The sequence below is a fragment of the Astatotilapia calliptera genome, chromosome 6 (genome assembly GCF_964374335.1).
Source record: "Astatotilapia calliptera chromosome 6, fAstCal68.1, whole genome shotgun sequence".
Lineage (NCBI taxonomy): Eukaryota > Metazoa > Chordata > Actinopteri > Cichliformes > Cichlidae > Astatotilapia > Astatotilapia calliptera.
In genome coordinates this window covers 43,760,882-43,823,238 of record NC_137427.1, presented here as the reverse complement: position 1 = coordinate 43,823,238, position 62,357 = coordinate 43,760,882, and the positions used below count along the sequence as shown (strand labels likewise).

Genomic DNA, 62,357 nt, shown 5'->3' with positions numbered 1-62,357 from the left:
GCCATGATATTAATGCAAGGCATTAAATGTTACTTCAGGTTTCCCCACTACACGCGGGAGTGATGCAGAAGCGTGATGTTCCTTATTACCACTAAGTATCAAATAACTGTGACTCATATGAACTCTGTTAGACCTAAGACGCTGTCTGCGAGTCCCAGTGACAGACTGACAGGAGTGTAAAAGCCTGTCTACTGCTGATTACAAAGTAAGAGGAATTTCATTAAAGAAAAAGAGCCATTGCATAACCAAACCCACCACTGACCTACTAGTCTGCTGACCTGGACTGATTTAATCGCAGTTCAGGTCAGCACGCAATTATTATAAAACCTCTTTAAGCCCATTTAAGACATTCAAAAACAAGTTATAGATGTTTGTGGTATAAAATTTTCTGAAAATCTTGATTTAAAAATGAAAGTTTGACAATCAGGAAAGTTTGAAAGAACAGTCTACCCTCCAGCACAGATACAGCTCTACCAGGAAGGAAACTGCATTCCTTTTAAATGTGCTGCAGGATAAAACTAAACACGCTGTCTGTGGAGGGAGAAAGCTGGGGAAGGGTTAACGTTTTCCTCCCTGCACGGTGTCCTGGCATAAACACATACAGGCCCCCATTCATCTGTCTGTGCGCTCAGCAGCCTTGAAAAGTTACTGCAGTAGGGGGGAGGAGACATTAGAAGAGGAGGGAGGGAGGACAGTGACTCAGGAATTCCACTAAGGAGCACGTGACCCCTGAGCAAGGCATTTACTCCCACCCCCCTACTCTGAAGCAGGGCCCCCTCCTTATTTTCTTCCTGAAGTCAAAGCAGTCAAACGTGACAGCGAGAGAGTATCCACAGATGACGCTTCGATATACACGTTTAAGTGAAAGCAAAGCAAATAAGACAAATAAACGTCGCTGACACGGGGGCGAGAGCGTGGGGGGATTTAAGGTTCGTCCAAATCCGCTCTGACAGCAGCCATTTTGTCTGATGAAGCCGCTTTGTTGTGGAGAACGAAGCCTGTCTGAAACAGAAAAGAGAGCCCTGAGGTATTTCCGTCATCCTGACAGCGTGACAGAGGGTGTAACGTGAGGAGAGAGAAGGGAAAGGAGGAGGAAAGCAAAGGGTTGATCGCTCAGTTCCTGCGCTAACAGTCCCAGTGGGCCTCCGCCGCTCATGACCTCACGTCTCCCATGTGCTTTCATTGGAATCAGGGTGTGTTCAGTCAGCAACAGCTCTGATCTGCTGCCAGCATCTGACGAGATGTCAGGCTGATTTGGGTGCATGGAGGAGAAGCAAAGAGAAAACCTCTAGATCCAGACAAAGTGCCCAAACAGGACATGTGAGGCAGTTGTTTTGACATCAACAAACGCCGGAGCGGGCGTCACTTTGAAGCCACGGTGACTATTTTTAGGCCCTCCTTATCTCCCCCCGCACTCATGGGGCACGAGGCCTCAGCGCTGAGCAGCCTCGGCTCACCCACGTGCGATTTACAGTACACAGCATTTATGCAACGCACTTCTACTGTGGCCTTCATCCCCCCTCCTCCATCTCCCTCGCTCCCTGACTTTTCCCTTCCACCCACTGTTCCCTGGAAGCCAATTTGTTCCTGCTGGGAGGGATTGCATCATGACTGATTCACAATCAGGCCATGACTCTCCGACCAACTCCAGGATAATGGAAAATAAGCAAACCACAGAGACACTGGGGGTATTATTACAAGTTCTGAAACTGTATTTGGCAAGTGCATACATGTACAGCTAGAAGCATTTTTTGTTTCATTTATTAAAGGATTTTGCCAAGTGCTCAAATTAGTCACATTCTATGCTCGACAGGGACTGTCTGCAGACCTAAAGTACAACGACAGACTAAGAAGAAACAGCTGTGGTGGGAAAAAGGAAAAGTCTTACTGGAAACAGTAAGAAACACAATGTATTAAAGAAAGAAGTCAAATTTTACAGCCACATTTATGAAGTATACACTCCCCTGTGTTCACTATGTACATGTCTGCCAGCCCCTCTGAAGCTTGCTGGGTGAGCTGTGTCTGTTACTTTATGTCCTGCTGTTGTTGCCATACTTGGGTTACAAGAGGGAAACAAGTTCACGAGAAGCAGTCGGAGAACTTTTTAAGGGTCCCGCTCCTTTTTTACCTTTATATCTCCGGCCAATATGGTGGTTATTTCCCCCTGCATGAAGGCCCAGGGTACATTGGAGCCAACCAGCGGGCACCTTTCACCACTGGGACAGTACACCTCGCCGGTGGCCCCCTGCTGCTTGATGCTCTCCCGGGAGCAGGGGAAACAGAACTTGTGAGAGGGCACTGAAGGGCACTGGACAAAATGAGTGTCCTCTAGCCGCTCATGGCACAGAGTGCAGCACAGCGGCACGCTGCCCGGCGGCACAGAGGAATCCGGAATGCTCTGTGGCGGTGGCTCCATACTGCCGGGACCATGCGGAGCAGAGGGGTTGGCACTCACAGGCCCCTCTCTCTGGGCCAACCTCCTCTGTGAGGGTGACAGGGGGCTCCCGCTGTTCCGTCGTGCCCCCGCCACGGTGGAATGTACCTGGCTGCCATCCTTAGGTGAGCCCGTGCTGCCTGCGTTATCGGTGGCGAGGATGAGTGCAGTCATGGGAGACTGGCCATTCTGCGCTGTGGCAGCCTCAGGTGGTGTGGTGCGGGAGTGGGGGGAGATGGTTGATGGAGGCGCTGCAGAGAAGCCTGGCAGGGCAGCTGGGGGCATCTTCAGGACTTCAGAGGGTGAGGGGAGCCATGGCTGGCCCTCACTGCCGTTCATCTTGGGGACACTGCTCTCACAGTCTGGCTCAGGGGAGGCCTTCCTCTTCCCAGGCCGAGGGTGCTTCCCTCTGTCTGTGCAAAGGAAAAGCAGCAGGGTTAACAGCCACACTAACATCCCGGCCTGTGCAGACTACGAGGCAGGAAATTTCTAAACACCCTTCCCCCAACAACCACACACACACACACACACACACACACACACACCTGCTCCCGTACTGCTGTCTCACACAAGAGGTGAACGGGTGCATGCCAGCAGCGTGGCTGGGCGGACCCGTCACGATGGCGTAAATCCACGACACACCGTGTGTGAAGTGCTGACACATTAGTTCCCTGCTGTTTAGTTCCCGTTTTCATGGCGCGTGCCAGCTCACCACATTCTAGTGCAGACACAAAACAAACAGCCTACCTGTTTTTGAGGAAGTGCCACTCATTTCGTACGCCATGACCCGCTGCATGGCGGTGTGGTCCTTCTTTACCCTGCCGTCGAACGTGTGCAGCATCAGGTCCCTGACAGTTTTGCCTTTGTTTATCCAGTCCTTGTGGCTGTCCGACATGTCCGACATGCTGTCCGCCCGGTGCTTGTCTTTCAGCTCCTCTGGGCGCTTGCCGTGCTCCCCGGGGACAGGCGCGATCAGAGCGCCGGGCAGACAGATCTGTGTCGGGCGGCCGCTGAGTGGATGTATGGCAGGTATCGCGCCGTTTACCAAAGGCACCAAGTTAGGAGGAACCGTGCTAGTCCTGCGGGGGTTGGGGCTTTGGCGGTTTAGCTCAGGGGGCTCGTCGGGTTTGGGAAATCCGTTGGGCATCGGGAGGCCGTTCGCCTGCCTGCCCGCCTGGTACTCCGGGCCCAGCCGCGGCGGCCTGTCTGACAGCGGATAACGATCCAGAGGTTGAGGGGGACGAGAGCCCAGGTCCCCAACCGAGTGATTGATCTCTTTCCCGGCGTGCTGGGGCTTCCCCGGGCCGGGAGAGCGGCCCTCCTGAAAGCCGTGTGCTCTCTTTAGCTGCCTGGCAGTCTCGATAACGAATTCAATCCGGTCGGCACCTTCGTAGTTCACACAACCACGGCAGACGGGTTCGGTAAAATCCCAGATCATCGCCCACGGCATGCGGGGCAGATCGCATAAATAGCAGGACTGCCTTCTGGAGGCAGCGACCACCGTGGAAGACATATTGTATCCCCGAAGCGATTTCAAAATGTCCGACGGCTTGTTTACGTCGCGGAGAAGACGGAGAAAAAGACGTCAACGAGAATAAAATTGGCTGATTTCGTCCTCACGAAGAAGAAGAACAGAGCACCATAGCTGTAGCTGTTCCCTCGGCGCGCCTCCGTCTGAGCTCGCGCTTACAACTCCGCTCCAGCTCTCAACGTACGGCCGTGACGTCAGCACAGACACTGCTCGTGCTCCTGGGTTCTATTTACTGGATTCTTCGACGACGCGCATGCGGGACCCTTTGTCCGGAGCGTTTACGTTTGAAGATATTGTATACCCGCGAAGAGGGACCGCTCTGTGTTTTATTGGGAGTGTAATAAAACACGGCAGCGATCGTAGAGCCAGAATTATCTTTATTTTTTAGTTTGTGCACACAAACAAGGAATTTGACTCCGGCTCACTTTGCTTTTCATCATATAAAAAAACCCCGTTATTTACAGCATGTTGAAAAGCAACACACATAGTCACATTATACTTGATTATAATCTAATCTGCTGCTGGGTCTCTTTCACTCGGCAGGAATTGCGGCTCCTAAAACACACCAAAAACACCTGTTCAATTAAGAAAAATCATTTCACTTTGATCTGTGTCAAACTGAAGTCATTTCCACATTGCCAGCCTGTGGGACTGTAAGCTTTCATATTTAAATGATCCAATTTAACGTTTCACAGCACTAGAATAAAGATTTTCTCCAGCATTAATTTCAGTTCAATTCAATTTTATTTATACAATTCACAACAACAGTTGCTTTAAGGCACTTTATAATGTAAGGTAGACCCTACAATAATACATACAGAATATATATATATATATGTATATATATATATATATATATATATATATATATATATATATATATATATATATATATATATATATATATATATATATATATACCAGGCTCAGGGAGGGGCGGGGCCATCTGCTGCGACCGGTTGAGAGAAGGAAAACAGACCAATTTCTTATCTTCATTGCAACACTGATTCTTTTTACTGTTAATTTTTAATGTTCTTTAAAGATTTCAATTTATCATCATCTGATAATGTCTTCGATGGAGTGAGCAGCATTCAAAGGATATTTTTCTGAAAGGTGTTCCTTGAGCCATGTGACCTGAGAGATTTTGTTAAACCAGTTAACACAAAGAAAGCCCGGCTGTGTTGAACTTCCTTTGTAAGACACCCCTCAGACCTTACAGAGTGTTTTTACAAAGCAGGAACGTCCAGAGCTGAAAGATGAAGCCAACACGGAGGTGCCATGTTTACTTTGTTCTGTTGTACTAATATGCAAATTTAACTCTTTCTCTATTGGTGGTAAAATAGCAAAACATTAGAGATACAACAGTATAAAACAAATTTTCCACGTGTGGGACTAATAAAGGTTATCTTATCTTATCTTATAACCTGAAAAATATAAACAACAACATTAAAATCGCAACAACCAGTTAAATACAGTCACTGTGTGTGTAATTTAAATTTATTATAATGACACTACACATGTAAAAAGACAATAACATGACAAACAAGGCTGTGTCTGGTTCCAAATGCAGTTTTTATGACACCGGCACCGACCTGCTTCACGACATATTATACTTGGTTTGAAAAGGGATGCGTGGAGTTTGAAGCAGAGTGGGACCTCTTTTCATTCAATTCTTATCTTTGTCTGCAGGGCTCCAAGTGTTTTTCTAAATACCAAAGATGCAGACAGTGAAAAAATAATCGTCGGATTTAAATAATCAACTCTGCAGTGTCAAGGCAACAAGTGTTAAAGCAGTTCTGTTTAGGAGATCGGTGTGACGCTGAGTGGGTGTTAAATCCTTCTGTTGCATTCCAGTCTCGTTGCCAGGCACATCTGACATCAACACTGCAGAAGCCAATCCCAGAATTAAGCTGCTGTTACCAGGCAAACTGTAGACCTCCCTCCCTTCTATTCAGACTTCTGCTGAGCTGAAATGATCATTTTCCTCTCACTGGTATGAATAGTTATAGCAATAGAAAGCAATAACACAACTGGCAGTAATTCAACCAAAACCTACTTTTTGAAGTAAAATATTATAGAAATGGAAAGTATTTAAAAATGATAGTAATAGAAAGCCATTAAATTTAAAGTGATAATATACCCAGTTGCATTAAAAATAGCATGTATTTTCAAGTTTATTAAATGCAGGTAAAGCCCAAAGGCACAGAATAATCAGCATAATTGATTAGAAATAAGTACAGTGTAGAAAACTGGTGCTAAAAACACCCGTGAGCCATCATATAGATGTCCATTTATCCATCTATTTTCTACAGAGACACCCAGATCTCATTCTTCCTGGTCATCATCTCCAGATCTACTGGGTGGACACCACAAATCAGCCAGCATGTCCTGGACACCATCCACAGCTCATGGCCATAGTTCAGGGTAGAAACACAGACTGATACAACATAGGAACATAAACAATTGACCAGTCATTCAACAGCTTATTTTTTTCCATTTTAGCTCTATTTGACTGCAAACTATCCCAGTGTGAGCTGAAGATCACAGCCCGAGGAGGCCAAAGGAACCATATCATCTGCAAAAAGCAGAGACGTAGCAGAGATAAGCCACCAGAGTCAGCCCCTACTTGGGTGAGCCTAGAAGTTCTGTACATTCAATTATGAAAGAGAGAAACAATTAGAGAGGTGACCTTGGTCCCAAAAGCAAGAATTGTTGGGCAATGCTCACGCAATTCAGTTTATTTATCTAGTGGCAAATCACAACTATAGTTGCCTCTACATAGTAAGGTAGAGACCCTACAGTCATCATTTCTCCAGTCAGGCTTCAAGACATCATGATGTGCCTCATTTGCTCAGTCAGATGATGGAGGCAATGAGGTAAAGGAAGTAAGAGGGAAAAAGCAGAACAATGTATCCTGTTTTGCCAGTGTATGACTGGCCGCTGTAGGCAAATATTTAGGAGCACAGAACTCTTTGCATTCTGGACAACAGTCAACATGAGCTGCATTTAGTCAAATCTTCAGTGGGAGAGGTAGACAATTGGAGATCTGAAATGCAGTAAGGTTACATGAGGTGTAACCTCTCATCCAAAAGGCTACTTCATCAAACACTTTAGAGGAGTAGGGGAAACATCCCTAAGAACCTAAAAAAGAAGTCCAGTTGCCTTCAACTCAAGTGCTTAAGTCTGCCATGATCTGAATGATGGGAAACCTATACAAAGAAATGAATGTGCTCATTAACACCGAGATCTCATTTGAGACTTTAACTTCAGTGTCGAATCCATAGAGCCTACACAAGTGGCCGACACCATTGGCAGCATTTCTACTTGTGTGTGGTGTTTCTTTGTTGCACTGCAGTTTTCTGCCAAAACACTAACTGTTGGTGGAGTTTACCTCTCTGTTTCCTTCCAGTCAATTAAAAAACTGCTGAGTGGCCAGAAATGGATGAGAGGACTGTGTCAACACAACATGTAGTTACATTTGTAATGGGTAGGTGGAGGTCAGATTAAGGTTTAGGGTTTAAGAAGGCTTTGCTGTTAATGGGTTCCAATAAAAAATTTAATGCAAAACGACCATCCCTCTTAAGTTATCATCAGCAACTACCCCAATGCCAAACCTGTAATTCAGTGACAAGCAAAAAGGACTTTTTGGAGACAATTTAGACTCAGGCATTGTTTGAGGAGCTTGGAAAGAAAAGTCTCTGGACGTCTTTAAGTTTGTTGAAGCTGTTTCACCTCTTATCCAAGAAGCTTCTTTAGTTTTAAGAGTCCCTGATTTTTAAGCCCTATCGGGAGTGTCTCAAAGAGGGTCATGGACCCCCTATTGATCCTCTGCCTAATCACACGAGCCAAGGTGTGAAAACGGGTGTGGGTCACAATCAGCCAAGGCTTCAGGTGAACCCACTGTGAGACCTTGCCCCACCCTGTCATGTGATTTACTGAGAACAATTGACCCAAGATGGGAAGGCGGGGGGGGGGGGGGGTTAAGGCATCTGGGAAGGATCTCCAAACTGGACTATACATGGTAGACAGTAGACTCAGGCATGTAGGAATGATAATGTGTATGTGTTTGTTAGTCCCCATAGGGAAATAGTTCCTCTGCATTTAACCCATTCACCCAGTGAAGCAGTGGGCAGCCACCAATGCAGCACCCGGGGAGCAGTGTGTAGGGACGGTACCTTGCTCAGGGGTACCTCAGGGTAGCCGTTCAGTGGAGTCGAACCCCCGACCTTCCGATCATGGGGCCACCACTCTACCTACTGAGCTATCCCTGATTATTCCTACTCTCATTGCCAAAACTTGAGAGAACATTTTTTAAACAGATCAAGAATGACTGTACTTTCTAATGAAGCTCATATCCTTTGATGATGGAGATCTTCTTCTGTGGTAGTGAGTACCATCTAGTTTGCTGCTGTCTGCTGGGGGGCAGCGTCAGTGCCAGAAATGCCAGCAGGATGAACAAACTACTCTGCGAGGCCGGAAGAATCATTGGTCAGAATTTGGGCCAGGAGGTCACTGAACCTACCCTCTCCATCACAGACAGCCCATCACACCCACTCCACACCTCTGAGGCAGCAGAGTGATTCAGCCTCGCTGCCATAAAGAACACTTTAGAAAACCTCTCTCTATAAAGCTGTACAATAACTTCATTCTGGGACAGGTTTACACGCCTGTCAGGCAAAAGATGCCAAACATATTGTTTATTATAGCTTCATGCAGCCGTTTATCTTACATCTATAGTGTACAGATTATTTATTAAAGCAATTTGCACTTCTCTGATACACAACGTCAGTCTTACTTTCACTGTTTTTAACTAAATTCATTTTAATTGTCTTTGGGGTTTGTTTGTTTTTTATCACTGTTGTATATATATAAATTCCTGCTCTATCTCACAGTATAATTTCCTCACCAGTCACCTGTTATTTTAAATGTGTAGTTTATTGTTGTTCATTGTGCAAGTTCAACCCATGCAAAAAATTATAAATAATAATATGAAGTGCATTCACTTTTTCTGAGCTAATTACAGATGAACTGAGGTGAAGTGGAAAACTCCAGTTAACTGACCAGTCAAATGCCCAGTTTGCCTCCTCCCTTTATTCCCAGCTGGTTGTGATAGATGGCTGCAGTAGCTCAGTCACCTCTTTAAGAGCCTCTGTGACAGGGTTAGTAGAGTTTTGTCATGGTGTGTTGTTATATATGTAACTGATTAAAGTATGTGTGCTGTTCATAGGGATTTTGTATATATGTATATTTGTATATACTGAAATATGTATTTATTGTGTCATGTAGTTTTTCACATGGTTTGATAACCTCAGATGTAGGCTATTCCAGAAACTCACCTGAGGTAGTCTCCAAAAGTGGATTCTGTTCATCTGGACGTAGCGTTTTGTGGGAGAAACATTTTGTCACTCATCCAAGTGACTTCTTCAGTCTCAGCTGACTGCAGGCAGGTAGAGTATCAAAGGAAGACAGCTGCTCTACGAGGGTTTCCTGTGAGTTAGCGAAGTCCTGTTTTTTGTTTTTATCTATTTGATATATAGCGCTGGAGTGTCCTAATCAGGATTACATCATAGCTAATTTTGTCTCAGTTTACTTGAAAGCCTTTTTCCCAGTGACCTTTGACTCTCTGCAGATCAAAGGCAAGGGGAACCTCTGCATGTGATCCTTCTTCCTACATGAAAACACAAACATCAAGCGACAGCATGCCTGACATTTCCCACATCATTCACTCAACACTTCAATACATAAGCACAAGTTTTCCATGTTTTGCTCTGGATCTCTAGCCATCGGTCCAAAAAATCCTAAAGAAATGTAAAGAAACACTGGAGTAGACATTCACAGTACATATATGAGTTACATGATTAGCTGGGATTTTGTTCATGTGAATATAGTTGCAATTACAAAAATGATACAGAAATTTATCATGTCCCATGGGTAAAGACAACCATTAATGTACATGAAATTCCTTTATTTGGGACACACACATACAAATATATTAGGGGTGCAACAATATACAAAATTCACGGTTCGGTTCGGTTCGATACTTTGGTGTCACGGTTCGATTTTTTTCGATACAAAAAATGTTCATGCCTTTTTAATTTGTCATTTATTAAAATTATAAATATATATTTTAACTCGAAAGTACAGTTTTTAAATTTAATGTTGCTGAAACAACAAAGTAATAAAAAAAATAAATCTGATTGAGAAATCACTCATCTTTGGAAAAGAGAGTTTATTACAGAGAAATGGCTCTTTCCAAAATAAAAGCTCTACTATACGCTTCTTCTGGGCTATATTCTCAGCAGCATATTAAACATATCAGGTCCCCATTGTCAGGGCTCTGTGTGCGGGCAGGCGGAGAGGAGGATCCAAACGCAGGACTCAGACACAAACGTGAAACTCAAAACCTCAGCTTTATTGCTGGTACGAAAACAAAACCTGAAGTGAACACAGAATATGGAGAACAGAAACACACAGGCATAATCTGAGGGTACGACGTGACACTGACACAGAGAAACACAGGGCTTAAATACACAGATGGCAGTAATCAAGGGATAAGAGACAGGAGGGGAACACACCTGGGAGAAATCACAGCTGACGAGACAGGGGAAACGTAAACTGAGCACACTCACATACGACACAGACCTTCACAATAAAACAGGAAACTCAGACACATGGAACCAGACAAGACATTGAACTAAACAGATAGATTCACAAACAGACGGGGTGACACCATAGACAGACAGATACAGACGCAGACCGAATATAACACGTAGAACTCAAACAATAATAATAATCATGATAATAAATTGGAAAATGCTAATAATAAACTTAAAGTGCTGGGTCACCGACCCAGGACCATGACAGTACCCCCCCCCTCAAGGGCTGGCCCCCGACAGCCCCAAAAGACAAACAGACCACCAAGCCAGGGCGGGCGGCGGGAGGCACAGGACGGAGGGCCCAGAACAGAACAAAAGAAGAGCCCCCCCAGAAAACCAAAAAAAAATGTCCAAAAACCACACAGGGGAGCAGAGTCCAAAACGTAGGTCAGGAGGTCGGCCTGGGGACCGATAGGTCAGAAGGCCAGCACAGTTTATTTCGGGAGGCCGACCGTGCGAAAGGCAGCGGCAGCGGGGCATGTTTGGAGGCCGGCCGTGCGGACGGCAACGGCGGTGACGGGCAAACAGTTCTGGGGGCCGACCGTGCGCATGGCAGCGGTGGCAACAGAGCAAGTCCGGGGGCCGGCCACGTGGAAGGCAGCGGCGGCGTTCAGGAGGTCGTCCACAGCAGCGACGACGCCCAACTAGAGGCCAGGAAAGCGGCCGGCAGAGACGAGGTGGAACAGGACGAGCTGGAACTGATGATGGTGTGGCAACCGCAGGACCAGACGAGGCAGGACCAGACGAGGCAGGACAAGCCGCTGCGGCCGGACCAGACGAGGCAGGACAAGCCGCTGCGGCCGGACCAGGCGAGGCTGAAGCGGATGCAGAGGCCGGACCAGGCGACGGCGTGGGTGAAGCTGAAGCCGGACCAGGCGACGGCGTGGGTGAAGACACGGAGGCTGCAGCTGGCGAGGATGAAGACACGGAGGCTGCAGCTGGCGAGGATGAAGACACGGAGGCTGCAGCTGGCGGCGGCGTGGAAGCCGGAGACGGAGGCGCTGCAGCAGGCGGCGGCATGGACGAAACTGTGCATGCGGCTGCTGCTGCAGGCGTGGATGAGGCTGCTGGTGGAGCAGCTGGTGGCTGGACGGGCTCCTCGGGCCCTCCAGCTGACGATGCAAAAGGCTGGACGGGCTCCTCGGGCCCTCCAGCGAAAACAGTCTCGGGACCAGTGGGCACAGGGGCCCCTGGAACACACAGGGCAGAACCAGCAGGCACAGGGGCCTCTGGCAGGGACAAAACCTGAGGCTGGACGGGCTCCTCGGGCCCTCCAGCTGACAAAACCTGAGGCTGGACGGGCTCCTTGGGCCCTCCAGCTGACGAAACTTGGGGCTGGACGGGCTCCTCGAGCCCTCCAGCTGGAGCAGATGCAGGGCCAGAGGCAACAGGGACCCCTGACTGAGGGTGAAGATGAGTGGCTGACTTAGCAGATGACAAAGCTGATGATTCCTCCACTAACTGCGCTACTGACTGGGCTATGGACTGTAACAAGGTTTGGAGAAAGTCTGATTGTGGTAGAGCCTGAGCTATGGACAGCGGGGGTGAAGACTGAACTTGAGATGAAAGTGATGGTGGTGGAGTTGGTGACTGGGCTACAGGTGGCTGCTGATCAGCTGACTGAGCTGAAGGTGGCTGCTGATCAGCTGACTGAATAAACATAGCCCCAGAATAAAGAGTTCCAGACGAAACAGTCCTAACTCCTGGGTCCGAAGGAACATCAGGAGCACAGTCTCTTGAACCAGGAGGAAAATACACGTTCTCAGAACTAATACTGTTATTTTTCCAAACAGGAGCAACATGAGCTCTAGGGTTCACGAAGCTGGCATTCACAGCTTTGGGGGAAACAGTCTGTTTATCCCTAGGCACAAAAAGTGAATGAAGGGAGACTCTGTCACTCACCCTAGGTGGTTGTTTGAAAAGAATCCCAGGCTCCTGCTGGAGCTGTGAGTGCTGGCGGCGTGTTCGCTGCCTCCCTGTTGAAGAGGGAGCAGCGCTGGTGGAATGTGACGAGGGAGGACTCTGCTGTGGCTGCTCCTGCTGTGATGTGGAAATGCTGGGTGAGTCAGGTGGCACGATAATAATCCCTAACATCTTGTAAAAAGCTTGTGCAGGCGTGAGCTGATTGCTTGCGGTCTCATAGTACTCCTCCCGGGACCGGCTGGAGCGTTTTCTGTGAGACCGGGGCGTCCGGGGGGAATAAGCAGGTACGTGGGCTGAAGGGTAGGCTGCTAGCGAGGAACGGCAGCACGGAGGCCCTCCAAGCGCAAGCCGGGTCCCGTCAAAACGGGAGCTGCGCTTCCTCAGTGAATCTGCTGGATCCATTACTGGACGCGTCGTTCTGTCAGGGCTCTGTGTGCGGGCAGGCGGAGAGGAGGATCCAAACGCAGGACTCAGACACAAACGTGAAACTCAAAACCTCAGCTTTATTGCTGGTACAAAAACAAAACCTGAAGTGAACACGGACTATGGAGAACAGAAACACACAGGCATAATCTGAGGGTGCGACACTGACACAGAGAAACACAGGGCTTAAATACACAGATGGCAGTAATCAAGGGATAAGAGACAGGAGGGGAACACACCTGGGAGAAATCACAGCTGACGAGACAGGGGAAACGTAAACTGAGCACACTCACATACGACACAGACCTTCACAATAAAACAGGAAACTCAGACACATGGAACCAGACAAGACATTGAACTAAACAGACAGATTCACAAACAGACGGGGTGACACCATAGACAGACAGATACAGACACAGACCGAATATAACACGTAGAACTCAAACAATAATAATAATCATGATAATAAATTGGAAAATGCTAATAATAAACTTAAAGAGCTGGGTCACCTACCCAGGACCATGACATCCATAAGGAGAGTCATGTGCTAACGGCTGTCTAAATGACTCGGGTAAAGTTTGTAGCATGCTGCTTGTTGTTTTTGTCTGCTTCCACTTGTCTTTGCACTAGGATGATGTCGGCGTAAATGTGCAGTCATATTCGTTGTGTTCCCACTAGTGCTGTCAGCGTTAATCTGAAATGACGTTAACGCCACAATACGGCAAATCTCCGTTAACGAGCTACACGCTACCAGCCCCGTGCATGGGGCTGGACAGCCAACACGTTAACGACCTAACTGCGCTAACACACTAGTTCCCACCCATGTAATTGAGCATTGTGTGGCACATCCGACATACTGTTTTACTTTTGTCCATGACGCGCTTACCTTCAGGGTCATATGTCACATGAAGACCAAAATAGTTCCAAACGCCAGATCTGAATGATGGTGGGGGAGGTTCAATGTGCCATGTTGCAACGAGCTTAACTTCTGTCTCGCTAGCTTGCGCTGCTCTCAGTGGATCTGCGCTCGACAGTGCAGCCTAGGCGGAGTAGTCGAACACAGATCCACTGAGCTCTCAACACAGACAGCATCGTCAGAAGGAAAGTTGATAAAATAAATTTAAAATGTTGTATTGTTCGATACATATGTGCACCGAACCGAAAGCACTGTATCGAACGGTTCAATATCGATACGAGTATCGTTGCACCCCTAAAATATATACATGACTTCTTGTTGCAATTGTAAAATTAATGAGAAAAAAAATGAAAAAGGTCAGACAGTGAGACAATGCAAAAAAATCTAATGTTGTGTTGCTGGATTGACAGCCCTCTGAAAATGACCTAGGACACTGCCAGACCTCGAGCGGCGTGAGCCCACAGGCCGTCTGGTCCCTGCTGCCCCATACTCCTATACCAAAGAGCAATCGCCTCCACAATCCAAAGTGAGAGATGTTGCTTACTTATAGGCCTGACCTTATAAGGGCCTGCCCATGAAAGGAAAACCTGGTCATTTTTCTGAAACTCCTTAGTCCTGTCCAAATATGCATACAAAATTTGAACAGGAAGGGGGTGGGGAGAATGCTGACAGGACAATAACCACACGTGCCCCAACTGCCTTAAGCACATAGGCCGGGTTGGGCTTCAGTGACACCCTGGTCTGCCCCAGGGTAAACCGATGATGGGTGCACTGAAAGTTCGCGAATGTCACTGACACGTTTCGCGGAGGCTAACGGTGTGTTCACACCGAACGCGATGGACGCGAACAAAACGCCCCAAACGCCCCTAATTTGACGCGTGCACATTCGCGTCTCCACGCGTGTCCAAGAAAAATCCATCGCGCCCCAAAATATCATATTTTAACGCGCGTGAACCGGAAATGTGGGAGAGGAATGTGGGAGGAAGTTGTGCCAGACCGGTATCTTTGCAAGATGGCAGCTGTCGAGCTAGCGCTTGAAGAGAGTCTCCCTTCTCTATGTACTGTGGAGAGCAGAGCAGCGGCGTAAAAGACGTCCTCGCCGTACCTGGGTCCATCAGGTCCTTCAGAGGCGTGAGCAGTTTGGTGAGTTTCACCATTTGCTCCAGGAGCTGCGCCTGGATGACGGCCGATTCCAGCGCTATCACCGTCGGCCAGTTTGAGGACCTGCTTTCCCTCGTCGGTCCCAGCATCGCCCGCCTAGACACCAACTACAGGCGCTCAATCCCACCTGCAGAGCGGCTGTCCGTCTGCCTGAGGTTAGTAAAAGTATTTAATACGGTAGTCCTTTATTGATACCTGTGCTAATATATGCTAAACCATCCATTTATACACTGCTAACATGGATGTGCTATGCTAACAGTGAATGCTGTCGGTGTTTACTGAAAGCAAACTGTGGTACAGAGACGACTGTTTATAATATTTCTAGTGATACTCAGAAGGTCTCATCATTAATTCGATTTATGCTGTTATCAGTGTTTGCGATGATAGCATGGCTGTGGTGTCCTATCAATGTATGCGCTCGGTGTTTGCTGATATCAAACTGTAGCATTAGGACCACTGAGTTAACCTTTGTAGTGATACTCACTCCTTTTTATTTAGACCTGGTTTGATTCTGGGATAGTTGAATATTTGTATATAATCCCTGCAGCTGTCAGACTCTATAGCAGGCGTCACCAGCCTTTATTAAAACAGAGTTAGATAAAACTGAGTTTGGCTCATCTTTAGTTACATGGTTCTATCTTGATAAGCTATGTCTTATCACAGATTAATTTTTCAAAAATATTAATGATTTAAGCAAGGAAAGGGCTACATGTCAACACACAACTCTTTATTTCTATTAATGTCTCACTTCATTCCTACCTGATTGACATGTTTAGGAATTATGAGTGATTGGCACACTGTAGTTGTGAAAGTTGCTACCAATCAAATTATGATATGTTAAAGTTAAAATAAAACAACTGTTTTAGATATTATCTAATATACATTTTGTAATTATCCTTATAATTACAAAATGTTTTATGTAAGATTTAAGTTTTGTGATTTAAATCTGACATCACAAAAGTATTTTGGAATTTGAATAATGTATTTTGTAACTGCAGTACACATAATACTGATTTTGAACAATTTTGTCCAGGTTCCTTGTCACCGCGGACTCCTTCAGCACCAAGCGTTCAGTTACAGAGTCGGTGTGTCAGATCACCCCCCAGGCAGCGACGGCCATCTGGGACCGTCTAGTGGACGACTTCATGGCTGTGCCTTCACCTGGAGACTGGCGGTCCATCACAGAGGGACTCCAGGAGCACTGGAACTTCCCACTGTGCTGTGCAGCTCTGGATGGGAAGCACGTCCAGACAAAGGCACCCCATATATCATATAGGAGACACACACATTGATATACACTAAATATTTATTTCATTTATTTTTTGTGGTGCCCAAATTTATGCACCTACTTGATTTTGTTTAAACAATTATTGCACACTTTCTGTAAATCCAGTGAACTTCTTTTCACTTCTCAAATATCACTGTGTGTCTCCTGTATGATATTTAACTGACATTTTTTATTGTAACAACGATTTATACAGGAAAATGATGTCTATTAACAAGGTTGCCGAAACTTTTGCATCCCACTGTATCAGTATATTTTGTCATTAGTATAATATGAAATAAATTCTACATGTGTCAAGTCGTGTGCCAACATTTGCTGTGTAGTAGAACTGAGACATTAGTCATTATAAACATTTATTTGAAATAATATTAGAATTCTCACACAGAAAAACATTAAACATAAATATATAAGTATTTACAGAGAGACAGGAATAAAAAGGACCAGCTGCTCTCCAGAGCAGGAACAAGGCTGAGGAGGAAATGCTCCATTGGAGACTGGTGTGGACTCTTCAGGGACACCAGGGTGGCCAGCTCCACCACCGATGGACCGTCCTGGGACCCGTCCCTCATCTGCCTCGGAGCCGTCCTCCTCTGTGGGCCTTTAAAACAGCACAAAACACAAAGAAATGAGAAGGCTGCTACTAGATTTTAATTTCAACATTGAAAAAAAAAAAAACAATAACAGGATATAATCAGATTGGTTGTAGATATTTAGTAAAGGTGATCACAAGGGAATCCCACCGACTAAAAAGGTATCAGTGCTTGCTGTACATACCTGTGGGTGCAGCAGCAGGAGCTCAGGGACTGGGGAGCCAGGAGAAGCAACGGGGGATGCTCTGCTGCAGAATCAGGTGGTTCTATCAATACAGTATTAAATGTTAACAGGTTGAATATAATAATCATAGAGTAGACAGTGGTCCCTCATTTATTGCAGCAGGAGTTCTCAGAATAACTAGCCCCTGGCCACGCACTTTATACACTTTTTTCCACACACACACATGAACATTGGTCACAGTTCTCACAATTGATTCTCAAAGTGCAAACCTTTGTAGATTGCAAAACATAAAAGTATTATTATGCCGCGGTTTGTCTTCATCTGCCCGCTACTTTCGTGCGCCTTTTCCCCTCGCGGTGCAGGTGTCTATTTCCGAATGAGGCTCAAAGTTATTGGTGTTTTTGTGCTGTTTTTTCTATTGGACGTGATGGTTATCAAAACCAAACGTGATAAATTTGGCAAGCGCAGGAGATTTGTCAATCAGGCTGCGGAATGCAATGCTGTACGGAGCAATAAAAAATCTGTGAAAAAGCGAAGCAGTGACGGATGAGCGGGACCACTGTGTGCTGTTTATTAATAAACAATAAAATATATTCCTAAATGACAACATGCATAAAAGCAGAACGATATTTGTACGTCAGTGGGAAAATAGCGGTGGCTTGCTAGCTTTTGTGCGGCTTCCCCGGGTCAGTGAAAACTTTCAAAAGAGAAATGAATGAACTTACCAGGTTGCCCGATCTCTTCACATATCTTCCTCCAAGCTCGGTCCTTTATATTCCTGTCTCGGTACAGAAAGCAGCTGGTGTCGTACAGCTCCGAGTTGTTTGCTACCGCATTGATTAGCCTTCTCCTCCATTGAAGTATGAAAGGCTTTGACTGGACCTGCCCCTTTGACCTAGGTAACAGCCACGTCACCAGGCTCCTGATTGGTTGTAGCTGCGCGATTTGACGCTGGAGTTCAGATTTTCCCAACTCGAGCGGTAGACGTGTAACGCGCGTATGCACAAAATGCAACACAAAAACTGACGCGCGTGGTTTTATTCGCGCGTCAAACGCGCCAGACGCGCTACACTGACGCGCGTTTCACGCGTTTTGGCGTTTTGGCGACGCAAATCTGCTTCCGAATTTTCGCGGGACCCGCAATCGCGTGTCTTCGCGCCTTTCCATTGACTTTACATGTAAACCTGACGCTCTATTCGCGTCCATCGTGTGAACACACCGTAAGGCTAGCAGTAATGCTGTCTTCAAAGACAGATGCTTTAAATCAGCCTCCTGCAGAGGTTCAAATACAGGGAGTGCAGAATTATTAGGCAAGTTGTATTTTTGAGGAATAATTTTATTATTGAACAACAACCATGTTCTCAATGAACCCAAAAAACTCATTAATATCAAAGCTGAATGTTTTTGGAAGTAGTTTTTAGTTTGTTTTTAGTTTTAGCTATTTTAGGGGGATATCTGTGTGTGCAGGTGACTATTACTGTGCATAATTATTAGGCAACTTAACAAAAAACAAATATATACCCATCCATCCATTTGCTTCCACTTATCCTTTTGAGGGTCGCGGGGGGCGCTGGAGCCTATCCCAGCTGTCACAGGGCGAAAGGCGGGGTACACCCTGGACAGGTCGCCAGTCTGTCGCAGGGCCAACACACAGGGACAGACAACCATTCACACCTAGTGGCAATTTGGATTATCCAATTAACCTATCCCCACAAGCTGCATGTCTTTAGATGGTGGGAGGAAGCCGGAATACCCGGAGGGAACCCACGCAAACACGGGGAGAACATGCAAACTCCACACAGAAAGACCGCGGCCTGATGGTGGAATTGAACTCAGGACCTTCTTGCTGTGCGGCAACAGTGCTAACCACCGTGCTGCCCCAAATATATACCCATTTCAATTATTTATTTTTACCAGTGACACCAATATAACATCTCCACATTCACAAATATACATTTCTGACATTCAAAAACAAAAACAAATCAGCGACCAATATAGCCACCTTTCTTTGCAAGGACACTCAAAAGCCTGCCATCCATGGATTCTGTCAGTGTTTTGATCTGTTCACCATCAACATTGCGTGCAGCAGCAACCACAGCCTCCCAGACACTGTTCAGAGAGGTGTACTGTTTTCCCTCCTTGTAAATCTCACATTTGATGATGGACCACAGGTTCTCAATGGGGTTCAGATCAGGTGAACAAGGAGGCCATGTCATTAGTTTTTCTTCTTTTATACCCTTTCTTGCCAGCCACGCTGTGGAGTACTTGGACGCGTGTGATGGAGCATTGTCCTGCATGAAAATCATGTTTTTCTTGAAGGATGCAGACTTCTTCCTGTACCACTGCTTGAAGAAGGCGTCTTCCAGAAACTGGCAGTAGGACTGGGAGTTGAGCTTGACTCCATCCTCAACCCGAAAAGGCCCCACAAGCTCATCTTTGATGATACCAGCCCAAACCAGTACCCCACCTCCACCTTGCTGGCGTCTGAGTGGGACTGGAGCTCTCTGCCCTTTACCAATCCAGCCACGGGCCCATCCATCTGGCCCATCAAGACTCACTCTCATTTCATCAGTCCATAAAACCTTAGAAAAACCAGTCTTGAGATATTTCTTGGCCCAGTCTTGACGTTTCAGCTTGTGTGTCTTGTTCAGTGGTGGTCGTCTTTCAGCCTTTCTTACCTTGGCCATGTCTCTGAGTATTGCACACCTTGTGCTTTTGGGCACTCCAGTGATGTTGCAGCTCTGAAATATGGCCAAACTGGTGGCAAGTGGCATCTTGGCAGCTGCACGCTTGACTTTTCTCAGTTCATGGGCAGTTATTTTGCGCCTTGGTTTTTCCACACGCTTCTTGCGACCCTGTTGACTATTTTGAATGAAACGCTTGATTGTTCGATGATCACGCTTCAGAAGCTTTGCAATTTTGAGACTGCTGCATCCCTCTGCAAGATATCTCACTATTTTTGACTTTTCTGAGCCTGTCAAGTCCTTCTTTTGACCCATTTTGCCAAAGGAAAGGACGTTGCCTAATAATTATGCACACCTGATATAGGGTGTTGATGTCATTAGACCACGCCCCTTCTCATTACAGAGATGCACATCACCTAATATGCTTAACTGGTAGTAGGCTTTCGAGCCTATACAGCTTGGAGTAAGACAACATGCATGAAGAGGATGATGTGGACGAAATACTCATTTGCCTAATAATTCTGCACTCCCTGTAGAGGGCCACAAAGCTGGGTGTCCACACGTGTGCGTTGCCCAACAAGGAGAAAAGGAGAAAATCCGCATTTTTCCTGGAAGCGAATACACCGCGTTCCAAATTATTATGCAAATAGTGTTTAAGCGTTATAAAGATTAAATAAGTTGTTTTTCAATTAAACCCGTGGATGGGATTGTGTCTCAGGACTCTTTGTATCACTGAAATCAATCTCAGACACCTGTGATCAGTTGTTTGCAAGGTGAGCCCAATTAAAGGAAAAACTACTAAAGGAGGATGTTCCACATTATTAAGCAGGCCTCCATTTTCAAGCAATTTAGGAAGGAAAAATGATCTCTGCTGAAAAGCGTGAAATAGTTGACCGCCTTGGACACGTAATGAAAACCTCTTTCACGAAAATTTACGTGTGATCACCATAATGTTAAGAGATTTGTGGCTGAGTCAGAGCACACATGGGTTCGTGCAGATAAAGGCACAATTATGAAGGTTTCTGCCAGAGAGCAGCTGCTAAAAGGCCATTACAAAGCTGCAAACAGACATTTCAAGCTGCTGGTGCCTCTGGAGCCCTGCGAACGTCAAGCTGTAGGATCCTCCAGAGACCGGCAGCTGTGCATAAACCTTCTATTCAGCCACCCCTAACCAATGCTCATGTAACGCAATCTGTACTTACGCCAAACCTTTAATGCGTGGAAATCAGGACTGTTGACCTTGGGCAGTTCACTAGGTGTCGGTGTCATCAATTTCACCCCGATGTTTAACCCAGAATCACAGTTTCTCTAAAAATAGGTTACAAGAAGTCAAATGTATCCCAAATATCTATATCCTGTCAGAAGCTAGTTTCGTAAAGGAGATTGGTAGTAGCTGCTCCACCACAGGAACAATAAGGCTTCCAGCACACAATGGACACCACACTTACTTAACATAAATACATTTATTAGACACAATTTTAAATAATAAACCCTTCTTTTGTAGTGTCTTTCCACTCAGTGTCACAAGAACAATAAAATAAATAAATAAAACCAAATATGTATCCTTTAAGGTCCTTTGGCCAAAAGAAAATCACCTGAGCTCAGGGAAAAATAAAGTGCATCGTTGGGGCCCTTTGAATTGTTCCTACCGCTCTGTTGGAACGGTGTAGCATCCAATAATAGCATCCAGCAAGCAGAAGCATCCACCCACAGCAACGACCATCTATTTGCCAGGACGGTTCGACAGAGTCATCAGATGAGGACTTCCACAAGGCAGTTCATCCAGTAGGATCCAGGGCACCAAAAGGGCAAACAAACCAGCCTACACACAAGTGTGCAGAAGAATTAACAAAAATATTCATAAGCCTCAGTACCACTGACTTAGTGTCCATATCACTAACGGCTTATTTAACAGACTTACCATTATAATAATACAGGTTTGTCAAAATAAAAACAGAACAGAACATAAATGCTGTTAACAATGCTTATTAATGCTGTTCTCTTAGGCATAACATAATAACACTGTAACTGACCTCGTGTCGGCCGCCATTTCAGGACATTAGCCAGGCTCATTTAACGGCTAGCTTGCTAACAGTCAGCCAATAACACACGTTATACAATATTTAGCCTCTTTCTTAAGAAACATGACAGCAGTAGATTTGATACCTCGCTGCAGTATAATAAGGCACAAAACATTTCATACGAACATGAGCTGCACGCTAACTCACCAGAGGGGTTCGTGTAATGGCGAATGGCTGTCGGATTCAGCTCAGCTTCACGTTCGTAACTGCTACAAGACTCTTTTTCCTAACAACATATTAAATCATTAGCTTCACATATAAAGGTTTTTAAAACTATTTACAGCAACTCAAATGTCTACTGTACCCGAATTTCCAGCTCGTAGAGGGCACGAGAGCAGCATGCGCCTCATCGGACCAATGGAAGGAAAAACTCTGTAGCTGGAGTAGAGAGTGGCTATGCGCACTGCACAGTGGTGCGTTCAGTGACTACCAAATAATCAGAAATCCCATACTCAAACAATGATCTGGGTTACACTCACAAGCAGAAACGGCTGCAGTGGGCCCAGAACCAAATGAAGACTAATTTTCAAACAGTCTTGGTCACTGATGAGTGCAGCGCCACCCTGGATGGTCCAGATGGATGCAGAGGTGGATGGCTGGCTGCGTTGTCAGCTAAAAGGTAGTGGAGTTGTTTTTGAGCTGGAATCACGGGGAAAGAGCTGGACGGCCCTTTTAGGGTCCCTGAAGGAGTGGAAACGACCTCTGCAAAGTATGTGGAGTTTCAGACTGACCACTTTCTTCCTGGTACAAAAAGAAGAACTGTTCCTTCTGCAACACAACCATCTTCATGCAAGACAATGCACCATCTCATGCTACGAGGAACACCTCTGCATCTTTGGCTGCTATCGGCATAAAAGGAGAGGAACCCATTCTTCCCTGACCTCAATCTTATTGAGAACCTTTGGAGCATCCTCAGGTAAAAGAATATGAGGGTGGGAGGCTGTTCACATCCAAACAGCAGCTCTGAGAGGCTATTCTGACATCCTGCAAAGACATTCAAGCAGAAACTTTCCAAAAACAAGTTCCATGGATGCAAGAATTGTAAAACTGCTAACAAATACGGGGTCCTGTGTTATTGTGTGACTTGACCTGTTAAGATGTTTTTGATTGAAATAACTTTTGATGTCAGTGAAATTGATCTACTAATGCTGCAAATTCAACAAATGACCATTTTCAATTCTCTACAACCTATAAAATCTTTTGAAACTCTGTGTGCGTAATAATTTGGAACAAAGCATTTTAAGTTTTTTACTTTTGAAAAACACTGTTTTCATTGGGAGTTTTGTTCAGTAACATTTGAATTATACTCTAATGGTTGATGACTCGAAAATTATGCCGACTGTCATTTGAATCGACTATTTAGGAAAAACAGAGAAAAATATCATTTGCATAATAATTTGGAACGCGGTGTAGATCCACTGCAGCCTGGCTGTAGCGCCGCCACAGCTCTACAATGGCTGGATGCAGAACCCAGTCGCCATATAACGGAGCGCCTCTGGATCGCAAATCCGCTCCCTGATTCTCAGCCCAGAACATGTCACTCTCAAAGAGAGGAAATGTTCGCTGCTCCATAGGATCAGTCTGCATGTCAGTGTGTGCAAGTGGCGTGAACATAGCTCTCCCTGATGATTGATATAACCCAACTTGGTGGTGTTGTCCGTCCTCACAAGAACTTGATGTCTGCGTAGAAATGGCCAGGATCTCCAGATAATTAATAATTGCTCCAGAGGCCTCTCACAGATCACACTTCGTAAACACCGCCCCGACTGGACAGGCTCGTGTCTGTAGTGACCACCTTCTGGAACTGCACGGGACCCATGGGCACCCCCTGAGTCAGAAAAACAGGACGTTGCCATCGGTATAATGCCAGCGCACAATGTTACAATGTTATTGCCTTGTATTTAAGTATGGATTTTGACTTACAAGATTTCATTCGTGCTCCGAGTTCTGAGAAGTTTGAGTTATGTCATAAAGATGACTTGTTGAGTATTGCAGCACACTTTGATATTCCAGTAAAGAAATATAGTGCGAAAAAAGAAATTAAGAGTATTATCTTACAACATTTAGTTGAGTTGAAAATCTTGACTGGTTCTGACGTTTGTGATGGTAATGTTCCTTCTGTTGAGCCACATGTCCAACCTTTGAAGGAGGATGTTGGTGCTATAGCAACTCACCCAAAAGTCCAGTTGGAGCCTAAGGAACCTCCCACTCTACCTTGTTTCGATCCTGTGTCCCCAGACTTCAGTGGGTCAAATGGACATACTAGACTTAAGGTGCGTCCAGCTTGCCTTCAGCTGGAGGCGCAGGAAAGGGAGCAAGCACATAAGGCCGAGTTTAACCTCAAACTTCAGATACGTCAGCTATAAATTGAAGCTGAGAAGGAGGTAATGTTAAAACAGCTAAAGGTGGAAGCTAACCGGTTACTTCAGATCCTTCACATTCATCTGGCAACACCTGTAGGTTTGAGGTGAGCAAAAATATTGCTTTGGTGCCAACGTTTAGAGAGGCAGAAGTTGATTCCTATTTTAATGCTTTTGAAAGGATTGCAACAACAGCATTAGAATGGCCAAAAGAAATGTGGGCTGTGCTACTGCAATGTAAGCTAGTGGGCAAAGCACAGGAGGTTGTGTCATCTCTCTCTATCGCAAATAGCATGAAATACGATGTACTGAAAGAGTCCATCTTTCGTGCTTATGAGCTTGTACCTGAGGCCTACCGACAAAAGTTCAGAAATCACAAGAAGTCTAATGGTCAAACATATGTAGAGAAGGCAGTTCTTTTTGACAAGTGGTGCACAGCAAGTGAAGTGAGAGACATTGAAGCTCTTCCTCAGTTAATCTTGTTGGAAGATTTTAAGAATCTGTTACCAGAGAAGCTTGTAATGTTTTTAAATGAGCAAAAGGTTGCCTCACTGTCAAAAGCAGCCGTTTTTGCTGATGAGTTCATTTTAACCCACAAAAATGTGTTTGCCTCATCCCCTTGTTCAGATAAAGTGTTGATCACATGCTGACCAAAGCCTGATCGTGGTCAGCCTGAAGCCAGAGCTAAGCAACCATTTCTTTCCCATGAGGTATGTGACTGCTTCTATTGCCACAAAAAAGGTCATGTCATTGCTGATTGCCTTGCACTAAAAAATAAGACTACACCGCCACAACCCAAGGACATGGGTTTGATTAAAAACGTGTCACCTCCCAGAACCCAAACATCTCAGAGTGACATAGATCCTTGTTTCAAACCTTTTATCACACAGGGATGTGTTTCTTTAACAGGTGATACTGTTGACAACCAGTCTGTAACAATACTGAGAGACATGGGTGGTTCGCAGTCTATCATTCGAGAGGGTATTTTACCTTTGTCTGTTTAGTCATCCTGTCAGTCAAGTGTTGTGGTCCAGGGTATCGGAATGACTTTTGTGTCTGCACCTTTGCACAATGATCATATTACTTCCTCTGTTTTCAGTGGAGTTGGTAAGGTCGCTGTCCTCCCCTCGCTGCCCATAAAAGGGGTTGATTTCATCCTTGGAAATGATTTAGCTGGTGGAAAAGTGCTGCCTGTGCCTGAGATGCTGGATAAGCCTGAAACAAGCTTAGAAGTTAAACAGCAGGAGTATGCTAACATTTTTCCTGCTTGTGAGGTAACTAGATCTCAACCCAAGAAGAATGACTTCGATTTCTCTGACTCTTTCCTCGTTATGAAAGAAGCACCTGATAGTGTTAGACCAGAAGCTAAGCTTAACCCTCCTGCCATCCTTTAAAAAACTCACACCCATCACCCTAGGGACCATTCTCAGCCACGCCATAAAAAGACCATATATCCATATTTTATTCCACTTTAAATTAGCCAACCTTGTAAAACTACTTCTCCCTGAAATATTCATGTAAAGTTTTAATTATATTTTCGTTGTTTTAACCCTTCAAATCCCAGTGTTATTACATGAGCGCCCTGTGTTATAAGCCCCAAAAACCAAAAAACGAAACTAAATATTTCCACAAAAAAACAGTTGAAGTAATATGTGATTGTCATTATAAGTAGGCCTTTAGATGGACCAAAGATTGGCACCAACATACATTTTGACCTGCCATTATTTTTTTTGCATTTTTTTTGCAATTTAAAAATTAAAACTTCAAGGCCCTGAGTCTTCATTGACATCCAAGAAAAGAAGAAAAAATAAAATCATATGATGATAATTTGGGGTTGAAAAATAGCGTTTATAATGGAAGTCAATGGGCAGAAAATGGTCCCCAGGGTGATGGGTGTGGGGATTTCTGCTGCTCAGCCATTTTAGGCTGATTTAAGGGATTCACACTGGAATATTAACATTGACAGGTAAAAACTATCCTGTGGCAAGTTTGGTTATATTCCACTGAACACAGTGGAAATGGCAGCCATTTAACACATAGCAGTGGCACAAAAAGGTCCCAAGAAGGCAGGAAGGTTAATGATGAGTCTAGAAAGATGTTTCTCTTTCTAATGTAGACATAAAACTGCCCGCTTCTAGAGAGGAATTTATTGTTGCACAGTATAAAGATGACTCCCTTCTGAAATGCCGTACTTCTGTACTTACCCAGGAGGAAGTTAAGGTAAAGAAGGTGGCGTACATTGTTGATGAGGGCCTCCTTCTACGTCGCTGGGCTGGTGAAAACTTAGATGACTGGCATACAGTTTATCAAGTTGTTGTGCCAAAGGTTTTCTGCTTGCAAGTCCTAGCATTAGCACATGATCACCCACTTTCCGGACACCTTGGCATAAATAAAACATATAATAAGGTCCTCAAACATTTTTTTTGGCCAGGACTCAAGTCTGATGTTGTACTGTCATACCTGCCATGTTTGCCAAATTGTGGGCAAGACAAATCAAGTTGTCCCACCTTGACCCCTGTCGCCAATTCCAGTGATGGGTGAACCATTTAGCAGAGTTATTGTTGACTGTGTAGGACCTTTACCAAAATCAAAGTCAGGGCACCAATACATTCTAACCATGATGTGTGTTTCTACTAGGTTTCCTGAAGTAGTGCTCCTGCCAAGGATCACCTCTCCTGTCATCAGTAAAGCTCTGGTAGGGTTCTTCTCAGTGTTTAGTCTTCCAAAGGTAGTCCAGACTGATCAGGGAACCAACCTTAAGTCTAGGACCTTTGCTCAGGCATTAAAAGCATTAGGAGTGGAGCACATTACATCAAGCTCCTAAAATCTTGAAAGTCAGGGAGCACTTGAAAGATTTCACCAGACATTAAAGTCCATGCTCCGCAAATACTGTCTAGAGGCATGAAAGAACTGGGATGAGGGTATCCCATTCTTATTGTTCGCTGCTCGTGAAGCAGTGCCAGAGTCCCTAGGCTTTAGTCCTGCAGAGCTTGTATTTGGATATGAATTCAGAGGACCGTTGCATATCCTTAAAGAACAGCTAGTTATTCCAACTAAAACACTGAAGAGCATTCCTGAGTACGTGGCTGAAATTAGTCACTTAATCAGGCTGAAGACATTCAGAACCTGACTGTGTCCTTCCAGTGTATGTTTGGGGATGTTCCTACCCAGACGAGTTTGATATCCCATGACATTGTTCTTACCAATCCTGCCATTTGAGTTATGTAATGCGCCAGCTACATTTCAGAGGCTAGTGAACAAAGTATTGGGTGATGTTCCAAACTGCCGGGTGTATCTGGATGACGTTATTGTGTATTCCAGTGAATGGGCAAATCATCTTGCTACTTTGTTAGCAGTTTTTGAATCTTGCAAAGTGTGAGTTTGGTAAAAGCACCATTCTCTATCTAGGCCAACAAGTTGGCAGAGGAAAGGTATGCCCAGTGGATGCAAAGATCCATGCCATTCCAACCTTTCCAGTTTCTTCTACAAGAAGGAAGCTGTGTTGTTTTCTTGGAATGGCCGGATATTATCTCCGGTTCTGTAAGAACTTTTCAACAGTAGCTGCCCCGTTGACTGCCTTGACCAGTCCATCAGTTCTATTTTCCTGGTCTGATGAATGCCAACAGTTTGACTGCACTGGGAGAAACAATGGAGTGAATGGTGTACGGTCCTATGAACCGAGGTGCCAGTTTACGGAATAAAACTTTGAGAGCAATGTCCTTAGCTGCCAACCATACCTTCTGCCCCGGGGCATATCTGGGTGCTGGAATTCGACGGCAGTCCGCGTATTGGCGATGGTGGGCGGCTGCTTCTTTCAAGGCTTCGTGTGTTCGGGTCCACACATTCGGGCAACGCTGGAGATGGTGTTGGACCGAGGGTACAGTCAAATCAGCCTCTTCAGTAGGAAACAATGGAAGTTGGTAACCTAGGGAAGCCTCGAAAGGGGAAAGACCCATTGAAGCTGAGACATGAGAATTGTGTGCATACTTGACCCATGGTAGGTGTGCAGACCAGGTAGCCGGGATATGGTTGGTGACACATCGAAAGGCTGCCTCCAATTCTTGGTTGAGTCTCTCTGTTTGACCATTGATTTGCAGGTGGTAACCAGAGCTGAAATTGACTTGAGCACCTGGCAGAGCAAAAAGATCCCCAGACCTGAGAGGTGAACTGGGGTCCTCTGTCTTTTGTGATTTCTGCAGGGATTCCATGGAGCTGGAAAACATGATCAACCATTAGCGTAGCAGTTTCTGTGGCGGTGGGGAGTTTGTTCAGAGCAATGAAGTTAATGAAGGTATGGCAAGAGGTTGTAGGAGTCCGGAAGGCTTGCTTCGGGCACAGATCTGACACACAGCAACATATTCCCTTACATCCCGTTCCAAAATCCTCCACTAAAAATGGCGCTTAAGGGGACTAATGTTGTGGCCTCTCCAGGGTGGCAGGAGGAACAAGAAGCGTGGGCCCACCTGATCACTGCTGAGTGGGCAGCCGCAGGGATGAAACGACGATATTTGAAAAGTAACAAATGGTATCTAAAAACATACACTAGGTACTAAATAGATGTTCTGATGAGTTTTGGCAAACAACCATTTGACTAACATGTGTGTCTCACCTGCTCTTGTTCCAGCTCTGTTCTGTCCTCATTTTCCCCTCTCTCTTTCTCTTTGTGCTGATAATCAAGCCAAACACCAACACCATCAAATATACAGTTGAAACCAGATATTTACATAGTCTTCAGATAAAAACAAAAACACTTTTTAATTGTAACATCAAATCAGACTAAACGTTTATTTTTTAGATTGATAAATATAAAAAACATATTTGTTAAATTTAGTTTCAGTTCAGTTCAGTTTCAGTTTTATTTGTCATGTGCAAGTTAGCGCAGGGTCAACATCGCAATGAAATGTATTTGACGAGCAGAAGACAGTCACTCAGCAGAATGGTACAGTAGAAAAAAAACCCAAATAAAATAAAAAATAAATAGAAAAATAGAAAGAGCAAAATATTAATAAGATGTAGTAAAAGAAAAAAGAGATTTTCAGTTAACTGACTAAATATATATATATATATATATATATATATATATATATATATATATATATGTACACACTAGTGATTAAATAAAGAAAATCTTAAATAGGAATGTGAGGGGGTGGGGGGGGCAGATGGGATATTGCTCAGGAATGAGCAGCAGTACAAACTAAACAGTACAAAAGTTTTTGTTTTTGTGGCAGTTGTTACAGTACTGCACTTTTAAAAAAAAATATAAATATCAATAAAATAAAATTTTTACTCAGTTGTATATAGTATTTGTATTTGTATTCTATTTTTATCTTATTGTATATTTATTTTATTTTATTCTACTGTATATAGTATTTTATTTTATTCTATTCTGTACAGTTGTGTACTGTATTTATTCTTATTGTATTCTAATTTTTGCCTCATAACTTTTGCACTGTCCACTTCCTGCTGTGACAAAACAAATTTCCCACGTGTGGGACTAATAAAGGTTATCTTATCTTATCTTATCTTATGGAGTGACCAGTGCGGATTATACAGAGTACTTGTGAAGCTGCAGGGTAGCTTCTGAGTGCGTCCTGTGGAGTGTGTGTGTGTGTGTTTAAGTGTTGTGGTTGAGGTGTCGTATGGCTTGATGGTAGAAACTGTTTTTAAGACTTGTAGTCCGAGCAGACAGACTCCTGTAACATCTGCCAGATGGTAACAAGGAGAAGAGCTTATGTGCTGGGTGGCTGTGGTTCTTGATGATGCTGTGAGCTTTACGGAGGCATCGCTGAAGATCAATGTCCTGAATGGCAGGAAGCCTCATGCCAGTGATGTGCTCTGCTGCCTTCACCACCCTCTGTAGTGATTTAAGAGTAAAAAGAGAAACTATGTGTATTTCTTAATTGCAAATGGCACAAAATTCTATTCAAAATTGAGCTACACTTATGGAGCTTCACAATTCTTTTCCTGGTGTTTTGGTTGATATCTCTTGATTTTTCCATGCCAAAGAAACAGGCTCTGTGTTTTGCCTTATATGCATCCACAGCTGTGCCACCAATTTACTCACATGGACTCTACTAACCTATCAGAAGCTTCTTAAGCTCAGAATGGAATCGTCTGCAGTTTTGTTATTAATTAACAATAAATTTAGTGTATATGTACTCCTAAATTTGATGAAAGTGATAAAAATAGAAGCACTGTCTCTCTTTATTCTGACATTTAACTAATTCAAAAGACATTTCAATATTTATTTATCTAAAGCAAAACAAGTTTACTCTAAATTGATGTTGTACAGTAACAAGAAATGTTCTTGTTTCTCACTAAAGTGTATGTAAATCTCTTAAAGCATAATATGTAACATCTACCTGAGTTTTTTCTTTGAAAGAAGCCACTTATGTCCATGTTGTGTTCATCAGTACATAACTGAAACCGGATTAGAGTGCTTTGTTTAGCTGTGGAGGGTAACAACTGAAAATATAAAATAAACACACATTCACTCCAAGAGCAAGTAACGTAATATGGGTCAAGTGATCAGTTTGATATCAATCTTTTGTGATTCACCGTCATATTTACATTATTTGTACAGTACGAATGATTTGCTTTGGTACCTGCTCAAACTTTATCTCTCCTCTGTCTGCAGTAAACTCGCAGGCAGCAGCTTCTCCCCCCTCGCTCACATGTGTAAGTCGCCTAGTGCCTGGGCTCGGATCATACCAAAATTAGGGGGGATTTACGACTGCGCTATGTGCTTCGAATATTGTGTGTAGTTTTTGTTTTATACAGTTATCAGTCAGGCAACTATGAAACAAATTACACTCCAAAAGACCCCGAGCTTCTGATAAAATTACCCGGGCTTAAGCCCAGTAAGCCACCCCCCGCTCCGCCAATGGTTGACTCCAAATCTCCCGAACACTATGTTGATCTGAGAAAGCAAGACTGAGACAGCGAGACCAAGACAAGACCGAGACCAAAGTCCGTCGAGACCAAGATGAGACCAAGACCACGTAAAAGTGTCGAGACCAAGACCGGTCTCGAGACATCCAACTCTACCTGAAGGGGGTGAGAAACGTGGCCAAAACATAACGTGACTGGCAACAATAAACGGGTCTTCGCACTGCACAGGGATCCGCCCACCCGTATCCCCGAATCTACCAGCGGGCGGAACCTTTTGGCCGCATTCTACACCTGAGCTTATATGTGATCAAGCGCACCGCAGTAAAAGCACGCCCCGGAGCGGCGGTGTCACTATCTTTCCTCAGCAGTGAGATGCGAGCGGCCGATTTGCATGGGCTCTGCTGTGGCATCCATGCTTGCGCTGCCAGCGGCGGATGTTGTCGCCAGAAGTGGCGGAGACGGAAGCGACTGTGGGCTAAATGCCGGCTTGCGCACAGAGGGTGTTTTCTCCGCTTCCCTCTCCCTTAAACGATTATCAGTCCTTAAGGAGAGGGAAACCAAATCCTCAAATGTTCTTGGGTCATCGCGGGAGGCTAACTGATCCTTTAATTCCTCACTTAACGCACAACGAAAAATGCTTTGCAGAGCCCAATCCGGCCAGTTAACCTCGGCTGCTGACGTGCAAAAATCAATGATAAATTCAGCAACGCTTTGGTTTTCCTGTTGGAGTCTTAACAACCTCTCCTCCGTGCTGCCTTCGGCTACCGGTTGAGCAAAGGTCTTTTTAAACTCACCCAGAAATTCATTGTATCAGCAGGTTGAAAGAGGATGGATGGACAGGTACGCCTCGGCCCATGACAATGCTTTGCCCTGAAGCTTAGCTACCAGGTATGCTAACCTGACCGAGTCTGAGGTGAACGCGTGAGGTGAGTGAGTGAAAGCAAGACCACACTTTAACAAGAATGTTCCATAACGACCCGGCTCACCGGAATATGGTTCCGGAATATGGTGCTGGTGATCGGCATGAACCTTGCTTTGAGGGAGAGGCGGTGATAATCCAGGGGAGTAGTGGAAAAGGCTGGCAGACCTGAGTTCCGCTGTGTCCGAGGGCAGGAGGGCAGGCAAGTGAGAGTCCTTGTATTCTTCCCGAATGCGAAGAAAATCTGAGGTGAGCTGCGGTTGAAGGTGATGGCAAAGGAGGTCCAGGAAATCTGAAGCACAGGAAACCAAGGTTAAATGGTAAATGGCCTGTATTTGTATAGCCCCAGTCCCTAAGGACCCCAAAGTGCTTTACACATTCAGTCATCCACCCATTCACATACCGGTGATGGCAGCTACATGTAGCCACAGCCACCCTGGGGCGCACTGACAGAGGCGAGGCTGCCCGACACTGGCGCCACCGGGCCCTCTGACCACCACCAGCAGGCAACGGGTGAAGTGTCTTGCCCAAGGACACAACGACCGAGACTGTCCAAGCCGGGGCTCGAACCGGCAACCTTCCGATTATAAGGCAAACTCCCAACTCTTGAGCCACGATCAGTGTGAGTCAAGTATGGTTTAAGATGTCTGGATTACCACCAGACTTTTTTCAGTAATTCAGGTCAGATCATGCTTTTTCCTTATTATTGTCATTTCTGTTAGTAGGAAACCAGCTGGGGAATCTCACCTTTATGTAAGATTCAAAAAGGATTTTTTTTTTTATGTTTACTATCTGCATGAGCAATGACAACAGAAAAATAGAGACATGCGTAGACTGATGTAGTGAAGTAAGTGGCTGTATTTTTCTAACATTGCCAGCGGCTGCTACGCCCTGATTTACATATGATCTGCTAGTAAACACATCAGAGGGCTATTTAGCAAAGGTTAGCCAACTGAGACAATAATATCCACAAGTCACCAGCTAATGACTTAATCCCTTAATCCCTCCCAGTATGGAGAAGGTTTTACAAAGCACATATACTTATGTGTTAAAAATGCTGTTACCACAAAATCTTTTGAAACCCCGGACTGTAACCTGTTCTCTTACCTGATATGTACCTTTCTAGAAATGTAACCACACATTGCAATGATGCAGCCTGCCACAAGAGCCCGACTAGCCTGTTCAGTACATTGATTTTTCACATGCATTTCTACTTTTTTATGTCAGTGGATCAGTGAAAGGTAATAACCTTTGCCTCAATATACCAAATAACAGTCATAACCACAATATAAAGACTAAGAGAATGCTTCCAATGCGACTGTCTACTTATACAGGTTACTTCTTAGGATTCAAATCAGCCACTGGGCTCATGGTCATACACAAATTAGAGGACGATTAAAGAGATTACTATCTTCCTGAGGACATGTCAGCATTTAGAATGGAAAATTCAGGGAAGTAAACTTCCAATCAGCAACCAGTGCAAAAATACAAAACATTTCAAAGTCAGTTCCCATTAAGTTCAGGATTGTTTTTAAACCAACAGCTCTTATGTGGACTAATTCCTTGTGAAAAGAAATAGCTAGCTCGTAGCTTTTCAAAGACGTTCTTTTTTTATTCTTGTGTTATTTAACTGCTCAATTGCTGGTTTTGGGATTTCATGAAAATGACTAAACATGACAGCAGGACGGGTCCACGTTCTCCACCCTGTACAGTTGTAAAGAGTACAAACAGTTGTCTCCACTGAAACCGGTATGTAATCAGTGTAATTACAACTTGAACGGTACAAGTGCAAGTGTAAGCATGCATTATGTCACATTATCCCTCAGGTCATCTGGATCCGGTCTTTTATCAGTTCCCAGAGTCAGAACCAGACACGGAGAAGCTGCATTCAGCTTTTATGCTCCTTATATCTGGAACAAACTCCCAGAAAGCCTCAGATCAGCTGAAACACTCAGTTTATTTAAATCCAGGTTGAAGACTCACCTGTTCTCAGCTGCATTTGAATAAAGCACCAAATCCACACTTTAAGCTTAAATTTCAAAACTTACATTTAACTACTGATTTTATCTACTGTTCTGATTTTATCTGTTTTGATTTTATATACTGTTTTGTTTGTTTGTTTGTTTGTTTGTTTGTTTGTTAATTAGTTAGTTAGTTTATTTGCTTGTTTTAATCAATTTTAAATCATGCTTTTTATTTGTTCTTGTTTCTAATGTCTCTGTAAAGCACTTTGAATCACCTTGTTGTTGAATTGTGCTATACAAATAAACTTGCCTTGCCTTGCCTTGCCTTATACAATCTCCTAAAAATGTCTGTGAGCCCACCTAGAAACAAACGAAATAAATACTGAGGGTGGTGAGATCAGACAGAGACACTGGGGTCAAGTAATGATTTCTCGGAATATAAATTCTTTGAAGTAAGGTGATAAATAAAATGCACACTCTAAGTCACATGAAGAAAGCACTTTTTTCATATCTGTAAAACACAGGCTGACGGCTCAGTGCTAGGGTGGTGAAGTTACCATCACCGATGCAGACTTCTACCTGACACCTGTACCACAATTTAAAGCACAAACGGCCTCATCTGTACTTTTCATTAGGGGAAGACTTAGACGTCTTTGTTGACACTGCAGATTGCAGGAGGCGCCATTTTGGGCACTTGCCCCATCCCCCCAGGATACAGCACGGATGGCAGCGATTATAAAATGGACAGCCAAGTCAAATAAAAATTGGGAAAAACACTTTTGGACGCCTTGCATCTGGAATGAGTGCAGCAATGATGTCATTGGGGGCAAGTAAGCAGGCAAGAGAAAAACAACAAGGCTCTCTTTTTCTCTTCGTCTCCCAAGTTTCTCCCCCTCTCCTGCCCCCCTTCAATCCTAATCCTCTTTGCAGGCCTGCAGGGAAAGGTCGGCCAGCTGCCAAGTCAAGGATTGCTGGGAAAATACGATGCCTGCCAAGTGGGAGCGGTGGTGTCACACACAGCTTTGTGCTGCCAGAAGCTTTGATTCAGACTCAGATCTTCATGGTCAGGCTGGACCATTGCCAGCCTGAAGTCCTGCCCACATGTCATCTCCCCAGCCTCCATCTCACCCTCCGCCTCTTTTGTTTTTACACTTTAACTCTTGGTTTCTTGTTCTGTCACACAGCCATACAGACTTTTGCCCCAAACCCCCATCCCCCAGGCTCCATAGCTCGTACTTGTTCGCCCCAGCTCATGCCAGCGGCCTCCTGCCAACCAGTCATCAGTTGCCATAGTGACAGAGAGCGAAGGAGTAGCGGAGCATCAGAGCCTGCCAGGAATAATGACTAATTTCTGCAGCCAGATGTGCCACATCTGCAGCTACGATGGTAATATTTATGTGTGTGTGTGTGTGTATTACTGGGGGGGTGCCAGTTTTTGAATAGCAATAGGGGTTCAATGCAGCCTTTGACTATAACCTTTCCAAGTAAATGTGAAACAGCCCATTTCTCCACAGGGGAAATGATCGGAATTTCTCTGGAAAAAAAGGAAATATTAAAAAAAAAAACAAATAAGAAAGGAAGCTTGAAAAGCAGATGGGAAGAGATTTGTGCCTAGAATCAGCCAAAGATGACATGATGATGATGATGGCAGAATCGAGTCGCCAAGCAGCCAGCAGCTCTGAGTCTTGCCAAAGTCTGCTGTCAGGAAAGTATTTTCAGACCACAAACAATTTAACAAGCAGAAGATCAAGTCTGCATTTTTTTCAGTCCCAAATAATATCATAATCTGTAAAGCAGCCATAACAGCACTGAGGGAGATTCTCTCCATGCTGGGAAGTCTTTACTTTTACGCTCACTCTTTCCAACAACATCCACAGGGGCACACTGCTAAACCCAACAAGAGTTTAACTTCTTTAACAACCTCAGCTCACTCTCCCCCACTATTCTTTTTAAACTTCCTGATTGCAGCGCCAAGGCTTTTTTATTCAGGTGTAGAATGCTGCTTTGCCAAAAATAACATCAGCACCACACGGCAAAGTTCAACCCTGATGTAACCGAAACCCCCCAAAGCAAGAGACTGCAAATAATGATGGGTTACGTAATGTCCCGACAAACCACTACCAAACCAAAGGTTTAGGCTTATGCCAGGCTGCTGACATCAAACACTAGGCTCGCCACAAGTTCAAATGCGCCAAGTGTTAGCTGAATGGCAGATGTTAGAAGACTAAAAAGAGTTCTCTTGGGTTTTTGTAAGAAACTAAACATTATTTAAAGTAGCAGATTAAGAGGCCTGTTTTTGTTTTAGTGGACTCATCTAAAAATTCCAAGTGCAACAAAAATGTTCGTTACTATTGTAAAGCTTGATTTACTGATATTTAATTTGTTCATTTAATTCAGCAGTGAAATGAGCTTAAAACCTAATCGGACCAAAACCAAGGTGCAGCCAGAGGTGCAAAACCACACTCACTGGTTAAAAGAAGTAAAGGAATAAAAATAAGGACTAGGTTATAACACCGGTAATAGGTATCATAAAATATGTTTCTTGGTTGCCAGGTTGACATACCCCTCAACAGTCTGAAAGATTAATGTTGTCAACAGAGAACAGAGGGAAATGCAGAGAATATATGCACGAGGAGAATAATGAGGGAACAGGTGGGAACATAGCTGCGTGCCCAGCAAAGTAGACAACGAAGCTCCGTAGGTTGACTGGGAAGTCATAGTTGGAGACTAAGCAGATCTGGAGGCTGACCAGGATGCTGATAACAAAGGCTGGGCAGGACTGGAGGCCGATTGGGATGCCGACAGGACTGGAGGCTGGCGTCAATGACAACGGGGCAAACCAGAGAGCCACATTGGCAGAAGAGGTGACGGAAGACCTCTGGAGGCTAGTCAGGGGCTGGGGCTGAAGGTGATGGGACATTTCAGGTGGTGCAACAGGAGGCAGGCAAAAGCTGAGGAGGCACACAGGTTCTAGCTCAGATAGCCCTGGTTTGGGTATAGGCTCTGGTGCAACTGAACCAGATGGTGTGGGAACCTCTTGTTTGAATGGAGCAGGACCTCTGGCTCCGGTAGAGGCGACATGGGGGCAGACGGCGGTGTGCAGAAACCACGGGACCAGATGACGCGCAGACCTCTATTTTTTTTTTATTCAATTTTATTTATATAGCGCCAAATCACAACAACAGTTGCCTCAAGGCGTTTTATATAGAATAGAATAGAATTCAACTTTATTGTCATTGCACATGTCACAGGTACAGGGCAACGAAATGCAGTTTGCATCCATCCAGAAGTGCTTTAGCCATGATATAGATATATTACAATATATATTAGCAATAATATAGATATGTAAGTATATTACAGAAATGGGTCTATTATGGTATGTTATAATGTACACGGTATGAAGTATGTTGTGAATATTCTATAACTATAAGTATGTACAGGCTGTAGTGAGTACAAGCTATGTACAGGATATGAACAGGATATAAATATGAAAAAAAAACTATACAGAATATGAAATAAAGAACTTTACAGAAATCTGAGATATACAGCTATACAGAAATGGGAACTATGCAAGTTGTAAACAGTTGTAGAATTAAAAATTATTGTATGATTATTTACACAGAACTATACAATAGTGCAGTTAAGAGTCTATATAAAGTGCTAGTGGTTGTGAGTGGTGGTTCAGTCCATGTTATTGTTGTGTGTTTGAGGGTACAGTTGTCCATTGTGGGTGTGTGTGTGTTCAGTCCATGTGTTAACGTGGGTCAGATGTCAGGAGGCAGAGTTCAGGAGTCTGACAGCTGTGGGGAAGAAGCTGTTCCGGTACCTGGTGGTCTTAGTCCGGAGGTTCCTGTAGCGCCTCCCAGAGGGCAGGAGGGTGAAGAGTCCATGTGATGGGTGACTGGGGTCTTTGATGATTTTCCCAGCCCTCTTCAGACACCGCTTCCTGTAGATGTCTTTTATGGCAGGAAGTGGTGCTCCGGCGATGCGCTGGGCAGTTTTCACGACCCTCTGCAACGCCTTCCGGTCCGAGGCAGAGCAGTTCCCGTACCAGACTGTTATACAGTTGGTCAGGATACTCTCGATGGTGCAGCGATAGAAGTTCACCAGGATGTCTGAGGACAGGTGGTTCTTCCTCAGAGTCCTCAAGAAGAAGAGGCGCTGGTGAGCCTTCTTGACCAGCTTGGAGCAGTTGGTCGTCCAGGTGAGATCCTCGGAGATGTGGACTCCCAGGAACTTGAAGCTGCTCACACGCTCCACAGCTGTCCCCTTAATGTGGATGGGTGGATGTGGGTCAGCATTCCTCCTGTAGTCCACGATGAGCTCCTTGGTCTTCTCGGTGTTAAGCAGCAGGTTGTTTCTGTCGCACCACTCAGCCAGACGATCCACCTCCTCCCTGTAGGCGGCCTCATCGTTGTCACTGATGAGGCCAATCACCGTGGTGTCATCTGCAAACTTAATGATGGTGTTAGAACCACCAGCAGGTCTGCAGTCGTGGGTGAAGAGGGAGTAGAGGAAAGGGCTCATCACACAGCCTTGTGGTACACCGGTGTTCATCATGATTGTAGATGAGCAGTGGTTATCCAGCCGGACATGTTGGGGGCGGTTGGTCAGGAAGTCCAGTAACCATTTGCAGATGTTGGAACTGATGCCCAGGTCTGTCAGTTTCCTGATGAGTTGTGAGGGGTGGATTGTATTGAATGCTGAACTGAAGTTGTTGTTGTTGTCCAGGTGTGAGAGGACAGAGTGCAGTGCGATGGAGACTGCATCCTCTGTGCTCCTGTTCTGGCGGTATGCGAATTGGTGGGGGTCCAGGGTGGGGGGGAGACAGGATTTGAAGTGTGCTAGGACCAGCTGCTCTAAGCACTTAGTGATGATGGGGGTGAGTGCTACTGGGCGGTAGTCATTGAGGCTAGATGGGTTGGAGTTTTTGGGGTCTCGGGACGATGGAGGTGGATTTGAAGCAGGCCGGTACCACAGCGTGGGCCAAGGACAGGTTGAATATGTCTGTCAGCACTCCTGCAAGCTCCCCAGAACACGCTCTGAGAACACGCCCGGGGATGCCATCAGGGCCTGCAGCCTTGTGGACATTGATCCTGCTCAGCACCACTCCTACATTGGTGGGGGAGAGAGTCAGAGGTTGGTGGTCTGGCGTCACGTCTGCTTTGGTTGTGGTTGTGGGGTTCCCTCGCTCAAAACGAGCATAAAAGTTGTTGAGCTCGTTGAGGAAGGAGACATCAGAGGATGCGGGGGAGGGTTTGGTGGTCCTGTAGTCTGTAATGGTCTGGAGTCCTTGCCACATGCGTCGGGGGTTGGAGTTGGAGAAGTGTTCTTCTACCTTCTTTTTGTAATGGTGTTTGGCTTTTTTGATGCCGTTCTTTAGATTAGCCCTGGCTGTACTGTAGGCGCGTGCATCTCCTGACCTAAAGGCAGTGTTGCGGGCCTTCAGGAGTAGACGAACATCCCGGGTCATCCAAGGTTTCTGGTTGGGGTACATGGTGATCCTTTTCTGGGTGGTGACACTGTCTGTGGTTTTGGAGATGTAATCCAGTACAGATGAGGCGTAGTGGTCCAGGTCTGTGTGGGTGAACATATTCCAGTCTGTGTTTTTAAATCTGTCCTGGAGCACTGCATCTGTCCCCTCTGGCCACACTTTAATTGACTCCAAGGTTCCTCACAGTAGTGGTGTGCGGATCGATACTGAAATATCGATTCTTCTGATACCAGTAATTTATGTTCTAGAATCGATTCTCATATTGAAATATCGATATTTTAGTACTTTGGGCTAAATTTGTAGTTTATCATTAACAGGAACACAGTTAAGAAAGAAACTATATCATTCAGATCTTCTAAATTTGAAGGAAATACTTCCTCTTACGGCTTTCATAGTCATATGCGAAACACGGCTGTATAAATGTGTCGCAGCCCCTTGGCGTACGCATTCACAACAATGGCTGAGCGTAAACAGAGTCATGTGTGGACGTATTTTATCTCCAAAAACGCGGTTTGCATCTTGGCTGTTTGTATGGCTGTTTATACATGCTCCCTAGGGGAAGCATGTATAATAAAAACAGAATTGGTCCTAGCACTGAACCCTGTGGAACTCCATAATTAACCTCAGTGTGTGAAGAGGACTCTCCATTTACATGCACAAATTGGAGTCTATTAGATAGATATGATACAAACCACTGCAGCACAGTACCTGTAACACCTACAGCATGTTCTAATCGCTCTAATAGGATATTATGGTCGACAGTATCGAACGCTGCACTGAGGTCTAGCAGGACAAGCACAGAGATGAGTCCACTGTCAGAGGCCATAAGAAGATCATTTGTAACCTTCACTAAAGCTGTTTCTGTGCTGTGATGAGCTCTGAAACCTGACTGAAACTCTTCAAATAAGCCATTCCTCTGCAGATGAACTGTTAGCTGTTTGACAACTACTCTTTCAAGGATGTTTCATATGAATGGAAGGTTGGAGATTGGCCTATCCGATTATTAAGTGATGACGTGACGAATCCTACTTCCGGGTCTAAAGCAGTCTGCGTTTAATATGGCTTTTGTGTTGTTAACATAATTAATGTTTTGTATTTTCTTCTATTTAATCTCAAAAAGCTCCTAAAAAAAAGTCAGTGATCACTGCTGACCTCCCTCGGCTTTTATTACTGCTAATTATTTATTTAAGCTCAGTTTTTAAAACCTTAGGCTGTAACTACAGCCCAGCCCATGCAGCAGTATATGAATGACTAACCTCGTATTGTGGATGGATTATCTCAGTTGTTCTCCTGGCTGAAGTTTGGTCCTTTTACAGCATCCTACCATGCGATTACATTTGTTCCTGACCACTGAGAACCCTCACGTTAACTTTTATCGAGTGGAAAAAAAGTTAGCTTGTTTATATTATGCTAACATAGCTGTGTCGCTAGCGGTCACGTAGCACATCATTATATACCAGCTAGCCAAACTTCAGTAACCCTACAAACGTCACTGCTGTTTAGTTTTCTGTCTTCATTTATGTTGGAAGTGATAGCAGAGCTGTACGTTTTAATTTGTTTCCAAAACCCCGCAGTCAGGACATGCTATATTGTATTTAGATGGAAGCTAGCGAGCTAACTTCCTGCTAACTTCTAACTCTGTTAAATGTCATAAATTCCGTTTTCATGGATGCCTGGATGTTAAACTCAGTTGTTACACCTGGTAGAGCAGAACGCTGATCATTTTATTAAAGATGAAAGACTTTAGACAGTTTTTCAACTCTCAGAAATGCCACAGTGATCGTTTGATATATGGACCTGCAGCGGAGTTTAGGCCCTGACACGGCTAGTGACGTCAGACTGAACGATCGGATAATTAGCTAAGACTGCTGGGTCTAGAGATGCTTTTTGAGTAAAGGTTTAACTACAGCCAGCTTGAAGGCCTGTGGTACATAGCTGATTATTAGAGATAGGTTGATCATATTTAAGATTGAAGCATTAATTAATGGCAGGACTTCTTTGAGCAGTTTTGTAGGAATGGGGTCTACAAGACACGTGAAGTTAACTCAGAAAGATCAATTGGAGAAAAAGAGTCTAAATCAATAGCAATGGTACTGAAAGTAGCTGTAGATAATGTTACGTCTGTGGGATGATTATTGGTCATTTTTTCACTAACGGTTAAAATTGTATTTGTGAAGAAGTTCATGAAGTCATTACTAGTTAGCATTAAAGGGATGGTTGGCTCAACAGAGCTCTGACTGTTTGTCAGCCTGGCTACAGAGCTGAAGAGAAACCTGGGGTTGTTCTTATTTTCTTCAATCAGTGATGAATATTAAGATGTTCTGGCTTTGCGGAGGGCTTTCTTATAAAGCAACAAACTATTTCTCCAGGCTAAATGATGATCTTCTAAATTTGTGACACGCCATTTCCTCTCCAGCTTACGAGTCATCTGCTTTAGGGTACGTGTTTGAGAATTATACCACGGAGTCAGGTACTTCTGATTAGAGACCTTAGTTTTCACAGGAGCTACAGTATCCAGAGTCGTACGTAGTGAGGAGGTAAAATTATTAACAAGATAATCAACCTCTGTTGGGGTAGCGTTCAGGTAGCTGCTCCCCTGTACAGGGCATTGAAGATGATAACAGTGGGTGGATTATATTCTTAAAATTAGTTACAGCAATTTCAGAAAGACATCTACTGTGATAAAGTCTACTCTCCACTGCTGTGCAATCAATTATTGTAAATGTAAATTTTATCAGGAAATGATCAGACAGCAGAGGGTTTTCAGGAAACACTGTTAAAGTTTCACAGCTGGGGTGGATAAGACTAAGCATCAGACTTTCAAATGATCAGAGCTTCCTGAACTGCTGTCCATCTACACCAAGCGGTGCAAGGCCAAAGCCAGGAAGATTATGATGGACCTCTCCCATCCCAACAATGGACTCTTCTCAGTGCCACCAAGAGGACCAGAGCAGACTGCAGTTTTTCCTCTGCGTGGGAAAGGCCAGGCTGGGGCTGTGCAGGGCACACAGGAGGTTATGGTTGCTCCTCAAGTTCAGGCCGACAGGAACCCTTTGGCTCGCTCCCTGATCCAGGCACCGTGGAATCTGCTGGTTGGAGCTCAGACAAAACAAGCATATACACACAGAGGATAACAAAGGAACATGCCACAGATGGGAACACAGCTGACACTAACCTGACTGACGAGACAGGGGAGGCAAAACTAATACACATGAAACAGGAGACTAACACACGGAGACTCAGACGTGACACAGGGGATAAACTGAACAAATAACAAAAGCCAGAAGCTAGAAATCAACTCAGATGCACTACAGAAAGGTAAACTATAAAGAAGTAACACTCAAGCCATCTCCTAAATAAACAGAAAGGAACATGAGTCCACAACTAACTCAGAAAACACTGGGTCAGAGACATGCATCTTGATGCATGCTCAGTCATCCAGGTAAGTAAATCCCAAAGGTTAATTCTGTTCATCTGGACGTTTTCAGTGGGAGAAACGTTTTGTTACTCATCCAAGTGACTTCTTTATGATGTAAAATGTAATGCAGACACCAAACATATTTTAAATTAAAATACATTAGCTTTAACGTGCTATTAAAAATGATCTGGAAAGCTTTATTACCAAAGATTCATTATGCAGCAAGTTTTACGTCTGCATCCACTCGCAGTCAGACAGAGTCCTTCTGTTTTCACTGTGTGATTGAATAGGATCAAATTGAGAATTACTTCAGACCTGTTTATGGTAATACAGTGATAACTTGGTGAAATTTGTTTTGTATTGCTGACTGCATACACATTAAATTAACACTACCTTCTTAGATTCACAGTCCAGCCAGAACCTCATAGATCTGCAACACAAGTCCTCCACAAATAGTGACATAGTTGTGATTTACCTTCTAAGTAACACAGCGGCTCAGGAACTTTTCTTTTCTGTTGGAATATAACAACTGTGCATCTGCTTTGAGATTGAAAGTGGTTGGTTGTCAGTGTAATCACTGGAAAACCAATTTTATTTTTCTGGTTACCTAAAGGGTCCCATCCTGTTTTTCCTCTAGTGTGACTGAGCCATTGACTTGCTAGAATATTGTGCTGAGCTGCTCCTACCTGCCGGTGGCGAGATAGCATGCCAACCTGTTGACCTAAAGGCTACAGTAGTTTGCCAGGCTTTGCAAGGAAATGAACCTTCATTCTTCAGTTGACTTCTTTTAGATTCTAGTCAGGGCTGTGTCACGACTACTGTGGATTTTTATCACTTAACATCCAAATATAATTTGTATGTGAACAAACTGCACTGAAACAAAAGCATTTTCTTTCATCCCTCTTTAAATACTCTCTGGGTGTGTTCATTACTACCCATACACATACAGTAGTTTAGATTTCTCATGTAGGCTGTGCAGTAGCCTGCCTGCTCTACCTACACATTTGAAAAGACAATGAAACTTAGTCTGTGTCTGGATATGTTATTACAAACACTTGTCTGTTTCATTTTGGAAAGACAAGCTCGTAAAAAAACAACTATCCTACAGGAAACAGTTTTATGATGTCTAGCACACAAATCCCCAGACCTTCACTTTTTCAGATTTCAGGCTTTTTCCACTCTCACAACCCTCAGCTCTGTTTTTGTCATTTGGTCCACTGCTAAGGAACTGCTGCTTAGTTCCCAAATGTCCTCACGTGGCAGAAACAATACCAGTGCAGTTCAGATGTTTATGTGCTTGAAGTCATTTGTCACACATTTGCGTGTGCACATACAGTTTATCTTGTGAGTCTTAACTATCACTGAAATGCAGGCAGATCCTGCTCATTGAAGTTTTTCACTCATTTCTTCATGTTTCCAACAGGCTTTTGTTCAGATCTGTCTCTCCCATCTCTCTGTGTAGCTCACCTGTACCACTACACTTGTGTCTTTTCCACGTCTGCCCCCCTTTCTTTCTGTCACATAATGGTACAGTCCTAGTCTGTCTCTGTATGTGTTTGGCCCTGCCTGCATTTTCATCAAGGCTGGAGATTTGGCTTCCACATAGCCGCAGGCCATTGACAGTTATGTAACAATATAATTGTTATGTCTGATATCATTGGGCCATAAGTTTGACACCCCTGGTCTAGTTGATTTGTATCATCTTGTAGGGTGGATAACTAAAGGTGGGTAGTAATGAAATGTATGCAATAATACTGCCCGAGGGAAGCATGTATAAAGTAAAAGTATGGTCCCAGTGTGAAGAAAACTCTGTTAGACAGATATGATTCAGACCATTGCAGTGAAGTTCCATCCATCCACCTTCTTCCACTTATCTGGAGCCGGGTTGTGGGGTCAGCAGCCCAAACAGAGAAGCCCGAACCTCCCTCTCCCCAGCCACCTCCTCCTCCTGCATTCCCAGGCCAGCCGAGAGATATAACCTCTCAAGCAAGATTCAAGATTCAAGATCTTTTGTTTGTCACGTGCATAGTTATAGAATTAAAACACACACTGAAAGGTGACCTGATATACCCCTCGAGGTTGCAAAAGAGAGAAAACATTTTACACGGTAAGTAAGTAAATATATACAAAGACGACATTATGTGCAGCAAGTGAGTGAATTATATACATTAAGAAAAATATATAAAATCAAATAAAGCAATCTGGAAATTTGCAGTTTGAAATCTGAGAATGCACATTGTGTGAGTGGGGTCTTGGGCCGCAGTGAAGCCAGAGGATCAGGCATGATATGAGAATGTGATAACAATGAGTCCTGTCTCAGTCAGTTATGGTTGATTGGCAGGACGGGGGACCTTCTGCCTGATTGCAGAAGTTGGAACAGTTTATTGCTGGGATGGGACGAGTCTTTCAATATCTAAGCTGCTCTAGTCCAGCATCTCCTGGTGTAAATGTCCTGAAGGGAGTGGAGAGCAGCCTGTAGCTGTGTTCTGCTGTACAGATCACTCTCTGAAGAGCTTTTTTGTCCTTGACACAGCTGTTTCCATACCAGGATGTGATGTTCAGTGCGAGGATGCTCTCCACAGCTCCTGTATAGCAAGTCCTAAGGAACACTGGAGAGACCCTGAACTTCCTCAGTTGTCGGAGGTGGTACAGGCGCTGCCTAGCCTTTTTGGACTGGACCAGCTCGGGTGCCTCCTCCAGGTGGGACATGCCCGGAACACCTCACCCAGGAGGCGCCCAGGAGGCATCCTTGTCAGGTGCCTGAACCACCTCAGCTGGCTCCTTTTGATGTGGAGGAGCAGCGGCTGTATGCTGAGCCCCTCCCAAATGGCTGAACTTCCCACCCAATCTCTAAGGGAGAGGCCAGCCACCCTTCAGAGGAAGCCCATTTCTGCTGCTTGTATTCGCGATCTCGTTCTTTCAGTCACTACCCACAGCTCGTGGCCATAGGTGAGGGTAGGGACATGGATTGACCGGTAAATTGAGAACTTTGCTTTTACACTCAGCTCTCTCTTCACCACGATGGCGTCCACATCACTGCAATCAGTCTGTCGATCTCCCGTCACTCAGGATATTTATACTCCTCCACCTGGGGCAGGAACTCGTTCCTCACCCTGAGTGAGGAACGAGTTCACACTGCTTCACACTCGGCTGCGAACCATTCCAGTGCCAGCTGGAGGCCATCAGCTGATTAAGCCATCAGAACCACATCATTCAAGGATTCAAGGAGCTTTATTTGTCATTCGTATCACATGTTAACATGAGGTGGAACAAAATTATGTACACACGGTCTGGAGTGAAAAGAAACAAAAATGATGAAGAAACAGAATTTTTTTTTAAGTAATAAATAAATGATTGGGTTTCTTGTTGTTGTTGTGTTGGGTTTTTTTTAACAAACAGAAATGACAAGTAATAAGACAATACAATAAATAATACTATAACTAGAGTGCAACAACCTGAGTACCAGTATAGAGTGTGGGTATAAATGTAGGTGTAAATAAATACTTTAGCAGCAAAGGGCATGATGACCAGCATTGATAAAGTGATGGTGTCAGTAAGTGTCAGTAGTGATTAAGGTGCTACAATAAGAGTTCTTGTACATTATGCACTAAGAAGTCTAACAGCTTCTGGATTGAAGCTGTTTCTCAGTCTGGTGGTTTTGCATTTAATGCTCCTCAGCCTCCTGCATGAGGGGAGTGGGACAAAGAGTGAGTGTGCTGGGTGAGTGGGGTCCTTCATGATACAGGTGGCACTCTTCCTGCATCTGGAGGTGTATATGTCTGTGACGGTTGAGAGGCTGCCTCCGACCACTCTCTGTGGAGCTTTCCTCTCTGCCACAGTGCAGTTTCCGTGCCACACATTGATGCCAGAGCACAGAACCTTCTCCACCGCACATCTGTAGAAGGAGATGAGGACTGAGCTCCGCATGCTTCAACCTCCTCAGGAAGTAGAGGCTCTGGTGAGCCTTCCTGATCAGGCTGGAAGTGTTGTTTTTCCAGGTGAGGTTGCTATACAGGTACGTACCCAGGTACTTGTAGCTGGGTACTACTTCGACTGCAGATCCTCCGACGTGCAGGGGTGTGTGTCTTCCCCTCCTGAAGTCCACAATCATCTCCTTCATCTTCTTCTCATTTAAGCAGAGATTGTTTTGCCTGCACCAGTCCTCCAAGTGTTCCACCTCCTTCCTGTAGCCGGTCTCATCATTGTTTGTGATCCAATCAACCACAGCATTATCCGCAAAAAGCAGAGATTAGATCCTGAGACCACCCAAGTGAAAGCCTTCCGCCACTTGGCTACGCCTAGAAGGTCTGTCCATAAAAATTATGAACAGAATTGGTGACAAAGGGCAGTCCTGGCGGAGCCCATCACCCACCAGGAACGAGTCCGACTTATTGTCGGCTAAGCGGACCAAGCTGTTGCAACGGTTGTATAAGGATTGAATGGCCTGTAGCAATGGGCCAGACACCCCATACTCCCGGAGCACAGGACACAGGACACGGTCGAATGCCTTCTCCAAGTCTACAAAACACATGTACACTGGTTGGGCAAACTCCCATGCACCCTCAAGGATCCTTGAGATGATGAAGAGCTGGTCCAGTGTTCAACAACCAGGATGAAAACCGCATTGTCAAATTGTAAATGAAATTTAAAATTCTTGTCCTCACATACAAGGTCTTAAATAATCAGGCCCCATCTTAACTTAATGACCTTGTAGTACCATATCACCCTATTAGAGCACTTCGCTCTCACACTGCAGGCCTACTTGTTGTTCCTAGAGTATTTAAAAGTAGACTGGGGGTCACTGGTTTAGCTCAGCATGTTGAGCAGGTGCCCACATGCCATATGGCTGAGAGCAGCCGGCCTGGGTTCGAGTCTGACCCGTGGCCCTTTGCAGCATGTCTTCCCCCTTCTCCCGCTTTGTTCACTGAGCTATCTAACAAAAAAGGCCAAAAAGAAGTCAATTCTTCCTCAAATTTCTAGATGCCTCATTTGCCTTAAGCATGCCAGTTGCCTTTTGTGTGTCTTCTATAGTTATTTTTTCATGTAAACTTTGTTCTGTTTTTGTCCAATTGATGGTGAATCTAGTTTCTCCAAAAATGCTTTGATCTGATCTGTTAATGTGTGTCTCAGTCCTAAATGTCCCAAAGTGAAGAGTTGTGAGATCAGCCTCTTCACACACTGCAGCAGAGTGAGTGAAGCAGCAGTGAGCTCAGGCTGTAAATGCTGAGCATGCTTTGTTAGAGTTGTGGAAAATTAGTTGGTTGTGTAGATGTGAACTGATTGGTCACCTGCTCTGCTGCTCCCCTACAACCCGGTTTTCATTCCATTCCACTATCTGCTAATGGATCTGCAGTCAGACCCCTTATCTCTGGATCCACACACACATACACACACACACACACACACACACACACACACACACACACACACACACACTGGGTCAGAGTACACTGGGTGCCCTTGGCAGGACTGATAAGCTGGTGTTATGTGATTATGCGTCTTGGTTATTGTGCAAGCCCATGACTCAGTGTTCTAATTGCAGAAGGCTGAAATGAGAGTGAGACAGACAGATGCAAAGTTTTGAGATCTTGAAATGTATTTATTCCTCATGTTTCATGGCTATCACCATGCAGTCATGCAGCTATATAGCAGGAGTCCATTGCCATAACAGCCCTGATCTTGTGGCAGGAATGCATGACGTGGGATGTCCCATTATGTCGGAACCATGGCATTGGCGTCAGATTTTCTGTGGGTTATGAAGTGAGGCTACTGGACACCAGGCTGGTTCCAGTGCATGCTGCAGATGCTGGAGCTTGCCGGGATCCTGGAAGCTTGGAAGTCACCTTGAAAGTTTTCATATTTCTCATGGTGTTACTGTTCAGTTCCCGAGTTCACAGATACAGGGAAAAGCCATCGCCTCCCTAACGAGTGTGCTTGGTCTGCATAGATATGTGGTTGACTGGTGTATGTGAAAATGATGTCTAAATAAATGCTGAAACCCTTCTAACAAGAAGATCAGTGTTTTTCATTTCACATTTCACTGGTTTCTTCTTCCAAAACAATAACGCAATTGATCTCTCAACAGGTTCAATAATGTCACCTGCACTTGTCAAAAACATTGCCTTGTTACTTAAGCTAAAAAAAATTAAAGTGTGTGCTGGGCAGAGATGGAAAAGTACAGGTATTGTAACAGTCTTTTGCATTTGATGTTTGTTAAGCTGTATGTCTGGATTTTGTTCTTTTGCGCCCTCTGGTGGTGAATTGTGTAGGCTACAGTTTTGCTGTTTGGGTCTCCACCCAGACACTTTTTCTTTTGCTAGCGCACATGGTGTCTGCATGCTGCAGTTCACAGTTAGCTCCACACATGGAGAAAATATCATTCAAAGAGTGGAAATAATTGAGAAAGAAGATAGAGGATAAGGCAATAAGGCCATAAAGGACTATTTAGCACCTCCTGGATGACAGCTCACGAGGTTTGTGTGTTTTAAATGTTTTATTTTCTGTAATTAAGGACTTTTGATTGATTGGCATTAAGTACAAGAGCACATTTTAATGTGATGTTTTGTTTCTTGTTTGTCTGTGAGCAGTTCTCATGGGTTGCCAAGACCAGAATAAACCCTGTTCTATAACATCTTGCGTATGTCAATCCTTGAGGGTGCTACAGACATCCTGTACTGAAGTGCAGATACTCGTGTTAGCGCCTCGGGGCAACGCTTGTTGTCATTTGGTGCTATATAAATAAAAATGAATTAAATTGTTGAAAAAATATTCCAGTAAAAGTTGAAGTATAGATTAATTACTCAGGGGTATCACCTGAAAAGCTGCCTGATAAATAAAAAGCTTTTCTTTCTCATCCACGAGGAGACTTTCTGAAAAGCTTAATCATCAGGATGTAAGTTCTACAATTTTTATTCGTTTTTATTTCCAGTTTAAATGTCATTATTAACAAGAGCTATATTGTATGTTCATAGATTTTAGAATAAGGTAAAAGATAGGTATGCTAGCTGCAGCCAAACATCTAACATACTTTAGCTTTTTCGTCAGCCTTGAGTCGCTATAGTCTAATTCTTCTGAAGATTTTTCACTGTCAGCATTAGTTTTGGAGACTAACTCTTTATGTCTTTGTGACACTTGCTGGCCGGGTCAGCAATGAGGTGGCTGATTGTGATTCATCCTCACTGTGGCACATAGTGTAGTGAAGAGAGGTTACATAATGGAAGCATCACTTGATCTCCTTTATGAAGAGAGATGGCACAGAGGCTCTCTGAACAGAGTTCTGTGGTCGTCCACTCAGTGCTACCTATCTTCTGTTTCTGTAAGCACAATTCTGTGCACATATTTATCCGTGGCATACACAATCCAGATGAACCTGGTGTTTTTTTCTTTCATCTTTAAGAATTTGTTCTCATTGACCATTCGCTGTGACATACTTGGTGTCTCAAAAAACTGTAAAGTTTTGGTTGAGTAAAACTCAGCTCTTAAAAAACTTGTCATGGTTTGGGTGAGTGCCAGTGTTTTTCCTCCGAGCCGGCAGTTCCACCTCTGGGAGGAGCCACTGTGTTCCTGCTCATTGCTCACACCTGTGGGTAATTAAGCCATGGACTTATAAGGCCAGTGCGCGCAACCTCTCTTTGTGAGATTCTCAGGTAACCACAGTTAGTGCAGGCCACTGCATTGGTTTGCACATGTCTTAGCAAACTACCTGGTCTCATCTTGTATCTGTCTTTCATAGCTAAACACCAGATTACCAGTTGCAACTTTCCCGCCATAGAACCCCCATTCAGACGCTCGACGACCAGACAGTCTCACGGTTTTGCTCACTCCACACACCTGCCTGCCTCCCTGCCTCAACGTCAGGAATTTCGGCTCACGTACCACTCACCCGGACCACTCTCCCCTCTATGCTACCGATCCACCCACGACAAGTGAGTGCAAAGGAATATTCAGAACAAACAGCTTGCCAGTATTCCTGACACATGTCCTCTTGTTTCAGTGACTCTGACCCCTTTCCCAGGACCCAGCCATCCAGTTTGACTCTCCCTTTGGCCCAAACCACAGAACTGCAGTTTCCACCATTGAGAAATCACTGATTGTTTACATAGCTCAGGTCGCATAAGTGCCCCTTAGTTTTGGTGTTTGTTCCTAGCACTAGTTAAACACACGACTCAGTTTTCTGGTTTTGTTCATTTACACTTGTTGTGAAAGAATAAACGTTGTCACTAAAACATTCTCTGTGCTGCTCTGCATCCTGCATTTGAGTCCTTTTTCTTTCGAGTCAGCTTCAGCCCTTAAAAAACTGTTCTGAGTATGTGTTAGTACAATGCCATGTTTATTCAGGATCTGTGTGACTGATTCTTTATATTTTTAACCAACTGCAGAGAATTCCAGAAAAGCTAAAACTGTTGAAGGAGTGCACCTGTCCATAAATTGTGGTTGTGGTACTTCAGCATCTAGCTATTGCTACAGAAAGGGATCGAGCATAAAGGTAGTAATGGTTTTTACTTGCAGTGGTTTTTAAGTAGCACATAATTTCATATGCAATCAGCTCAACAAACATCAGCAAACACACAATAACACAACAAAACAAAGTGTGTTGCTAGCTAAGGGTACAGATGCTGAGAGAGAGAAAAGAATGAGCTAGATTCACTCTGAGATGGAGAAAGATAAGAAAGACAGGACAGGAGAGGAAGGACAGAGGAAATATTTAACTGCTCAGTGACAGCTGATAGATTTAAAGCTTACATTTAATGTCATCATTTTCAGTCACATATTAGATCTGTATGTGATCTGTTTAGATAATTTAGTGATTTTTATATTGCAAAACATCCTACAGAACAAGCTAAGTATGCTAAGTTTGTGTTATTCAAATGTTGCATAATAGTACTCTGTGGTATAGTGCAGGATAAACAGGTTAGCTTGCAGTACTGTGATGGATTCACAGTAAAGTACTGTGTTGGACAGTGGCTGTGGTCTTCATGGTCAGACTGGTTACATAAAGATCGATTCACTGAATTCCACCTTTATACCAACTGTATTATATCAACTGTATGCCTTCCAGTATAAAGACAGTATAAACAGTATACCATCGGTGTAGGGGACGTACATCAGCCAAGATAGCTCATGAAACATCTGCTTACATCTGTAAATCTATCAATCAGAGAAGTGATCCTCAGAGCAGCAGCTGTACAGGTCAGCTGATCAAAACCTGCACACAAAGAAACAAATAACCGGAGCTCACAACAGAAACGATTATCTGTGATTCTCGTCCCCATGTTGAGCCACGATGACAGATCGTAGGGTTCTCCCACCTGCTGATTCCTCCTTTAAGCCCTGACTGTTTAGGTGTAGAGCCAAAGACACCCTCCACAATAACAGGATAGTTAGTCTTAAAAATTCCTTTTCAGTGCTTTTGTCCTAATAACAGATTTAATCTGATTACATGTATTCTAATTTTGAATGAGATTGGAATAACATTTGCGTTCTCATGTACATTATGTTATTATGTTAACATACCACAGGGTTCAGTTTGCATAAAACGTCCTGCGAAGAGAGATTTTTTACCTTCTTAATTGGAGTAAATTTCAGAGCCTGTACTTTTTCACTTTTACTTGAATAAATAAGTTTAGTCGTCTTTTGTGTCTTCCCTGGTGAAAAAAAACGAAAAACAAAACCCCCATCAAGTTCACCAGGGAAGACACAAAGGACGACTGTTTGCCTTTCCTGGACTGCGCTGTGCACATTGAAGAGAACAGCAAACTCAACATCGAAGTTTACCGGAAGCCCACACACACGGACCAGTACCTCCTTTTTGACTCCCATCACCCTCTGGAGCACAAACTTGGAGTAATCAGGACCCTACACCACCGGGCAGAACATGTTCCCTCTAAGCCTAAAGGGAAAAAGAAGGAACATACACATGTAAAGGAAGCACTCAAAACGTGCGGCTATCCTAAATGGGCGTTCTTAAAGTCAGCAAAGAGGCACAGAAAAGAAGACCAGACACCAGCGAGGGAGGATAAGAAGGACAGACACAACAACATTGTCATCCCCTATGTAGCCGGTGTATCAGAGAAACTCAGGAGGGTTTTCTCCAAGCATGACATCCCGGTGCATTTCAGACCCAGCAACACGCTCAGACAGAAACTGGTTCACCCGAAAGACAAAACGCCAAAACACAAACTTAACAATGTGGTGTATGCTGTACAGTGCAGCGAGGAATGCCCAGACCTCTACATCGGAGAGACCAAACAGCCACTTCACAAGCGCATGGCACAACACAGAAGAGCCACCTCCACAGGACAAGACTCAGCAGTCCATCTGCATCTAAAGGTCAAAGGTCACTCTTTCGAGGATGCCAATGTTCACATTTTGGACAGAGAGGACAGATGGTTTGAAAGAGGAGTGAAAGAAGCATCTATGTCCACTGTGAGCGACCATCTTTGAACAGAGGCAGGGCTTACGACACCAACTCTCTGCCATCTATAATCCAGTTTTGAGATCCCTTCCCAGACGCCTTAACGCCCACTCACATCCTGGGCCATCTGACCTCAGGAATTCGCATGATAAGGTGGGGCCAGGTTTCACAATGAACACACTTTTTTTTTTTTTTTTTTTTTTTGCCTGTCCCGTTTGGCTCTTTTGCCATCAGAATTGTTGTCTAAAGGCAAAGAAAGATGCCCAACGGATTTACTTTACCAAATTGACCATCCCAGCCTTGCCATAATGGTCCGTTTGATTCACCTTTTATTGTTTATTTTATTTTCACTTACTGAATATGGGACAGACTTGACTGGGGGAAAGAAGGGGAGAAAGAAAGAGGGAAAGAGAAACAGCTGAGAAGAGGGACGGGGGAGAAGGGCAAAAACCAAAAACCAACAGAATGAGCAGAAAAAGAAAAAAAAGAAGAAAAAAGAAAAAAAATGCATATATCAATCACCTGGGTCACCTGCTGAGAAAGAAAAAAGAAAACAAGCAGAAGAGAACAAGAGTGATAGAATAAACAACATCACAATGATATATGGGAATATGACAGTAAATACTAAATATTAAACATTATTGTGCAGCACATAAGATCAACAGAACACAGTGTGCTTTGAGGTAGGAGCCAAAAAGGGTGTACTTTGTGGGTGTGATCACCCGTGTGTACACCTGTGAGCATGGACGCGTTTGTTTTTTGTTTTTTTAAAAGGTTCCTTCATGTAATGATCTGCTAGAGGGTGTGAGGGGGCCACAGCCCCGTCCTCCAGGGCATGAAGCAGGTATGGAGGAGATCAAAACTCCAGACATCCAGAGGCCCCCAGAACACAAGAGACCAAGGAAGACCAACAGAGGGGCAGCCGCGCCACTGTCCCAGAAAGAGCTGAGGAGAGTCCCAGATGAGGGCTCACTCAGCAGCCGCGGAGCAGAAACCAGGGGGAGTTGCAGTGACGCGCCCGTGAGCTCCGCCGGCAGCCAGCCCTGCCTGAGTGACCGAGCCCCAGGCCGAGAGGCCGGGGGCACCCCACCTCCGAAGTGGCCCGAGCAAGCCCCAGGCTCCAGGCCCCGATAAGCGGCCGCCAAGGAGTGAGCCGGTGTGTACCTGGACGCCCACCCCCGGACACAAAGAACCACCAACGCACCGATGTCTGAGGGAGTCCGCCACTGGCAGGGGAAGTGGTGGTAGGGGGAGATAGGCCTCCATACCTTGGAGGGCCTAAGATGTCCCCAGAGAGGTGGCGCCTGACACCCAACCTGACATATAGACACAGACATACAGGCACACACATATACAAACATCCATTCCCACCCTCATGCTCTCATATACACTTACTCCACACTCAACCAACGTGGAGACAGACATAAAGAGACGCTGTACACATGATCACACTCCCCAAGCGTACTCTAAGCCCCGGGTCTAGGTACCCTTGCCCCTGGAGGGGGGGAACTGCCCCCAGACCCAGGTGGTGTTACCCTTTTCCCTGCGGTGGGGGGAGGCAGACCGCCCCGACTCCACAGCAGCAGGGAGGCCCCACACTCCAGACCGCAGTCGGACGGCCAACTCCTCCTCCTAGCCCCCCCGCTCCAGCAGGTCGCAGAAAATGGGGGTGAGAGAAGACTCCAAACCTCCCTCCACCCGCTCATTGTAGTGTTGATGCATGTGTGTTCTAAGGTGCATTTAAAACCCAGGAGGGCATGGAGCTACCTGCCAGAGAGCAGCAGGTAAGCGCATGGTCCCTCCTGCTGGCCCTCAATGTCTACGTGTATTTAACATTGAGAGGTGGGCAACGACGCCAGGGGTGGGGTGTACACCCTGATGGTACTTTGGATTCCGTGTATCGTGCCCACCCCCAAGATCCTATATGTATGTGTAATGAGAGTGTGAGTAATGTGAATGTCTAAGTTGTGGGATAAAATTGAGGCAGAGGCAGCCAGAAGGGGACAGAGGGGGGGGTAGCCTCCTCTGCACCCTGGTGACATACCCCTACTCCAAGGTCCTGCATGTGTGGGTGGTTGTGGTGGAGCGGGAAGAGGGAGGCAGCTGGAGATGGGGAGGGAAGGAAGGGAGGGGCAGGTGACCCCTCCCTGGGGCCAGCTCCCCCGCTGACCCCAGTACCCCGCGACCCACCAGGGAAAGGGGGCCCAGGCCCATCCAGACCGGGGCCCAGCGCAGCAGCGCCTCCCGGCCCCACAGAGCCCAGGACAGTCTACCCAACCCCACCACAGAGAAAACTGCACCCACCCCACCATCCACTCTTCTTCCAGACTACATAAGACAATAAACACCCAGGCTGAGATCTTCCTCCACCTCTCCTGTATCTCCCCCTCCTGTAGAGAGAGCCCCTGAGGAGAGGAAAGCTCCTGCAAGATGTGACAATCTTCCCCACCAGTTGAAGAGCCCCCCAGGTGGCTCGATGCACCGGCGGCACCCTGCTCCAGGGCTGGGCCCCCATGCACCCACCCGCCCACAACCCCGGCAACACACCAACCAGGACCCAAGCCCCCGAGGCCCGGCCCGGGCCCCAGCCCAGAGACGGAGCGCCCCCAGAACCTCACGCCCATCCCGGACCCACCCAGGGGCAGCCAGGCTACCAGGTCAGTAACCCACGTCCGTCAGCACAGACCCTCCCCTAGTCCCGCTGCACGCAGCCGCGAGGAAACAGTCACCTGAGAGCCAACAGAGCCCCTAACCGGACATGACCGCTACCCCGGGTTTAGCCCCCCAAGGAAGACGCCTCCGGGGAACCCCCCGACGCCCTAAGCCTGTCCCTACCCCCACACCAATCACAACAGTGAAGGTGGGACCAAACTATGACCCCCACCCCCACTAGGTGATGGAGCTGATCAAAGGAGCCCAGAGCAATTGATCTGATGTGGTGGCAGAGGCTGTATCAAGACTAATGTAATCTAATAGATAATTTCTATATTGGTTAGAATTAAGATTATTTTTATTTTTCCAGTTCATGAGGACTGTTTTCTTGGCTATGCATAGGGCAGTGAAAACCATATGGGCGATATTCTTTTCTGAAGTGACATTATCTAAGCTGCCCAACAAACACACTAAGGGGGAAGTTGGAATGTTACATTTCAGACACTTCGATAAGTCTTCACATATCTCGCGCCAAAACTTCTGAACTGGTGGACAGAACCAAAGAGCGTGGATATAATTGTCCGGTGAATTGGTTTGGCAGTGTGAGCAGTTGTTGGTAGACGTAAAGCCCATCTTGAACATCCAATGACCTGTATAGTGCACTCTATGTAATATTTTGTATTGAATTAATTGAAGACTGGGATTTCTAATTAGATGAAAGGTTTTTAAGCAAATCTGAGACCAGAAGTTTAGGTCTAAGTTAACTGATAAATCTGCTTCCCATTTTGCAATAGGAAGTGATATTGATTCATCTGTTTTAGAAAGCATTCTGTATATTTTGGATAGTAATTTGGGGGTTTTAAGAGTAAGAAATTGAACCACACTTGGTGGTGTTTGTAGTTCAACTTGACCCGGTTTAAATTTCTTTTTTAGTATGGATTTAATTTGTTGATATTCTAAAAATCTTTTCTTGTTGATCCCATATTGTGTAACTAGTCCGTCAAATGAAATAAATTCTGTTCCTTCTAGTATATGTTCTAAATATTTGATTCCTTTACCACTCCAATCTGAAAAGTTTATCATATTATTGTTTTGTAATATGTCAGGGTTGTTCCAGATAGGTGTACGTTTGCATGGGATTAATGAAGACGCTGTCAATTTTAGAAACTCCCACCATGCTGTCAGAGAAGCGCTGATGTTGATGCTTTTAAAGCATTCATGTCGTTGGATGTTTGAGCTGATAAATGGTAGGTCTGAGATCTCTAGATTATTGCAAAGTGCTTGTTCTACATCTAGCCAAGGTTCATCTAAGAGGGTATGTTTTAGCCATCCTGAGATAAACTGAAGCCTGTTGGCTAAGAAGTAGTGCTGAAAGTTAGGCAGTTCTAGTCCTCCTTTATCCTTGGTCTTTTGTAGTGTTTTTAAGCTTATACGTGGGGGTTTATTTTTCCAAAGGAATTTGGACATACATGAATCTAGAGATCTGAACCAATCTTGTGGCGGTTTAGTTGGGATCATTGAGAATAAATAATTTATTTTTGGTAAGACCATCATTTTTATAGCGGCAACCCTTCCCATGAGTGATATGGGTAGACATTTCCATCTCGCCAGATCATCTTCTACCTTCTTTAAAAGTGGGATATGGTTTAATTTAGTTAGATCTGCAAGCTTGGGAGAAACATTAATACCTAAATATTTTGTATTTCCCGATTGCAGTGGTGTAGAAGAGGAATTATGGAGGGAGCAATTAATCGGTAGAACTGTAGATTTTGACCAGTTAATTGAGTAATCTGATATTCTTGCAAAAGAGTTTATCAATTCAATCACCCCAGAGATATTGGTTTGTGAATTTTGGAGAAAGAGTAACACATCATCCGCATAAAGGCTGATTTTGTGTTCCACGTTCTTGCATTTTATGCCCTTAATTACTGAATTCTGTCTAATTGCTGCTGCTAGTGGTTCAATAAAAATTGCAAACAGTGAAGGGGAGAGTGGGCATCCCTGCCTGGTGCCCCTCAAGAGACAGAAGCTGGAGGATGTCTGGTCATTTGTTCTAACACAAGCTGTTGGGGAATTATATAATATTTTTAACCAGTTTATGAAAGAGGATCCAAAACCAAATTTGTGTAAAGTTGCAAATAGAAATTTCCAGTTAACTCTGTCGAATGCTTTTTCTGCGTCTAAAGAGAATATTGTAGTTTCTAGGTTTTTACTGTATGAGTAGTCTATCAAATTAAGTAATCTGCGTGTATTTGTTGATGAGTGCCTACCTTTTATGAAACCAGTTTGGTCAGGATGAATTAAGAGGGGGGTTATTTTCTCCAGTCTCTTTGAGAGAGCTTTGCAGATTATTTTAAGGTCTACGTTTATAAGGGATATTGGACGATAGCTTGAGGGATATACAGGGTCTTTGCTTGGTTTTAGCAGGAGATTAATGTTTGCAGAATTCATATTTGATGGAAGTCTGCCCTTTTCTTTAATTTCCAACAACGTTCTGTAGAAAACTGGTGCTAGAATCGACCAGAATTCTTTGTAGAATTCTGCAGGAAAGCCGTCTGGACCTGGAGCCTTATTATTGGGCATACTTATCAGAGCTTCCTGGAGTTCACCTGGTGTCAGTGGTGAATCCAGTGCCATTGCTTGAGTGTCCAATAATTTTGGAAGAGTTATGTTGTCCAAAAACTGATCAATTTCTTTTTTAGATGGGTTTATTTGTGGTGAATACAACGTTTTATAGAAATCCCTGAAAATGTTGTTTATTTGTATCGGATCATATATTGTGTTCCCAGATGAATCTTGAACAGCACATATAGTTGTTTTTTCTTTATTTATTTTTAGCTGGTTTGCTAGAAATTGACCGGATTTATTACCATGTTCATAATTTTGTAAGTGTAGTCTTTGTACTAAGAATTTTGTTTTTTTATCAATTATCTCATTTAATTCTAGTTTTGTTTTGCGTATTTTGTTCAATGTTTCCTGATCTTGGTGGGACGCGTAGGCTTCTTCTAGTGATTTGATGTTTTTTTCTAATTCCTGAATATTTTTGTTTTCTTTTTTCTTTTTATGTGATGAGAAAGAAATTATTTTACCTCTCATCACAGCTTTTCCTGCTTCCCATAGAACAGAAGCTGATGTTCCGGGAGTGTCATTATAGTCCAAATATGAAGTCCACTCTTTTTTAAAATATTTAATAAAGTCTTCATCTTTAAGTAGTGATATATTAAATCTCCAGTTTTTTCTTGGCGTAGTATTATTCTTGTGCATTAGTGTTAAAGATACAGGACCATGATCGCTGACAGCTATAGGGTGAATCTCAGTGTCTGAAATGTCGTTCAGCAGTGAGCTGCTGACCAAAAAATAATCCAGACGAGAGTAGGAGTGATGAACATGTGAGAAAAAAGTATATTCCTTACTGGTGGGGTGAAGGGAGCGCCATGCATCGCAAAGACCAAAGTCGCTCATATACTGTTTGATTATATTTGTGGATTGCCAATTACGCTGAGTTCCTGCTGTATTGAGCCTATCCATGTCTTCATTTAGTCCAAGGTTGAGGTCGCCTCCAAGAACAAGTGTGCCATCTAAGTGTTCAGAGAGTGCACTGAAAAAACCGTGAAAGAATGAGGGATCATCAACATTTGGACCATATACACTTGCAATACATAGCTTTTTATCAAGTATAGATAGTTTAATGATTAAGAATCTGCCCTCTGGATCTATAACTGTATCGAGTACTGTGAAATTAATATTTTTATGTATTAAAATTGCTACTCCCCTTTGTCTAGAATTATAACAAGCTGAGAACACATTAGGAAACTCAGGTGTTTTAAGTTCATTCGAACCTCTAAGAGGTCTGTGGGTCTCTTGTAATAGGACAACATCTGCCTGTAGTTTTTTGAGTTGGTTAAATATTTTTAACCTCTTTTCTCTGGAGCCAGCTCCATTTATATTCCATGTAATGAACCTCAGTGTACCCATAGATGTTTGTGTATAACTAGGGATGTATGCTGTGTGCGTCGCTTAGCCAGGTGGAGAGAGTACGTCACTTGTTCATAAATAAAGAGAAGGAGAGAGAGAAAAAATGTGTGGCGAGATGCTCCCTGAGTCTGACTTTGTGTATGCATAGTTACTAATATGAGTAGGCTTGGCTTAAGTGTGTGTGTATCTTATATGACTGTGTGCGCTGTCTGACTGATGTAAATGTGCTGCCGTTGAGCGCATGGTGCGTATGTGTCGAAATAAAGGATGTTTGTGGATGAGTGTCGAAGCAGGTGATCGAGGCAGTGAAAGGAATAAAGAAAGAAACCAAGGACAGGGGTGAGCAGCATAAAACCAAGAGGGGGAAAAGAGAGGGAAAAAAAAAACGAGAAGAAAAAAAACAAAACAAAATGTAAACATTCCAATTAAATCACTGACGGAGAGTGACGGTGTTAATTCTGCTATGAAATCACACTTTAAGATGCGATTTGATACTGGTAAGTTAAACAGATGTTAATGCAAGTTAGTGTGAGTGGATAGGGAAATGGTGTAGCTGATTCTTATCTGGTGTGAGGTTAATACAGCCACGGAGTGATGTTGGGGTCGCGGTGGAGCTGTCCGTCCACGTACAGCCGGTCCACAGCGATGACAGCGCGGGAGCCCTTCTGGATGAAGCCGCGTCGGATTGGGAAGAGGACCCTGCGTCGTTCCAAGATCTCTTTGGGGAACTGGTCGTTCACGCTGAAGTCCGTTCCTTTTAATTCCCTGCCGCGGCTTTTCACATGTTGCTTTTGTTTGAAGTGGCCGAATTTGGCCACGATAGGACGTGGTCTCCCGGCCGTAGCCCGAATGGGGCCGAGGCGATGTACCCGATCGAAGACGATGTTCTTCACAGTGTCCTCCGGCAGCTTCAGGTGGGTTTTGATGAAGCTTTTTACCGTGGTCTCCGCGTCCTCTCCAGCAGCTTCTGGAATACCAGAAAATACCAGATTATCACGCATGCTACGAGCTTGTAGATCGATAACTGTTTCTTTTATTTTTTTATTTTCTCTATTGAGCTGGGTAACATTATCTGTGAGACATTTCACCGACTCCCTTAGCGTGGCATTTTCAGCAGCAAGCGTTTCCACCTGCTGCTGGCTGTACTCCAGGGATTCTTGCAAGCATTTAAATTCTCGGTGAAGAATCTCCACCAAGGACAGCCTTGCGTCGAAACTGGACAATCGCTTGTCGATTGACTCCAATATGTCGGCAATATCTTTGCCGGGTGGCGATGTTGAGCCGGGGGAATCTGCCTGGCGTTGTCTTTTCGACGACGGCGTCTCAGGTTTGGCCGGGGAAGCTGCACACGGGGTCTTCTTTATCACGAGATCCTGAAAGCACTGATCAATATAATCTTGGAGAGTCTCTAAACTCTCCTCGTTGTTCTCCAGGGTGTTGGAGATTATTTAGACAAATAGTGTTAGTTATAAGACAATTGATAAGTGTATTTGGTAATGCTGAAGCTTAAATGAATTTGTTCAAATCTAAACTACCATTTGCTTTAATTTTACGCCAAAATCTCCGGCGTCTGACGTCAGTTACAACATGAGTCGCTTACCTTGTCCGTCACTTCCGTCACTTACCTCTCCCTTTCGTCCCACAATCCTTTTGTCCCTCTGTGGGGGGTCACTCCCACTAGGTTTATATCTGGGACTCTCCACCATTTGACCTTAGAACTGAAGAAGCTTCTCGGATGAGAGGTGAAACGTCTTCAAGCCACTTAAAAAAGTCCAGACGCTTTTCTTTGCAAGCTCCTTTGAAACAGCGGGGGTGTCCAAATTCAGAAGCTGCTTCCACCTGAGGACCCGGCCTTCACGGTCTAAAGAAAGCCGGGTAGTACCTCACGAGCTCCCTCGGTGGAGTGAAACTCTGCCGTCTGCTTCTTGCTCTCTAAAATATAACCGGGCGCTGACGTAAACTCTCGACCGTCTCACACTTTGTTTAATTAGTTTTATTCAGCTGTGTGAAAAACCCGGAGGAACCCTCCCGAGGGATTAAGAAAGTTACATTTAAATTAATCTAATCTAATAACTTTAATCTCAGCCAAACCAATTTAATCACGAACAAATAAAACACTGAAAAAGCCAAACAAGAACATTTTTAAGTTTTCTAAGTGACTTATATATCATGTTTAACCCGAGTAGTGAAAGACCGCGGGTCTGTGTAAACTTCAGATATTTGAAGTTTACACAGCTACATTCTCACCTGAAAATATGTTAAAAGTTTTTTTGTGACCCAGAAAGAGAAATAAGAGTAATATTAAAACTAAGTCGCTGCCGCCGTTGTTGGAAACTGGAATTGGCTGGGCCGCCCTATGAATTCTGGGATATGGTTTTTCAATTTTGTTGTCCGGGTGG

At 44.5% G+C, this 62,357-nt stretch overlaps 2 protein-coding genes and 2 long non-coding RNA genes across 4 annotated transcripts; 1 reads left to right on the top strand and 3 right to left on the bottom strand.

Annotated features, from left to right (window-relative positions):
- Positions 1–1,689: 1,689 nt before the first annotated feature.
- On the bottom strand, positions 1,690–4,185 carry irf2bp2b (interferon regulatory factor 2 binding protein 2b). The gene is made up of 2 exons (XM_026172149.2): positions 3,182–4,185; positions 1,690–2,847 (listed from the first exon to the last, which is right to left on the bottom strand). Exons 1-2 carry the CDS (start codon positions 3,945–3,947, stop codon positions 2,105–2,107), a joined length of 1,509 nt encoding a protein of 502 aa, XP_026027934.1. The 5' UTR covers positions 3,948–4,185; the 3' UTR covers positions 1,690–2,104.
- A 10,518-nt stretch (positions 4,186–14,703) lies between these two features.
- On the top strand, positions 14,704–16,581 carry LOC145429617 (uncharacterized). The gene is made up of 2 exons (XM_080303290.1): positions 14,704–15,199; positions 16,078–16,581. Exons 1-2 carry the CDS (start codon positions 14,940–14,942, stop codon positions 16,334–16,336), a joined length of 519 nt encoding a protein of 172 aa, XP_080159416.1. The 5' UTR covers positions 14,704–14,939; the 3' UTR covers positions 16,337–16,581.
- Positions 16,582–16,668: 87 nt separating this feature from the next.
- LOC145429618 (uncharacterized) lies at positions 16,669–18,982 on the bottom strand. Its single transcript, XR_013909878.1, has 2 exons — positions 17,104–18,982; positions 16,669–16,927 (listed from the first exon to the last, which is right to left on the bottom strand). It is a non-coding gene; the product is annotated as an uncharacterized LOC145429618 (long non-coding RNA).
- A 1,981-nt stretch (positions 18,983–20,963) lies between these two features.
- On the bottom strand, positions 20,964–23,082 carry LOC145429331 (uncharacterized). Its single transcript, XR_013909564.1, has 3 exons — positions 22,016–23,082; positions 21,437–21,609; positions 20,964–21,095 (listed from the first exon to the last, which is right to left on the bottom strand). It is a non-coding gene; the product is annotated as an uncharacterized LOC145429331 (long non-coding RNA).
- Positions 23,083–62,357: the final 39,275 nt, after the last annotated feature.

Excerpts from the sequence above, each read along its gene's own strand:
- irf2bp2b (XM_026172149.2), bottom strand. The coding sequence starts at position 3,947 with ATGTCTTCCACGGTGGTCGCTGCCTCCAGAAGGCAGTCCTGCTATTTA. Across the intron at positions 2,848-3,181 it reads TGGCACTTCCTCAAAAACAG|ACAGAGGGAAGCACCCTCGG; the intron begins GTAGGCTGTTTG and ends TCCTTTGCACAG.
- LOC145429617 (XM_080303290.1), top strand. The coding sequence starts at position 14,940 with ATGTACTGTGGAGAGCAGAGCAGCGGCGTAAAAGACGTCCTCGCCGTA. Across the intron at positions 15,200-16,077 it reads CGGCTGTCCGTCTGCCTGAG|GTTCCTTGTCACCGCGGACT; the intron begins GTTAGTAAAAGT and ends AATTTTGTCCAG.